Raw genomic sequence first — 72,089 nt, forward strand, 5'->3', positions numbered from 1 at the left:
TAGCCACTAAAGCCCTCTGACATTCCCGCGTCATGCCTCACTACAAACGCAATTCCACATCCTCACGGCAGCGAATCCGGGAGCCAGCGTCGCAGAGACTTCTAGGCCGGAATGCAGCCGGGATTGTTTTCGACGCCTGGGACCGAAATAGCACCGCGTTTGTGGCGTTTCGTGGGAGCGGCCGGCTGCATTCGTGATTCTCCCGGGGAATTTTCTGGAAGCAGATTTAGATTTGGGTATTAGATGTTTGTGCACGTCTGCTCTCTGCCGTCCAGAGAAGACTGACATGTTGATGGAGACTTTGTATTATAATGTAATAAACTCTTAAAATACAGTTTCTGTAAAATTCCCAGATTTGCCCAAATTCATAATGGAATAGTTCCCATGTTGGTTTCTGTATCTTGTACAGTGCCACCTATAGTGACTTCCTTTACTGGTGCAGATCTAATAATTGTTTCAATTAGGGCTTTATACAAAAACAGGTTTTGGTTAGGCCATGTTCCTAGCTAAACCTTGCTTTAATACCGCCGAACTGATCTTCTTGATAAGTCTTTGGTGGATGTTAAACCGCGATGGTTTTTGCCAAGATCACGGAATGCACTCTCCCTCTTTCCCGTTTTATCTCTGCCCAGTGTTAACCCCGAAGGGTGTCGTCCATTTGATGAATGGTTTTCTCCTTTTACTGTTTCTCACCCCCCTTAAAAACCAGAAAAAAATCCTCGCCTGACCCCCAGGCCATTGTTTGACCTGACCACCTTGCCCCTAAGGAAATCCACCCCCCCCCTTTTCTGAAGCAGGAAGTGGAGCTGGTGGAACCACGCCAACACTGAGCACCTGCCCCTCCGCAACTTCAACTGTAGCGTGTATGGATGGAGCGCAACTGGGGGGGGGTTGTTTCTTAGTATAAATGCCTCTTCCTTCCCTCTGTCATTTCTTACTTGGTTCCAGTTGTACATCTAAAGGATAAAGGATCCAGTTATATTTGTGGTAAAAATGAAACGGCTGTTTGTCAGGTACCCTGAGTGAATGTGGCACAGCTTTGTGGCGAGATGCAGCCTGATAAAGGATAAGAAACGGTCATTGCAGTGAGTGCTGTAGTGCTTGGTACAATATGAAAGGCCTTAATGACGTGTTCTGAGAAACTAGCTGCTTAATTTTGGTGTTCTGTTTGGACCTTTGCTCACGCTGTGTGGTGTGTGTGTGTGTGTGTGTGTGTGGGATGTCATGTTTACCCCCCCCGCTTGTCTTTTGTGCGATCAAAGCAGACAGTCGCGTGGAGTGGGGGAGGGGGAGTTGGAGGGGGGGTGATCCTTGGCAGCCTTGGATCAGCGAGTCGCGGAGGTGTTCGCTTGGTTAAGTTGTCATGTTGGTAGTTCCGGAGTGGGGGGGGGGGATTAACGTCCCGTTCAGCAGCTAATGGACCGAGACATGGAGTGGGGAGGGTCGATTTATAGACATGCTCCTGTGCTCCTGGACATTTGAGTCTTGGACAGATCTAAATGCACATGATGTGGGGGTGTGCCGAGCCGGGGTGCCATTTTTACATGCCTGCACGGCATGGTTCTCCCCCCCCCCCCCCCATCGACATTTGATCCCCCTTCCTCCTTGACCTCTGCCGCTCTTCCCTTCTCTCACGTTTCCGAGGCCTTGCCCGGGCAGGCCCTGTCGCCATCGATCGGACGCCTGCATTTTCCTCCGCGGGCCCCCTCTGAGCGCCTGCGTGGTCGGCATGACCTCCAGATAGCTCGCTGTGATTGGCTGGAGAGGCGTGGAGTTTTGCTCAAGGTGAAAGCAGCCCAATTGGTCGCCAGTATCCATTTCCTGGCTGATGTGAGGGATTGTCGTCTGGGATGGAGTCTATATCAGTGTGTGTGTGTGTGTGTGTGTGTGTGTGTGTGTGTGTGTGTGTGTGTGTGTGTGCAAATTGGCATCATGCTTCAAATTACAGCCTGAGGGTGGAGGGTGAGTGTCCGACAGAGTGGTGTATCTTGAGGTTGGGGGGGGGGTGAGTGTAGTGTCTCAGAGCTCAGGGTTTGTCCTCTGTGCTAATCGCTCTGTAACACCATGAGCACCTGCAGATAAAGGGTGTGTGTGTGAGAGGGGGCAGTGGGGGTGCATTGTGTATGTTACATTATTGGAAGCCAACCTGTTATTTTGACATTGTGGGGACCAAAAATGTGTGTGCACGAACAGAAAAATTAAAATGTCAAAACTCTTTGTATTTTGTTTGGACACTTGTGGTTAAGGTTAGGGCTTGTTAAGGTTGTCATACTTAGGATTAGGGTTATGCCCATAGAAATGAATGGAGAGTCCCCCACAAAGATATAGATGACTGGGTGTGTGTGTGTGTGGGACACGTCTTTAAAAGGCAACAGTGCGCTGGTGGTTGCCCTCGCATGGTCCCCCATTCCCTGTTGGAGGACTGAAAGTGCATCAGGGTGGCTGCTTGACGTGACCTTCCTGTCCCGCTGTGTCCCGGAAAAGATGACGCGTGCTCTGTGCTTAACTTTCCCACGCACGCGGTTATTTGTGCCTCCAGGAAGGGTAGGGGGTGCTGTCACGTCCGGAAGCGAGCTGCTTTATATGGCTACGATTCTGGGGGACATCACCGACGCTGTGCCATTGGAGGTCCTCCTCTCTCATTCCTTTTTTTACTCCTCTCCATTACACCCTCTTAATATTTTTTTTGATCTTGTCCCATCCTGTAAGACAGGGCTTTTCAAATCTGGCCCTCGATTCCGAATCCAGGCGCGTTTTCCGTGCTCCCTCGTAGTTAGTTTAACATTCACTGATTCTGATTGGCCAGAAGCTAGACCGCTGGCTCACGGGCAGAAGGAGAATGGAAAATCAGCAGGGATCTTGAGGACCGTGATTTGAACAGCCCTTCTGTAAGGTGACCATTGTGGTAATATTAGTTTTAGGACCTGTTCTGTTGTCGTTTTTTTTGTGGGCCAGGTAAATGTTTCTGTCCCTCTCTCACTCACCCTAGTCGGGTGCCATTTCTAATTGCTCCTTAAATCTGAGCGGTGATTGAGTTGGGGGGGGGGCGGTGAAAATTGTTAAACAAACTGTCAGCTGGCCTCAAGCCGCGCACCATTAATTGCGTCGAGCGGAGACCGCCTCCCGTGCTCATGTGGAGTCGTAGCCGCTGGGAGGGAGAGCGCTACACCTCCTGCTCTGGATTTTCCTCTTCAATTCCTCTTATTTTTTTGTAAATGAGGCGAGGGTGTTAACGACACCCGGCTGAACCCTGATAGTCGGGTGCTGATAGCTGGACCCCCCCCACTCCCCCCCGAATCCCATACTATTTAGATGTTTCTATCATCTTATTTTGAGAGAGGTCTGTCCGTATCTCGGCGGGAGCCAGCTGCGGCGTGTGACTGTGCAGTCAGCCATTTTAGCAACCCCCCCCTTGCTCTCATACATTGGTGCTGCAGATTTAAAAAAATATATTTATTTTTCTTGTCTTACTCCTTTTAAAAATCTTTATCGGATTTGGTGGCATTAGAGAACGTATCCTTTCCAGTTCTTCTCACCCCCCCTCCTCCTCTTCCATTGGGGGGGGTAGCCCAGGATGAAGCGACGCTCAGAGTCTGTGCCCCCCCCCCCCCCCCCCCCAAGCTGCGGTGAGCTTCCCTGAGTGAGAGGCTGGCTTCACCACACGGCCAGCTGTGTGCATGACAGAGAGAGAGGGAGAGCGAGAGAGGGGGGGGAGACAAACCAGGATGTTAAAATTCATTCCGGCGTACATTTTTCCATCATGAAACCATTAGCAATCAATGTCGGCCACGGACTCATGGGCCAGCAGGAAAAGAGCTTGGTAAGTATCGGAAAGCTGTTTATTCTCCGGGTCTGTGAGAGGACGAGGCATTCCGGCAAAGAGCCGTGCGGCAGCTGGAGGGTGGCGGGGGGGGGGGGGGCAGCAGGGGGAGATTGATTTCCTCGCTCCGACGCATAGATGAATTAACGACGGCCGCTCGCGACGCTCGAGCGAGAGTCACCATGGTTCCCGGCTAATTTATCGCGGCCGCTGACTCGCGCTCTGGCTGGGGGCGGTCACCGGGCGCCCGTACGCTCCGACGCCAACCTGACTCAGGTTTGTTTACGGGTTTGGCGTTAGCGGCGGATCGTTAAGTTTTGACTGCGTCCTAATTGGCTATGACACGGTCGGAGGTGTTTGGGGGAAGTAGGCTTGACGTTTACATTCCGGTCCGTGATTGCGGTTGTTTACTCTCGTAGCTATTTATGCATGACGCTGGGCTTGGGGGCGGCGGGTGCTAGCCTCGACAGCTCTCCGTGAAACTGTCGACATTATTATCATTATTAATAGGTTAAACTTCTCTGGAATATATAGGGCAAGCTGAAGCGGGTGTGCGGGATGCAAATGGAGAGTGTTTTTTCGGAGGTGTAACCGTTGACATCATGTTTGCCACTCCTCTACCGGGATTTTGCCGTTAGTTAAAAACAGCTAGGAGACTTTTCAAGAGTCTTCTTAGGCAGCCTCTGCGTATAATTGCGTTCTTCCGTAGCCCGAAGTCAGCCCAGCTGTGTTAATTAGACTGTCCATGTTTGATAACGATTATGCTAGTTTACACCAACAGAGGTACCAACGGATAGTGTTTGCGTCTACCTTACTGCACCTTGAATGCATTGATCTGATTCCAGTTTTTCACAAAGCATGGCCTTTTGGGAGGTCTTGTGTCTGATAATTTACATTGATGCAATTAATGGTTCGTAGTCGCTGATGTGGTCCTTTATCTGTCCTAAAAAGGCAATTTATATTCGTCCACATAAATGAAATTCTTGGTAATATTTTGTGTCCTTTTAGCATATCAGTCAGGGGTTGAGGTGTACACGTGCTTAAAAATGTCTTTCTGGTTGAGCTCAGAATACTGAGCCTCTTTAATTAGTGTGTGGAAATGGCTGGCTGTGTTTTAATGGGATGTTGTGGGGTGTGTCACTTCAGAGCAGAGATGTTTGCTTCGGATTCGAGGACATCTCACACACTGTTTGTTACAGTCAGATTTAGGCGAGGGTGGAGAGTTCGCCAGGCTTTTCCTTGAAAGCCTTACTTGTGGCTAATCATTCTGAAGTAATACCGTGTTAGCGAATGGCTAAGCCCCTGAGTGTCGGTCCGGATTAATTAAGATGCCAGCAGAAATCACTGGGGTTGGGCTTTTTATCTTCTGATCTGTGTGGATTTTGTGCAGGGACCCTCCCAAACGAGCACCCTCTACATGCCCTGTGGCCCAGCCTGGAACTGAAACATCTCGCCAATTTCAGAGCCTGTGCTGCTAGGGGAAGATGAGTCATGCATTGGTTGGATGAGGATCGTGGCTCCTCTCTCTGTAATGATTTACTACCATTAGACCTGCTGTTCGGCTGTAAATCCTGCTCTTAGCCCAACTAATTGATGGCTGAGGGTGAACCTAGCTAACCTGCTGATTTAAATCTTTTTCCCGGGCTGTGCTAAAGGGCATTCATAGGCCACCAGCATCTAGGCGAGATGGATCACCTCGGTAACCTGTGTGCAGAGAGCCATAACCTGTGGATGATCTATGGAGCTCACTTCTTGACTTCAATTCACTCATAGCCTCCTACGCTTATTTCGGCCTTAAGTCAGAATGGATTTTGACAATGCCGCTGTTATCCATCCCATACATGGTACTTTTTGCACAATCATCTAATTTGTGATACGTACTCCCCGTCAGATGTTCTTGCTGTGCGTAAGTAACGTAGGCTCGTTTGTCCGGGAAAGCGGGGTCCGATCAGGCCTGCTTTCTGTTTTCCATCGTAAACGAAGCTCTGCTGTACCTTGGGAATGTCACCCGTCGAGCTTCCTGAATTCGGAGTTCCCTACATTTCGAGCAGACTTCTGTTCACCCGCTACGTTCGTAAGCTCGGCGTTTTGGCCCGGTCAGTAATAGACTCGCCTTTCGGCTCTCTCGGCTGGTTCTGTTGGACAAAGACCCCGCTTCTTCCTCCAGTGAGGTAATGTCTTGCGGGACAAAACTATCCAAGCTGTTCCTGGCTCCGTGGTTAGAAATGCGACTGCAAATGCGCCGTTTCTCTCATTGTTTTGGTGTAACGTGAGATTGGTGAACGATTGTCTGATTCGGATAGGATTTTCCTGTGCGCTCTAAAAAAGACCGCAGCGGTAAACAGTGGTCAAAAGCAGCTCTGCAAATGACCTTCAAACCGCATGTGCGTTTAGTTCGCTTCCAGTGATTAAAGGGAACTGCTAGGTACTGGGATTTGTTTTTTAGCTAGTTAACGAGGTTAGAGTAACGGGTCTTTACTAGGCCACTGGACCACGTTTATTTATGGTAGCCGCCAATGAGCTGTGTAGCACACGCTAAAGCCATTGGTGAGGGTGTGGGGAGAGACAGTAGCAGTGGAGTAAATGGGTCATTTCAGATCCTATCATATCTTTTAGGTCACTGAGTTAGCATATCGGCGAGCTGGCTGAAATGGTTAAAAAAAAGAAAAAAATAGAAATTAAATCTCTCCCGCGGATGCCTGGAAAGGGGCGGCGCTGCATGTGAGTTTCTGTTTCACCTGACCACGTTCCCCCCCCCCCCACCCCCGCAGGCGACCGTTAAGGTAAGGTCAGCTCACCTAGGGGTCCAAAGACTGCTAGGGATCTGTCTCAGGATTTATGACTGATTTTAAAATGTGGCGTTTCATGCAGTGACCTTTTGTTATTCATAAGTAAATATAGAAATGTTTTTTTTTTTTTTTGTTTTGTTTTACTAAGTAGGACCGCTAAGGTGTCTGTTTGGTAGATGAGTGTTTACAATTTATGTTCATGAATTTCTGATGTAGTACAGTGGAGTGATGGTGGTTATTGCTCCTTGCATTTAAGAATAATGGTACAAAGATAAAAATTTGTAATTGTAATTTGTGCTAAAATAATTGGAATGTATAAAATGCAATTGGTAAATATATAATTGTGCTTTGTAATTTGAGCTATTTTGTAATTATTGTGCTAACATTAGTGAAGCAGGGGCATGCCCAAAATAGCCTTCCGCTGAAGGCGGAGAGTCACGTTCTTATAAGTGGCATGTTTGTGACTGTCGTTGGATGCCAATAGAAGGGAGCGATGTGTATGGGTTTGTTTTTTGGCGTCTTGGAGCTTTTGACATTAAAATGAAAGCATGAGAACCTGAGATGCTTTTTCCTTGAAATAGAGCGGCCATTGTTGCCACCCTCCATCCGCCTTATCGGAGGTTAGCTTAGCATGTGGCTAATGGGCAGCTTGCACCTCGCCACCGGAGCGACTGCAGGAAGTGGCCGAGAGGGACTCTTCCTTTGTGCGATGCGGGGGCGTATGCACTACTCCCGTCTGTAAACAGAAACGAGGTCAGCGCTGAGGTAAAACGGACACGTGAGAACCGGGAGATAAAACGAACCGCGGTGAACGGCCTTGGATCGTTTTTTTTGCCTCTATGTGCAAAGTAGCCTTAATCTAATTCCTTTAATCCTGTATCTGTTGTTCGTCGAAGGCTATATACGACGTTTGTTTGGGCCACCTTACTGAACCAGTAACGTAATCGCGACGGACGGCACACCTTGCCGTTCTGTGATTGTTGGCGTAGCTCGGGCTTTAGAAGCGTCTTGTCACCGAGTTGGAGCCTCTGGCTTCGGTGCCAGGCGAGGTGCTGCCAGGGGTTGCTTTACAAGCGGCTCCCTCAGGATGGAAGTGTGTCGGCGCCAGGATGTGGGGTATCGGTTCCGGAAAAAGCTTTTCCTTACGCCGGCCCCGGCTGCTACCTCCTTCTCCATCGCCACCTCCTCCTCCCGCAGAATTTCATGCCTCCGCTTATCTCGTACCAGGAGCTGGTAATGAGGTAACGGGCGGCGTGAAAACGATTGAATTATTCCTGCTGATGCCCCCCCCCCCCCACCCCCAAGCAGCCGACCCTTGCCGACGAAGGCCTGTTTGTCTTCTTCCAGGGAATTTACGTGCAAATTGGTGCAAATGGAAACAAACGTACCCTGAGACGCGATACCACGACTGCTGTTGTAGCTAATGCTAGATGCCAGGCCGCTCCCTTAGCGTTAAATCTGCCGTCACCTTTCAGTTCAGTTAGTTATCTTTTTTTTTTTTATAGATAAATGTCAAAGGAAGGGAATTGCAGATGCCGGTTGAGGCGATAACGTCGGAAATAGAGTGGGAACGCGTGGCAAATGGCAGCGGTACTGCCATTGAAGCACTTTGATTCCGGATGATCTCCCACACCAAGCCTATCGCAGTGCCACATTTGCTGTTCAGTGCAATTCATTGGCTCGGTTCCGGCTTTATGTAGGGAGTGCAGCCTGTGGCATCAAAATCAGCTTAGTGACAATGGCAATGAGGGCGTTTTCCATATCAGATGTGATGTTATGCATTATGCTGTAATAAGGGTTATATGAGTGTTTATCCATCCATCCATTTCCTGGCACTGCTGGTCCTATTTGGGATCATGGGGGCGTCCCAGGGGAAGAACCCAGGATGGGGCGCCAACCCATCGCAGGGCACATTCACACACCGCTTACACCCATGTGCAGTTTGGTAGCTCCATTTAACCTCAGCATGTGCTTGGACTGTGGGAGACGCAGGGAGAGCATACAAACACCACACACATGGAGCCCTGGCAGAGATTTGAACCCTTTTCCCAAAGGTGTGAGGTAACCGTGCTAACCACTGTGCCACCCGTTTCATTTTTGACTTTCTGGTGAAAGATCTTCATCTGTGACCCTAGTGAAGCAGGTCTCCAAGCACCAGTTCTTCTACAACAAATGAAATTAGTGACAAGCTCATTTTAATTTTCCGCTTCAGGTGTTTTCCGCTGCTTTTACCTCGGCAGAACATAACGGACGTGTTTCCATAGGATACACAGAAATAATTAATTCCATTTTCTCATTTTCCTATTATCTTACTGGCAGGAGATTCTGCCCATATGTTAAACTTCAGCATCTGTGCTCGGCTGTATCGTGTGTTGTGTGCTCGGGGCAATTTAGCGGAAGTTAAATTTCATTTGGCGTCTTTAATTTTCACATATTGTGTGTCTGTCACCATGCTGTTTTATGTGTCCTTGTATCTTTCCCTATTAAAGTAATATTTTAGTAGCTGACATTGATAGCAATGTTGTAAACGACTCTCTCTATGCACTTATTGGTTATGTTTCATATGAATAATATCTCCTGCCCTTTAATGTGGGCAGTGAGTCCTGATTATTTGCTGACCTGTGAGTCTCACTAGAGACAAGAATCTAGATAATAATATTTACGGCCTGGTGTCCCCCTGTGATATACAGCAGTATTTCAGTTTCTGGCACAGGAAGCTGTGTGTCGCATGTACACATTATCTGCCTGCTTCGGCTCTCTCTCTCTCTCTAATGAATTGACCCATGAGTGAGTTTGGACCCGAAACGACCGTCGAACGAAAGAGCGTAAACACAAACGCACGGATGCCTCGCTGTTTGTCTCTGCTGCCTCCCCACGGGCCTGGTCTTGTTTTTCCGTCTACGGCTGCTGCGATATCGTCCTCAGGGAACTCGCAAGATATGTAAAACGTGGGTGCCCGCCTACTAGATCTGGGCAGCCATTTTGGGGGGGGGGGGGGGGGGGAGCTTTTTACTTTGGAGCCTGGCGCGCCTTGCATAGCGTGATTGCGCCTCTCGCCCCTGGGCCTGAAAATGGTTCTTCACCCAGGGACCAGTCGTGCTCCTCCTGTTCGGTACATAACAAGACGTATGTATCTAGCTGCAGCCCTTCAGTGTTTATTGGTCATTTTTGAAGTTTCCCATAATCCCCTGTGAGTCGCACGGGGCTCCTCTTTGAGTCGATGAGCTCGCGGCGGCGTATGCTAATAGGAATCGGAGATAAAGGGGAGCGGGTCCTACGCGCTGCCTGCTTAGTGCACCGCTAATCGGCCTCGTTCCCAATCTCACTCCCTCTCCGCCGATCCCACCGGATCCCGCCTGGGTTAGAGCTGCAGATCCCCCTGGATCCTCTCTCATCCGCAGCAAGGACAGACGCTGGATCCCTTTGTATTCTCCCTGCTCTGTGAGGGGACTGCAAATCAGGGAAGGAATAAAAGATACAGACTTTAAAAAAATAAATAAATAAATACGGAAACAAAGGTTTAGGCAGCTTTCAACATTTCGAATTCGTGTTTTTAGCGGTTTTGTTTCTCCAGAGCCGATGAGCATGTACTTTTTTAGCTAAATCCTGTTTTGAATTATTTTCACAATGCGGGTGGTACAAAGGTATATGTTTTCTGATAATTATGAGTCTTTATAATTAAATGATATATAATTAATATCTGCAGGTTACTTCACAGAAGCCAATTAATCGTTACCTGTGTAGGATTCATTTTAAATTATTGGCTTACTTTTTTTTATATAATTTTTTTTTAGCGGGGTGCATGTACTAATTTCAAGACAATTATTGCGTAGTAATTTTTGAGTATTTTCCTCAGCTTGTGTGTCGTGTTGATCTCTGTGTGTGACCTCGTTGTGTCTCCTCGTGCTTCGCTCTGCGTGTTCCGAACCCGAGATCGCCACCACCGCCCCCCACCCCCCCCCTCCTCGCCCCGGCTGACACGCCTCCCCTCTCGCTCCCGTGCAGCTTCCTGCCGACTTCACCAAGCTCCACCTGGCCGACGGCCTCCATCCACAGGTGACCCCCGTCACCTCCAGTCATTCGGGATGTAGCATCACCAGCGATTCGGGAAGCAGCAGCCTGTCGGACATCTACCAGGTAGGTGGGGCCTCACCCCCCCCCCCCCCCCATGTGAAGCTGTGTACCGCCCTAGTGTAATGACTGTTCATGGCCAGCAGGGGGCCCCCCCCAAACCTCCATGGTTCAAATGGCAGCTCACAGCATTTCTGTTCTAGACAACCATCCTAGCACCATAAAACCTTCGCCAGACTGGTTACTCGATCAACGAACAAAAAAACAAGCTGATTGTCTTTCAGATATTTACAGCACTCACAGAAAGTCTTCGGATGCTTGCTTGCTTTGGTAGAAACATAACAAATATATTGGTTTTATAACAAAAGTCATTACTTTATTCATTTATTTACAAAAAATATATCTCACATTGGGGGGGGCGGCATGGTGGTGCAGTGGTTAGCACTGTCGCCTCACACCTCTGGGACCCGGGTTCGAGTCTCCGCCTGGGTCACATGTGTGCGGAGTTTGCATGTTCTCCCCGTGTCGTCGTGGGGTTTCCTCCGGGTACTCCGGTTTCCCCCCACAGTCCAAAAACATGCTGAGGCTAATTGGAGTTGCTGAATTGCCCGTAGGTGTGCATGTGTGAGTGAATGGTGTGTGAGTGTGCCCTGCGGTGGGCTGGCCCCCCATCCTGGGTTGTTCCCTGCCTCGTGCCCATTGATTCCGGGATAGGCTCCGGACCCCCCGCGACCCTATAGGATAAGCGGTTTGGAAAATGGATGGATGGATGGATATCTCACATTGGAATCAACCAGTAGTTAAGCATGCATGCCAGCACTGTGTACGTGGTATTTGGCACAGGTGACCCTTCTGGGCTGCTCCCAGTGCATTCTGGGAAGAGGCTCCATGACCCTGCCACAGTTCAGCGTTTACTGGCCCTGGATGTAAATGAGAGCTGGCAGGTTGGCTTCTCTGACAAACCTGCCCAGAATAAGCAGTTTCAAGATGCTTTTAATATAGTTTATCATTAATACTTTATGTATTCAAACATATCATCTTAACATCCAAAACGCCGTGGCGTGGCGCTAAGCACGGAGTGAGAATCAGAACTGGAGCAGGTCATGGCTTCTTGGGCCTAATTGGGCGTAATTCCCTGTGACGAGTGGAACACCTCTCTGTTCCGGCACTCTGCCCCCAGTTTGGGCGTCCCCGGGTACACGGGCCGTGCCATCTGCTGACAACAACCCCCCCACCCTTGCCATCTTCGCGAATTACACCAGGTCTTCTTTGCTGGCTGGTGGGCTGCTCTGCCGGTGCCTGAGAGAATCCCGCTTCCTTTTAATTCCAGGTCAAGTGTGGCGCGATGCAGGAGCGCGGGCGGACAGACGTCGGGTGGAATTACAGCCCGACCCGTCTTTCCGCAGTGCGGCCCTTTCCGGGTTCAGTCTGGGTTATACAGACTGATCCTTACCGAAATTCTAATACAGTGCCTCTATTGTGTTAATTCCTTATGGGTGCAAGACATTTTTGACCCAAAATGTATTTATTTAGAGGCTTTTGACCAAAGTCACGTACAAGTGAAGAAAGCTTGGCGTCCTAGAGCAGGGCCCAGAAGCGTAGAAACTAGAATTTTTGGGGCCTCCTGGGTCACCTTGAAGCCCCTATAAAGAGTTTGGCCCCCCCTAAACCCGCCGGGGTATCCGTGCCCCTACTCTGCCCATGGAAGGACTAGTCAGCATCCCTATTGATTGATGTTAAGGCCCTTCCTCCATTGCCCAGCAGTGATATGATTAGTCTGGCTGCCCCGGGATTCGAACCCATGATATAATCACAAATCCTTAACTGACTGAGCCACACACACCATAAGAAGGAGCGACACTGGATGTAGACGGGACCCAAATACATGTCGTTTGGAGTGTTGGCAAGTAACCGCCCTCCGACTGGTGAAGACGATCATTAAGCTGTCAGGCACTGTACTTTAACACTGCCATTTTAGGCCCCTGTACCATGAGAGTGCAGGAGGAAGCTTGCAGAGTGTGCCAGAGTATCCGAATCGCATGTGATGTATCTTAAGTGGCCAAATTGGATCAGGGTGGGGACCCCCCCGACCGACAGGCTGATAAATTGCCGTCTTATAACTTGGAGTCGGACATGGTTTTGTTGTAATTATATCACACCGGTCTTGTCTGGTCTCGTCCGTTCAGGATGCCTTAGCCTTTTTCCGCACTACGGGGCCTGGCCTGCCCATCACAGGAAGTAAGCTGTGGTCCTTGACGCCCTTTTATTTATTGATGCCGCAAACTATGGCGTGACGGGCTGTTTTGTCACGCCATGATGCTTACTGTTTTGATGTGCTAGCTTGCAGCTAACATTACCCCCCCCCCCCCCCCCGGTCTTCTGGAATGTTCTGCACTGTCGTTGTGAATGTCGTGTATAATACTGGTAAATCTAGCTCATTTCCTCTTATCATACCTTTTTTGAACGGTCGCGGAGATTAATTACCGGCACCTTCTACGGTTGCCAGGCAAAGATGGCACTAACCCAGCCCGTTCCCTCCGTTACAGTCACCCGACGACTGAACCAATCCCCTCCAAAATTAGCCCTGTTAAAAACACTAATGTCCCTCAGCCTCCTTGCAGCGGGCGGTACTCATTAACATGCGGAATCCATACTCGGCTCAGCCCGGCGGATTTCGTTCGGGGATTTACCTGTCGTTTTGTGCCGTTTTGATACGGCATTAATTCGTACGTCGCATGAACGAAACGGGAAATGATTTTTCATGAGGGTGAGTGTGGCCTCAATGTCAGGAGCGTTACTTCAGGTAATTTACTTCATGTTGGAGTTATGATATGACAGCTTTTTCAAATGGACCTCAAACAAGCAGCTCGGCTCGATGTTTTCCTCATATTACCCTCCATTATTACCCTCCCTTTTCTGCACCAATATTTACCCCCCCCCCCCTTGAAAACATGGCAGGAAGTCACCCCCTCTCTTCTGCAGTGCTTTCAGCCACCAAACGGTCATGAAACATTTATAAGATGGAGGCTGCATTTTTCTTGTCTGTGGCATTTAAAAATTTAAAGGTGACCCCCCCCCCCCCCCCCACGGTAAGAAAAACGCATTTTCCTAGGCAACATATTAAAGCCTTTGTTTCAAACCTTTGGATTTCAAGGTTGTCCCTGTGAAGGGAAAGTCCCCCCCCCCCCACCCCGTATGACCTAATACGGCTTCTGTGCAGCATTCGTTTGAAGGATTCGTTTAGGCATCACATGCATTTTTTTTTTCTGGGCCTGTGTTCGCTAAAACGTGCAGACAGTGTTTCGGCTGCGATAAGCCTGTGTTTTGTTTAGAGATAAGCAGCCTGAATTTAACTGGGCTTACGCAGGTTGTGTAAGAAGCTGGCTATCTGTGTCAGTATGATTGAACTCCCTGTCAACTCCTTCCCACCCCTTCATTTGTGGGTGGTCTGGGGCTGAGCTGCACCAATCAGACATCACCAGGAGGGGGCGACATGTCGGAACAGCATAATGCTAATGATTAGAGCAAAGGCGTGGATAATTGCATGGTTTGTTACAGGCTGCTCCTCATCGTGGGGGGGGGGGGGGGGTGCTGTTCCTCTCTTGTCGCGAGGTTAAAGCAGCAGTCACGTGTTTCCAGAGAAGGTGACCCCACTCTGCTGGCTCTCTGCAGGCCACGGAAAACGAGGCCGGAGACATGGACCTGAGCGGGCTGCCCGAGACTGCAGTGGACTCCGAGGAAGATGACGATGAGGAAGACATCGAACGCGCCTCGGATCCGCTCATGAGCAGGGACATCGTGCGGGACTGTTTAGAGAAGGACCCCATGGACAGGACAGATGACGACATTGGTGCGGATACCAGCGTCGCTTTCTAGACACCCTCAAGAATGTATGCTGGGGTCTGGGGCCACTGGGACAGTGGTCCCAGCTGAAAGCTGATTGGTCCCCAGAGCACCACCTCCCTTGTCACTCTCCAATTCCATACATATCATTGGCTAATGATTAGGTTGGCCCCTATGTCTGAATTATGGTCACTCTTATTTTCCCCACCTAAAACAAGTCCTAGAATCACACTCTACAGGGGCCAGATTCCCTCGCATTTTGAGTACGGTTTTGCCTGTTTTCTGTCTCTATGAGCTTTGAGTTTTTTTTTTTTTTTTTTGGTTAAAAATTTTAGGATTCTAATGAAACCATAGAATTTCAGCTGTACCTGGCTGCTCTAAATATGTGTATGTAAGAAATCTGCCATACCTCCTTTCTCACGGTGATTAATGCGGAGATCCCCTTTCGCATTCGAACCACAAAACCTCCACGCCTGTTCTCCTCCGGGGGGGTGCCGTCATACCTTCTCCACGCTTTCTCTTACTTAAGCCACACGCATGCACCCACACCTTTCTCTACTCTCCATCGCTGCATTCTACCCATAATCCTTTGCCTGATATTTTTTTGCATATCCTGACAGGAGGGTTCCCGAACTCTGTTCTTAGCGTGTCACAGAGAATTTTCTGAACCACTCACCTCATTTTTTTTTTTATGGTACACAATGAAACCCTCAGGCTGCCTCCCCACCCCCCCCCCCCACCCCCCACAAAATGCCCTGTCCCAGAGGCCCAGCTTCTACTAGCTGATACAGCGTCCTTTATCCCTATCCTGATGCAAGGAGCTGTCGATACTGCATTTCTGCCAGATCACTTTAAACCCTGACTTAAGGATTATATTCAGTGTCATATTAGAGATTATTTTTAAATGTGTAGCTAAATCTTACTGCAGCTGACTCACTCCTGCCCTGCTTTGGCACACGCCTGAAAAGTTGGGCTTTCAGACCTGACGCCAAGGCCCGGTATTAAACTTCAGTGCTCAAACATTAGTTTTTTGCAAGCATCTGGCATTAGCTGCTGCGAATGCGTTAATCTGCCACGTACCCCTCACAGACCTAGACATCACTAATCCAGCAAGTCAATGAAAGATAAATGTTTTATAAGATAAATGTTTGCCAGGTTCAGTGATGAAGACCAGAATTGGATCCAGCACTTTCCTGATGCTATTGGATCTAAAGTACATCTTCTCAAGAACTTATATTGGAAGTAGACAGATTTGATTATAAGAATATGAGTATATGATTGGGTTTGTCACTTTGAAAACGCCCGTCAGTATGTGTGTTGTATTCAATGTGAGAGAGCTCAACTTCAGTCTGACACATTCAGGTCATTTTGAGGGTGGACTGGTGAAGCGTAGAGAACTGGAGAGCTTGACATGGAACTGGTGGACCTTCTCTGTTTCTCACCACCAGAACAATTACTGGAATTCATGCACCAGCTTCCTGCTTTCGCCAACATGACCATGTCCGTGCGTCGGGAGCTGTGTGCGGTCATGGTGTTTGCCGTGGTGGAACGCGCCGGAACCGTCGTGCTGAACGACGGCGAGGAGGTCAGCAGAACTCCTTCGGGGCCTTCTGGGGATCTGATTTCTGGGAAAAATAACGCATGAACTTCAGGAAGGGTCATATCAGTGTATGGCCGATGGTAACCTGAGATGGGATTTTCCGCTGAAATTACACTTGTAGTTAAATCTCCTGTTTATTGTATTGATATGAAAGTTAGGATTTATAGTACCAGTTGGGATCCAATATAAAGCTTATTTTAAATTTAGAAATGTGTTTAGAGAAATGCTTTAATGATGTGCATATAAAGGGTATCTCATAGGAACACAACACATTCTCAAAGGTGTATACTGGTGGTGTATACTGGTGGTGTATACTGGTGCTGTATCGATGCAGAAATCTTGCCAGATACCTATATATTTTTGTCTAATTTTGCCGATACCATTAAGTGGCTAAGCTCTGAGCTAATTGGTGGGTGGGGGGGGTGGACTTACCAGTGGTGAGACAAAGCTGAGCTTGTCAGGGCTGGTTAGCAAGATGATGTGGCATCGTTCTTTTATTCTCTGGAAAAATGAAACATTGATTTGCAGGCCTCATTTAATAATGAATTATAAACTTGTGATGGGCTGCTACTTTGAAGTGCTGAAAGAATTGGAGAAATCCCTCGTTCTCCGCTGTGAAAAATGGCCCATCGCCCAGTGCCGTCATTGCTGTTATTTTAGTTCTTTGTATCGTTAACTGTGGTGAATATGGACTAAAGTCTAAAAATCGGCCATGACTTACTGGGCATGGAAGACCTTGAGAAACCTTGCTTTACTGGGCAATATGTCCTTAACCAGTGCAGTTCATTGGTTACTGAAGACCTTAAGCTCGTGGTCCGACAGGCCGAAAGTCAGTAGTGAGATCGTCCCCTGTCTGCACAGCTGGACTCCTGGTCGGTGATCCTGAATGGCTCGGTGGAGGTGTCCTGTCCAGATGGGCGCACAGAGATCCTCTGCATGGGCAACAGTTTTGGGGTCTCGCCCACCATGGGGAAGGAGTACATGAAAGGGGTCATGAAGACTAAGGTGGACGACTGTCAGGTGGGTCCTCTTGGGGGGTTGGGGGGCTTCGGATGCGGCTCAGGGTGCCCACACCCTACGTGCGTCTGTCCGTTTTAATAAAACCCGGGACGCTTTCACTTCTCCGTCTTTGATGCCCCCCCCACCACCACCACCACCGGTTTCACTTTCCGAGGCCTGACTTTTTGGTTTCCGCCCCTCTCGCTGTCCAGTTTGTGTGCATCGCTCAGCAGGACTACTGCTGCATCCTCAACCAAGTGGAGAAGAACATGCAGAAGGTGGAGGAGGAGGGCGAGATCGTCATGGTGAAAGAGCATCGTGAGCTGGACCGCACCGGCACCCGGAAGGGCCACATCGTCATCAAGGTGAGACCTGAATTCATATTTTTGCCTGATTCCCAGCCTACAGTGTCCTTATTGTTAACCTTGTTTTATGCTAGATCAATGTGAAGCACTTGGTTGCTGTACTGTTAGAAGACGTTTTGTCATTATTATTACTTAATCGTGTTCCTCAGCTCTTCCTCCCCCCAGAGCTGACCTAAGAGAGCACCTGTCCCTTTTTTCGCTCTCGCCAACCCCCCCGGGCCGCCGTTTTTAGCTATTACCTTTTCCTCTCCCCCATTACCTTTTCCTGACTTAAAGAACTCGCTGAATCTCGTCACGTCGCCGCTTCTGAGTCTGGTCGGCCGTATGGCGTTCCTGCATTTCCGGGAAAGCTGTCAGATCTAGTTGTGAAGTGATTGTGTACGGGATGAAGGGATGTAACTTGTTGTTGGGTTTGTCTTGCATCAAGAAAAGGTCCCGTTTTAATGAGACAAATGACAGTACAGCTGGGTAATGTCTGCCAATAGAAGCTAAAGCATGATATGTTTATGATTGATATTCCCAGAAAATCCTACCAGCGTGATTGCTAGAAAAAAACGTCTTGACAGAAGGTTATTTTATATATTTTATTGCCAAAAACACTTTTTTTTGTAAAGAGATGATGTAAAAGTGAAACAACAGTTTACAGCAAAGCATTTTTGTAAAAAAAAAAGCTGATGTAGTCATGAATTTCAGGTCAGGAGTTATTTTAGGGTACTGTGACACTGGGTCTGTCATGTGATGATCGGTTTCGGATGTCGGGTGGGAAAAGTCGTTTATTTAAAAATTCCAGTTGCGGTTCCTGGTAATCAGAGTCTGTCGTAATCCGTGAGTAATTTCTGCCCGCCTGACGTGACGCCTACAGTACGCTGCTTCCCCTGCCTGGCAGAGCTGATACTTAGCCTTTTCGAAAGGTCGTAATTCGTCGCCCTCTCTGGCTCCATTTCCAGGGGACTACCGAACGACTGACCATGCACCTCGTGGAGGAACATTCGGTGGTGGACCCCACCTTCATCGAGGACTTCCTGCTGACGTATAGGACCTTCCTCACCAGCCCCATGATTGTGGGAAAGAATCTTCTGGAATGGTTTAATGATCCGTGCCTCAGGGACAAGGTATTCAGTGCTCACACATTCATGTGCCCCCCCCCCAGCCCAGTCAGACGTATTTTTCTCTGCGTGCTTCAAAGATTAGATTTGACGTTCCTTCCGCAAAGAATTTTTGTGTGCCTGGTTCTCGCAGTTGTATTTATTCTTGGTTGTTGTTTCCTTTGCATCTTTGGTCTTGGTAATATGGAATAACTAAAACACAAGAAGGCATGAAATATTTTGAAGGATTAATATTCGGAAGACTGACGTGCTTTCTTCCGTTCTTGTCACCCCAAGGTTACACGGGTAGTATTGCTGTGGGTAAACAATCACTTCAATGACTTTGAAGGGGACCCTGCAATGACTCGTTTTCTTGAAGAATTTGAGAATAACCTAGAGAGAGAGGTTAGTGAAATCTTAGGCTTTAATTATAAGGAGACTTGGTCCTCTTCTGTCTATAGGACTGTAGGAATGAGGTGTGTTTTTGTGGTTGTTCCTTAAACAGAAAATGAGTGGCCATTTGAGACTGTTAAATATTGCCTGTGCTGCCAAAGCCAAACTGAGGGTCGTGACGCTCACCAAACCCTCGAGGGACGCCCCGCTGCCCTTCACGCTCCTGGGCGGCTCAGAGAAGGGCTTCCGGATCTTCATTGACAGCGTCGAGGCCGGGAGCAAGGCCGCTGAGGCAGGCCTGAAGCGTGGAGATCAGGTACTGCAAGGCATTTATGGTTAACTGTGGACAAGGGCTGAATTTAAGTAAGATGGAACATGTTCTTGACCAGATCCCTCTGACCTCTGATAACAACAACAAATTTATTTTTATATAGCGCATTATCACAACATTACATTGTCTCAAAGCGCTTTACAGTATCCTCACCCAAAGCCCCCAGTGAGTAAGCCATAGGCGACAGTGGCAAGGAAAAACTCCCTAGAAGGAAGAAACCTTGAGAGGGACCAGACTCAAAGGGGAAGCCCATCCTCCAGGGGCCGGCAGGGATAGTCAAATAAATAATAATAATGATAAGGGCTTTCAGTCAGGAAGTTGGAGGTGTCAACTATTCCACACACTGACATAAACCAGAATGCTCACCCAGTTACCAATCTTGCTCCTCTCCCAGATATTGGAGGTGAACGGGCAGAACTTCGAGAACGTCCCTCTTTCCAAAGCCACAGAGATCCTGAAGAACAACACGCACTTGTCTATCACTGTGAAAACAAACCTGTTAGGTATGTTTTTGGGCATGACTTATGTTTTGATCATTGGATGTCACCAGACGTTTGGAGTTACCCCTACAGACCGTCTCTTACCTTCAGCGGATGCTGTAAACTCTGACTACACTTGATGCTGTATTTTCTGGTTACTTTATCCTGTTTTATGCTTTCTTACCAAGAGAAGCCACCATTGTAAATATCCAGTCTCTTCCCGTTAGTCGATTCTTTTCAGACATCAGCATCTTCTCGTCACGTCACGTGGCCTCAAAGCTCCTTCCCTTCACAGTGTTCAAGGAGCTTCTCGCCCGGCCGGCGGAGGAAAAGAAGAACGGTGCCCCCCATCTGCCAAAGATCGGCGACATCAAGAAGGCCAGCCGCTTCTCCATACCAGACTTGGCCGTGGACGTGGAGCAGGTGATGGGCCTGGACAAGGCCAACAAAAAGACCAAAGCCAACACCGTTGGTGGAAGGAACAAACTCAAGAAGATTCTCGACAAGACTCGCATTAGTATTCTGCCCCAGAAGCCATACAAGTAAGACATTTCCTGAGCCGTAACTTCTGCTCCAACTTTGAGTGATTTAGCTTGTAGCTAAAGCCGTTCAGCTTGCTCGTTAGTTTAGATGTTACGGATTGTCATTCCTTAGCGGAGGCCTCTTCATTCCCTGTAGTGACATTGGGATCGGCCAGTCCCAGGATGACAGCATAGTCGGCCTCAGGCAGTCCAAGCAGATTCCTACAGCTCTTCCTGTCAGCGGGACGCTGTCCTCGAGCAACCCAGATCTTCTGCAGTCCCACCATCGTATCCTGGACTTCAACAACCCGCCTGGTAGGAGCAGCGCTTCTTCACGTGCTTTATCACGCTGCTTTGGTTTCACTGTCTTCCCATAAATAATCTTTGTTTGCACATATGTCACTGTACATTGGTTAATTGATAGTTTAATAGTGAGTATTTTGCTATATATGATAAGACACATCTAACCATTATGCCTGATAGCACTGCCTGAATTGATGCAAATTATCTTGTTACATCATATCGGTGAATGCTTATGGAACTTCTGTGTAATATGCATTAAACTTTGAGTGATGTATTTAATTTAGATTTGAAATACTGAAGTATTAAAACAAATATTCAGAAACCAACAAGTTATTCTTGTTTGGCTCGTTCAGATGTGTAAGTTTTCAGCTAATATCCCCAAACGTATCTCTTGTCTTTCAGCCACAGGGCCCAGTAGTGAGTATTTGATCACTGTTTGTCTCTGAAAGCTGACTGTTCTCTTCCTCGCCGCTTCCTCCGGAACTTCACGTCTGACGCTTTCGACGATCCGCGTTGTTTGTTCGCTTGCGGCTAAAAAATAATCTGCTGAGATCCATCCGCTCTTAAGGATGCCCTGTGCTTTCCGCGCCCCCCTAACTCTGCTCACTGATCTAGCTCACTCGCCTCGGGTCTCAATACTCTAAATGCGCTTTGGGTCTTTGTCCTGCCTTCCTCTGAGACTGGCGATTGTGATTGAGCTGAAGCTGTAGCTTTGGGCTTGAGGGGTTTCTGCGATGCTCGTTAATTCTTGCCGAATGACTGACCGGGACTAGCTGATCTTGGTGTGCCCCTTAACATGGCTACTTTTGAACCTGCAATCATCTGTCTGTGAGACTTACTATTATTGTGCACAAAACACACGTTTCTGCAAGCGCTTCCGAGCTGCATTAAAAACACGCATATGTATGCTGTTCCTATATGATCCTCAATCTTCCCCATACTTTCAAACATACTCCTGAGTCCTGCACCTACATTCATTGACCAGAAGGCGCATAGGGTTGGTTTAGCCCTGCAGCAGATAAACTCGTGCATTAAAATCCATCCATTTTCCAAACCGCTTGTCCTACTGGCGGGCGGGGGTCCAGAGCCTATCCCGGAAGCAATGGGCACGAGGCAGGGAACAACCCAGGATGGGGGGCCAGCCCATCACTGTGCATTAAAATCAATCGGGCAAATTAGGTTTACCTGGTATGCAGATTTGAGTGAGTTATGTTCACACACCCTTTACTATGTGGGTTGGATGTGAGATAACAGGATATTATTCAGGCACTGATGAAATACAACTAGAATCCGTACATTTTAAGATGACGACAATAATACTATAATGAACATAGTATGTATGGTTGCACTGTTCGTGTATCACATATATGCACATTTAAATTTATGGTTGTTTGGGATTGAAGCCCGATTTTAAAATCTTAATTGTGTTTGTCAGGTTTAAATATGCACCATATTTATCTGGATATTTGTAAGGGAATATTATACATGTAGATGTTGAATGGCCAAGTACAAACACTGAATCTGATAAAAGATGTACAATCTGAATTTGGGTTTTAGTTCCCAATGCATTTCTCACTTTTATTTCCCTGCAGATTTGCCCGATCAGGTGCTGAGGGTCTTCAAAGCTGATCAGCAGAGCCGCTACATCATGATCAGCCGGGATACAACGGCCAAGGAGGTGGTGGCCCAGGCGATGCGTGAGTTTACCTTGACAGGCACTGCCGAGGCCTACTCCCTGTGCGAGGTGTCCGTTACCCCCGAGGGCGTCATCAAGCAGAGGCGGCTGCCCGACCAGCTCTCCAAGCTGGCGGACAGGATCCAGCTGAGTGGAAGGTGAGAAGTTACTAGGTTTGGGCAAGAAGTTTTACCGGATTAAGACTTTTCACTGCAGCTAGTTCAGGAGTTGCAATATTCCGGTCATCTGCTTGGTAGAATTGTTAACCATCATCTAAGTCACTTGGTGTCCAAGCTATAGGCCAGGAGCAGGAATTAGTATCATCGAGATGCATCACAGTGCAAGTCTTGACGTTCCTCAGTCCTCTAACTCACACTGCAAATGCCGTATGGTATGTTCCTCACTGGTATGTCTCTTACCCCATCGTTTCAGGTACTACCTGAAGAACAACATGGAAACTGAGACTCTGTGCTCGGATGACGATGCACAGGACCTACTGAGGGAGAGCAACATCTCCCTGCTGCAGCTCAGCACGGTGGAGGTGGCCACACAGCTCTCCATGAGGAACTTTGAGCTCTTCTGCAACATCGAGCCCACAGAGTACATCGATGACCTCTTCAAGCTCAAGTCCAAGATGGGTGCTACGAATCTTAAGAAGTTTGAGGAGCTGATCAACCAGGAGACCTTCTGGGTGGCCTCAGAGATTGTACGTGAACCTAACCAGCTGAAGAGGATGAAGATCATTAAGCACTTCATTAAGATCGCACTCCACTGTCGCGAGTGCAAGAACTTTAACTCCATGTTCGCCATCATCAGGTATGTAAAAGGGAGGCGTTTCCTTGGGTGAAGGTTTGCGAAGCGTTTGCTCTTGGATTCATGTCTGAATCCATTCTTTGCAGAATAAGAAGGTCTTCATTTTGAGTTTTCTTTGTGTTGCAGTGGTTTGAATCTGGCCCCTGTCTCCCGACTACGAGGCACCTGGGAAAAGCTTCCCAGCAAGTATGAGAAGCTCTTCCAAGACCTTCAAGACCTTTTTGACCCTTCCAGAAATATGGCCAAATACCGCAACGTTCTTAACAATCAGAACCTCCAGCCTCCCATAATCCCCCTCTTCCCAGTTATCAAGAAGGACCTCACTTTCCTCCATGAAGGTAACCAATCATTCTGTATCCCAGGTCGCATTTTCCATTTTTGTGATAGTTTTGGTTTTTATTTCGTGCAAATTGATTATGTAACTCTTTCTCCCTTTATAGGCAACGATTCTAAAGTCGATGGGTTGGTGAATTTCGAGAAGCTGAGGATGATTGCGAAAGAGATCAGGCACGTCGGGCGGATGGCATCTGTAAACATGGATCCCGCACTCATGTTCAGAACGAGGTACGTGGCCAACCCCGATGAGTCAGCCATGCCGTTAATCTGCAACGCGTGTCCCTGGCGTTTTCATGACAGATCACACGGATCGTCTCTTTCCTGGGCCTAGCTCGAGCGAGTTCTCCAGTGTTAGCATTTACATTTGGGCGACTGCCTTCATCAGAGCCAGCATTTTAAGAAGCTTATTTGTAAGCTCCGCTGACTCGCTGAGGATGAGTTTCCATGGCAGCTCAAGTGAGTTGCTGGCTTGTTCTGGAGGGCTTTACCTGGCTACCATCCATCTTGATTGGGGTTTTCCTTGTCAGTCCAGCTTCTTTCCTCAGTGTCTTGTGCTCCCTCTGGGTGGGTTTACTGTGTCCACATGAAGTGTCTGTCCATGCTGAAGAGTCATGACAAGGCATTTGTTGACACGTCCCTGGGCCTCGTGGATACTGCTCATTCGGGTACTCTGGTCTTTCCTGTCTAAGGCCTTGTCTCTCTCTCTCCGTTTTCCTTCTGTCCCCCATGCTTCACTGTTCATGGCTCTCACTTACAGGAAGAAGAAGTGGAGAAGTTTGGGGTAAGTCTGGTAGCCCATTTGACGGCACTCTCTCTCGCCCAGTTTGCCTCTCTTCTCGTCTGCCATCATTTCTTTTTTTTCTTTTTTATTTTTTTAACACTTTCGCCTCTGAAAACCTATCCCGAGAGTGAAATTAACGTCCCCCCCCCCCCTCTTGTTTCGTTTTGTTAAAGTTCAAAGATAATGAAAGCTCATTATTGGATGGTGCAGTTGTATGCAAACGTCAGGATACTTTATTCGAAACATACCGTGTTTGTCTTTGCAATCCAGAGGTCTGAACCTTTCATGAAAAACTAACCACTTCTTTCATCAGTCACCCAGCACTTCCTAAATAAAAAAATAAAAAACCTTGGAAGGATGTGGTACCTATCGTATCTATGTGTTTCTCAAGTACTAATACTGTCAAAAGTATTAATGAGAAAAATAGGTGATAGGGAAATGCTGATATGCTGATATGAGTTAAAATTTTGAGACAAATTTTGAGACAAATGTGCGAAAGTGACAAATCCTACAATTTAACCACTAGCCAAAGATGTTTCAGTGAGCTAATAGCCATCGGTTATGATAATGCTCACATCCCAGATAACCAGGACCCATATGACTCAAGCGAACTTGAGCAGCCATACATAGGCATACAACCGTTAACATGTCTGTGTGTGTATAAATAATGTTTATGTATATAGGTAGATGAATCTGCCAAGGTAAATGATTTACAGAGGGTACTCTTTACAGTGCCCTACACAAAATAAGGTGGGGGGGGGGTTGGTTTCCTGTCCATTTTTATTTTTGGATTGAGGCATGGAATGTTCTGGGCTGGAGTGACTTGGTGCATGTCTACATCTGACCCATCATCTCTCTCTCCCCCCCTTCAAACTCACGGCCTGTACCCGTGCTCGCCTGCAACCCCTGCCCCCCGATCCACCCACCACCCCCAAATACACCTGCCTGACTTGTCTCTACCTTGTCCTCGCCTCCTCCCCCCCCCCCCCCCCCCCCGCCCGCCCTCCAGGTCTCTCAGCCAGGGCAGTGGTAATGCAGCCATGCTGGACGTGGTGCAGACAGGGGGCCACAAGAAGCGCGTCCGCCGCAGCTCCTTCCTTAACGCCAAGAAGCTGTACGAGGACGCCCAGATGGCGCGGCGCGTCCGCCAGTACCTGTCCGACCTGACGCTGGACACCAGCGAGGACAGCCTGCAGACCATGTCCCTCCAGTGCGAACCGTCCACCAACACCCGTGAGTCTCAGCCGGTCATTCGAATACGAGGCCCATGGTGACATTTTGTCAGCACAGAATTTTTTTTAGCTGCACTCCCGGTCCTTGCTAATCACTTCTCACGCGCAGATCTTCTCCTCTTTCTGGTTGGCTGTCTGTTCATTTTAAGCTTTTTTTTTTCTTTTCAAAATAACCAGTGAATTACAAGTTTGACAGTTTTGATGAATTGTTTGTTTTTTTTCCAACGCCAGTGCCCAAGAACGTCGGCGATAAGAAGAAGCCCGACACGTCGCCTGTGATTCCTCGGGCGGCCAGCCAGCCGAAGCAGACGCAGAAAGGTGGCCAGGCCCTGCAGGTCCCTGCTGTGTCTCTCTACCCGTCGCGGAAGAAGGTTCCGGTGAAAGACCTCCCGCCATTCGGTAAGGCCCGGCTGCTCTTTGTGTTCTAACCAGAGGGTTGCTGCTAAGAATCTGTAGCTTTAATCTGGGCTTGGAGCCACAGTGCCATCTAGTGGCGGATTCTGATTATTACGATGGATTTTTATAAATACTGGTTTTTGAATTGCTGTTCTGTAAATAGATATAAAAAAAAACTCCGTGTCAAGTAATTGTTTTTTTCTTTTAAATGGAAAAAGGTACAAGCTCACCTCAGTCTCTGAAGAAAATCCTGTCTCTGTCTGAGGAAGCGAGTGAACGGCAAAAGAAGGCACCTGAAGACACCGTATCCAGTGCGTCATCGCAACTGTCCTCCCCCCCCACCTCCCCCCAAAGCTCCCCCCGCAAAGGTGGGTCCCAGACCAGACGAGGCGCAAACAGTCACTTAGTCTGTCCTTGGCTGAGGGAGGCAGGTCATGCTGCTTGGTTACATGCTAGCGTCCCATGCTAACACTGTTAGCATATTCTTAAGTTGTTTGTTTTTTTTTTAAGGCACCAGTTATAAAGAGGTTTTTCCTTCCAGAACATTCTTGATATTTCGTTATTTTTCATGTGGTGATAGATTTTTTTTGGACTTGAAAGAAAAACTACGCGATATATAAGGGGATACATTTCAGCATTTTACGCACCAATGCACCAGGAGCTGTTTTTCCACACACCTGAACATGCTGCCCCACAAGGGCAAAAAAACAGTAAATGCGTATTTTTATCCAAATTCAGTTATAAATGACATGGTCTCTTCGGCTCGATCTTGTGAACAGATGTCTTAATTCAATTATGCGCAGTTTTTGAATAAGTACACCTACCTGCTACACATGTGGGAGGACTGTCAGACATTTGAAGCCCCTTTCCTCTGCATTAGCATGACCCGTGTGTTCCTTAAAATGTGGGTTAGTTTTTAATGTGATCTACAGACGTTTGTAGTCCATGAATGTGTGTCATAATGAGCTGAATCACGTTTCATTGCATGCAGGATGTCCACTGAAGAGAAATCACGTCATTAGACGCGTGTCCTTCGGTGACAGGCAGAGACTGTCCGGTAATTGGCCGCAGTTGCGCTGCTTTGCCGAGGGAGAGGCACTAATGCCGCCGCGCTGCTGCCCGCCTGGTGCCATGTGTGTTGCTAACTAAACGGGGCGTCCATGTCGGGGAGACGCGAGTCTGCCTCGGGTTTACCCATCTTGACTACTTCAGCAGCGCTGGGTTTTAGGTTTTCTATGAAATGACTTCGCACTAGAATGCTTCTGCTGGGTTGTCGCTGTGGTGTGGCGTGCGTTCTTTCAGCTAGCTAGTGCTGAAACTTGGTCAAAGCCCTGCAGTGTCTCGTACCTACTAAAAGACACCTTCCCGCCTGCCTCGTTTTACGCCCTGCCTCCCGCGGTATGTCTGATATTGTTATTGGCGTTTTGTTTACTAACACAGTGGCTTCCCTGTCCTTGCAGGCCCATTTTCCGGAAAGTTCCATGTCGCCTCTGTGTAGTTTTCCTGCTGCGGTTGCCGTCGCCTGGTGCGGGAGCTTGTGCAGAGGGCTGGCAGGCCAGTGGTCACTAGGTGGCGCTTTAACCGCTCTCTTGTCCCATTTGTCAGGTGGCAGTCAGCTGAGGTCCCCCCTCTCCAGGCAGTCAGACCTAACCAGCTCCTTCTCTTCCCTCGCAAGTGAGAACAATAACGGGAATAACAATGGTGCCACATGGACCGGTGGGATAGGTGGGGTTTTGCGACGCAGTCAGATTGCCACTCTAAGATCTCTTTGAGCACTTTGAATTTAATTTTACGCAAACATGCTTCACCCTCCACGCCCCCACGCGCTGCTGGTTCCATGGCAACTCATCAGCACGTGGACGTTGTCGCCGTGACAACATGATGCTACCCCAGCATGATGTCACCCTGGGCCGTCTGCCCAGGAAATTGGAAATCACCGGGGAGGAGGCAAGTGGGAGGGGCCACTCTTTTTAACCCCTTCCCTACTGCTCCCGTGTTTTCCTCCAGGATATTCCTTGGGGCCCGGCGGGGCGGTAGACAACTTGTCGGATTCGGGCCACAGTGAGTTATCGTCGCGGTCCAGCCTCGTGAGCGAGTCGTCGCTGGAGCTGCTCAACGAGGAGAGAAGGCAGAGGCACGCGGCCTTTTTTGGTGATGCTAACCTCTCTGGATCACGGATAGAGCGCAGGGCTACCCTGGACCCCGACCAGTACAGCCTCGGGTGAGACGCCCAGTTTATATAGACTCAATAAGGGTTGATATTAACATCGCACATCGCCCAGCCCTGGTCTGATGTATTGTAGAGATGTACGATATATCAGTTAACTTATCTCTATCAGCCCATGTAAAGACTTCATCAATATTAAAAGTTAGCAGTACCAGAGCTATAGATATAACTGCTACGATAATAGAGATGATTGCATCGGACTATCGTCTGTTTTCTGTAATGGAAGACGAGGGATTTCGTCGACTCACTCGCCACTTAGCACTTTGCTGCAATCTCTCAAGTCTGAGCTGCTTTGCTGACGTATCACTGCCTGCGTTGTATAATCTGGCTGCTGCACACGTTAATGGGATCTTAAGAAGTAACGTCAGTGATATCAATTTCACAACAGATTTGTGTTCATTGAGTTCAGAGATTAGCCGATTATCGTTATCGGAAATATCACGCAAATATATATCAGGTGTCAGTACTGGCCTTTATTCCCATGTAGATGCACCACTAATACTTCATATTATTTTATATTAGCGTATTTTGCTGTGTACCCTCTGTGCTCTGCGCTAACAGGAAGCTTCTTATGATCACTAAGACCTGTACTCACATGTCACTGTATTCTGTAACTTTCTGATCTTTCTTGAAATGGAGTTTCCCTCACAGCACTGAGACTGATCCCCTGTTCCTTCAGGTCCTATACCTCCGTGCACGAGGGCCGGCATCTTTACGTGGGGAGCACCGTACTGTCCTCCCCCAGCTCCGAGGAGCTGACGCAGGACCAGGGCGACCGGGCATCCCTCGACGCGGCCGACAGTGGCCGGGGAAGCTGGACATCCTGCTCCAGTGGCTCCCATGACAACATCCAGACCATCCAGCACCAGCGAAGTTGGGAGACACTGACCTTCGGCCCGCCACACCTAGACGGCCCTGCAGAGGGCGCTGGTCTGTGGGCCACCGACTCCCCTGCGTACCCAGAGCACGGGGCCAGGCCTGGACAGGCACGTGGCAGCTGCTGGGGGGAGGACTCCGAGGGTGACACCGGAACCATCAAGCGCCGGGGAGGGAAGGATGTAGGCTCCGAGCCAGAGACCAGCATGACCTCGGACACCCCCAGGCAGCATGGCCGGCCCACTCACTTACCGGCATCCTCTGGCACCCCCAAAAATCTCATCGGTATGTGACTCTGTGCTGCCCTTCTTCTCTTCATCTTCTCCTTGTCCTCCTGCGCTAACCCAGTTCTCCTCCCCGTCTGTCCAGTGCGGAAGGACAGCCGGTTCCGGGACCCTCCCCCGACACCGCCGGGCTACACGGCCCTGACCGAGTTCGCCGAACCACCAGTGCACTCGGGCCGCAGGCCTCCGGATTATAACGTGGCCCTGCAGCGCTCGCGGATGGTGGTGCGCTCCTGCGACTCCCCCCAGCCCCCCTCCCGGCCACCCAGCCGGCTCCAGTGGAGTAAGCCCGCCGACGGGGACCCCCGGCACCCCCACTTCCCGTCCCAAGGGCACTCTGCCGAGGAAGAGGAGGGTGAGTCCTTGTCTCCGAAACTTATTCCTCAGAGGAAGACAATGGCATACACACCCGAGACTACCAAGCCGTGAGTTACAGGCAGGCACCAGGCAGGTAAAGCCCTGATGGATCCGCGTCGTTTCACCGCGTTGCATGTCAGGCGCAGCCACTGGCCACGTCCACAGCATCCTGGACCTCCGTGCCTCTTCATGCATGCCACGTGCGCACTGGGCCATACCGTCGTACTGCCACACTGCTATACCGTCATACTGCCATACCACAATACTGCTATACTGCCGTATCACCATACTGCCATTCCACGATACCGGTATACTGCCAAACCAGCACACTGTCGTACAATTGCACAAGCATACTGCAATATTGCCAAATCACTATATTACCACACTGCTACACTGTTATACTGCCACACTGCTATACTGACATACTCACATACAACAATACTGCTATACTAACACATCACTATATTGCCATATCACCTCACCACAATAGTGCTATAATGCTAAACCATCATACTGCCGTACTACCATATCACTATACTGCCAATACTGCCATACCATTATACTGCCACACTGCCATATCACAATACCGCCATATTATACCGTCACAGTGCCAAACCACTTTACTGCCATGCCACCATACCGCCATCCAGCTGTCACTCTTCCCACCGGTTCCTTCCCACCATCCATCCATCTTTAATTTTCCAGCGAACGCCACCTGCCAGCCCACCTGCGCTTCGCCACGTTTGTGTTCTGTCACCGCTTGTAGTTTCACTTTTGTGATTGTGTTTTCTGTGAGTTAAAAAAACAAAAAAGAATGGGATCATCGTCTTGCCATTTCAGCTACGGTGTCAGTACTGTGACTCAGACCCGCTGTACACATTACTACTCACGCACTGCATACCATTTCTGCCAGCGTGTCTGGCCACTCTATCTTAATTCATTCACTTTATCTTGTATTGTTGTTGCCTTGACACGGTCAGTGACGGTAAGTTGAGTTCAGCTTAGACCGGGGCCCCGTTTCCGATGCAAAAAAGAATAATTCACCCTTCCTCTTTGCCATTCCCCCTGCGATGGGCAAGGGTGGGGGGAGGGGGGGTGCGGGCGGGGGGGGGACTCTGTCAGTTCATGTTAAGCAGCCCAGAGAACGCTTCTGTCAGTCAAGTGTACTCAAAACGTACCTTTAATGAGGTATCCCATAATCCTTAGCAAACAGCCCATTATGTCACATTTAGAAAATATAAATCATACTGTATCCACAAAAAAGGTTCCAAATTATAAAACGGGACCAAAGGAAACTGTTAAAACCCAGGAATAGTTTAATAGGACTATAGTACTGTGCATTGTCAAAGTTTGCACGTACTGGTGTATGAGTCAGAATTATCTCGTTAGAAATATCGCAAGTTAGCATATACATAACATAAGCCCATGGCACAGTTCAAATTAATTAAAATCTGCACAGATATGGATACTCATGCTGTTTGTATCAGAATTAGCTGATGGCCAAAAGTAATGTGCGAATGTGTTAGGACATCTGTGATTATTATGCAGTTTATCTTTGGGCGGGCATGTCCGGATTTGGAATGATCTATATGGAAAGGGGGTGTTATTCATTTTGAAAGGAACTGGACCCACGTCTTGGCTGATCATGATTTGGGTGAGGTGGGGCTTTGTGAGGCTGGTCCTGAATGTCTTTTGTCTTCCTTCCCGTCATTGTAGAAGATGAACAAGTGTCTGCAGTCTGAGGATGGCGCCACCTATTGGAATTTATGTGCAACGGCGCCAGGAGTCAGCCTTGGACAGAGTACGGGACACAGACTTGGGGGGTGGGGGAATTGTCCTCCAACCATATCAGATTGGGGGGAGTGCCCATCTTCCCCCTCCCTGCCTTAAATCAGCATGGGGATTTGTGTTCCCCGCATGAAAGATACTGTGAAATATGGAAAAACAAAATGAAACAAACAAAAAATCGTCTTGGCACTTTGGAAGAAAAAAAGAAGAAACTAACATGAAACTTTGGTTGATGTGTGTCTGCCATCACGGATCAAAACCACCGCTACTCCAATCCCCCCCAGCCCCCCCCCACACACACACACACACTCACACACTCGCATATCTGTCACCAACGTCTCAAACTTTGTCTGCACTTTTATCCATGACTTATCTAGTGATGACAATATTGAAAACGAAAAAAAAAAACATTATTGCCTCTTCGATTTTTTTTTTTTTTTCCGGCTTCCTCTCTAGATTGTGTAGGAATTGTAGCAGTCCAGATGACCACGGGTGAAGATTGTGCAGATTTTACAGAGTTTTGTTACAGTTTTATATGCTATCGTGCTTCGAAAACAAACGTGTTGGCGTCTCCATGACTACAGTATTATTTCTTAGTCGTTTCGAATTTTTTTTTTTTGTTTTGTTTTCGAGTTTTGTAAGCTTCTAAATGGACCGGACAGCTCCCGACTGTGTAGAGAGCACGGCTGTGGCTCGATTTGGATACCGGAGATGCCAGCACATGAAGAGCCCTGCCATGAGATGGCATCACAGATCTGAAGGATGAAGACTGTGTTCATAGTTGCGATGATAGATTTTGTTGCATGTCTAAAGAGAGCTGGCATATAGAATCTCTCTCTGCTGCTACGTAATCCCTCTTCAATGACTGAAGATAAAAACTGACTCCTGTTGTGTTCATGAGACTCTAAAGGCTAAGCGATCTGAGTAGTACTCAAAAAATGAGGAACTTTGTGGTCCGCTTCTGTTTCGATTTTAATTCCCTTGTTCTTTTGAGCTGATCATATTGATCAGTGATTGAAAATAGATTTAAAGGTGAAGGTTGCAGTTTTTTTCCCCCACTGTATAGTGTAACTTCAGTGCTTTATTTAATATTTTACTTTCTATAAGGAATTGTGTGATTCATTTTTTTTTCCAGATTTACACACATTGCAAATTGTTCGTAATTTAATTATATTCATTAATCGATTCTATCGTCTCTGGAGAATAGGCAGGCCGAATCCAAGTTGTAATACAAGTTGCACAAAAAAAAAATGTTTAAGCATACAGTAATTGTAGTATATACTGTAGAACTGCTAATTTCAGTTCGATCTGTGATGTCGTGTGTAAAATGCACATTTTAACTAATCGTTTCCTCATACCTTTGATACTACTTATACTGTATGTCTTTTAGAAAGACAGTTGGTGGAGTCTGTATCCTTTTTTTGTATTTTTAATACAATAATTGTACATATTGGTTATATTTTTGTTGAAAATTGTAGAAATGTACAATGTTTATGCCTCAACACCCAGTTTATATAAAGCTGGTTATCAATAAATATTATACAGTTAAGAGCCTGTGGGATATGATATGTAAGGGATTAGTGGTGAATGAGTGTAATAGATAAAATGTTCCCTATGAAATGTTGTTTTTTTTTTTTTTTAAATCAAGAACTGATGGATGGCAGTAGATTCATAGCTTCTGCTTGATGCCCATGACTCAGTCAGATCCTCCCTTTAAATAAAAAAAATACTTCGAGAAGAGGCAGCAAGGTCTCTTGCACTGTTCGTCCCGTTGAATCGCCATTTTAATGATGTTCTGTGAATCCTCTGGAAAGAAGTGTGTAAAGGTATGACATTTTTCGACGGAAGTAGATTTTGGGTTTCCCTGGTATTATTCCAAACATTTCGACTCAAGCGATGTGCTGCGAAAAGGCGACTTATTGACATTTGATAACGGATGGGTTTGCAAGTGTAGCGCTTTTGGATGCTGAGTCGATGGCTGATGCTTGCAGCGTTCCCAAGGCGCCAGGGCAGCCTGCTATCAAAGATTGCTGCATATTCCTTGAGCAAGTTCTTCAGAGTAACTGTTACGATAGGCCATTTGATGAACGGCTTTTGGTAGCAGCAATCTCCTATAAGGGTGGTTAGAGGGGATTGCTGTGCACCGAAGAATTTGCCGACATCATGCGGAATCTGGGCACTTCTGTTATACCTTTGGGGTACCAGTAGTTGTGCTGAAGTGCTCACCCAGCAGACAAAGTGCAAACGATGCCCATGGTGCCTTTAATTAAAAAATACTCAAAGTAATATAAGGTGACAGTAATTCAATAAGCTGGGGGGGGGGTCCCTTTGATTTCCCTCGCAAAGCAGGTGTTATCTACCCTGTGTATCAAGCATTTGTTTAATTAGTATGATTTGGACTAATGTCTCTGTGAGTAGCTCATTCTATAGCGTGTGGTGGGGGGTGAGTGGGGGTAAGACACTGTTAACCGAATAACACAATGCAAGTAAAATCATTTTAACGTGAAGAATTGACTTATTGTGTTTCACTTTCCCATTTCATTTGGACGCTGGTTTTCATATCCTGCTTCATAAAGGCTTTTTTTTTTTTTTTTGCGTTTAAATATTTTCGATTCAAATGCGTTAGCCACAATGTCTGTGGCACGGTGGGCAGTGGTGGCTTGATGGTTAGGGAAGCGCGTTTGTAGCTGAAGGGTTGCAGGTTTGAATCCCCAACTAGCAAAGCACCACTGAGGTACTCTGCGCAAGGTACCGCGCCCCCCAAGCACTGCTCCCTGGGTGCTGAATTAGCTACCGCCCCCCCCCCCCCCCCGCTATGTCACAAAAGTCACATATGGGTTGAATGCAGAGGCCTCATTTTGTTGTTGTGTGCTGTGGTGTGTTAACACTGATCACTTAATTCTAACAGAAGTCTTTTTTTAGCCTCTTGTTCACACTCTCACACGCAATGTTTTCTTCTGAGAAGCATGTCTGAGGATGTATACGCTGATCAGCCATGACATTAAAACCACTGACAGGTGACGTGAATAACATTGATTATCTCATTACAACGGCACCTGCCAAGGGTGTCGTTATATATTGAGCAAGGGAACAGTCAGATCTTTAAGCTGATGTGGTGGAAGCAAGAAAAATGGGCAGGTGTAAAGATCTGAGCCACTCTGATAATGGCCAAGATGTGACAGCTAGACAGCTGGGTCAGAACATCTCCAACAGCTTTGGTGGAGTGTTTCCAGTATGCGGTGGTCAGTACCTACCAAAAGTGGCCCAAGGAAGGCCAACCAGTGAGCCTATGACTGGGACGTGGGAGCCCAAGGCTCATCTATTGATGTGAGTGGGGATTGAATGGTAGCCCATCTAGCCCGATCCCTCAGGAGAACCGCCGTAGCACGAAATGCTGAGAAGTAGCTGCATATGGGGCTGGGCAGCCCCAGACCAGTCTGGGTGCCCATGCTGACCCCCGTCCAGTGTTGAAAGCGTCTACAATGGGTATGTGAGCGTCAGAGCTGGACCATGGAGCGATGGAAGAAGGGAGCCTGGTCAGGTAAGTCACGTTTTCTGTTATGCGATGTGGACGGCCGGGTGTGTGTGTGGCGTTTACCTGGGGAAGAGATGGTACCAGGATGCACTATGGGAAGAGGGCAAGCCGGCCGAGGCAGCGTGATGCACTGGGCGATATTCTGCAGGGAAATCTTGGGGTCCTGGCATTCATGAGAAAGTTATTAAAATTCCCCTATTTTGAATTGATAATCCCATGATGCACTGCAGCATATATCGTTAAAAAAAATAACCGGAATGTCCTGCATGGGTCGCCGTGGCTGACTTTGTCCGTCCTCCTATCCCGGCGGGGGGGGGGGGGGGGGGGTTCTGTTCAGTTTCTGACTGAGCCAACAGAGAAGGTGGGGGGTGGAGTACACGGTGGGGGGTGGAGTACGCGGTGGGGGGTGGACGGCATTGTCTGCGCCTCTACACATCCCTGCCAACATCAGAGGACCTGGGGGGTGCTTGCCTCTGTGAGATGAGAGAGAGCCTTCAGGTCTGGAATAACGATAACATTAAAAATACGATACTGCTAACCCAGGTGTCTATTAGAGTCGGCTCCTAATCATTTGCTTTTACGTTTCTCTTTAACCTTGGTTTTTTTTTTGCTGTTGTAACACTCACGTAGGTGGTTGTACTTTGAAACAAAAAACTTCTGCCTGAAAATCTCTTATATCGGTAAACAGAAGCTCATTTAATTAAATGTAACAATAGCCATGTCCTTTTGTGACCTAAATTCACATTGTCTGTGGTTCCACTTTGCTTTCTGGATTAAACTGTTGACAATCTGGAGTCCTTACCCCCCCCCCACACACACACACACACACACACACACACACACACACAATTAAAATCAATGTCAAAATGCCGTGGACATAAACTAATTATGACGCAGGCCACTGTGGAAATGGGGCTTGGGGGGGGATTAAATCTTTGACAGTGGTTATTTTCATCCCAAAGATGAAAGGCGCCATATTGGACCTGCAGTTCAAACATTCGATCGGGAGAACAGGGATTTTATCTTCTGCAGAACGTGTGTTTCCATCAGGTTGATATCAATAATGAAAGAATATCGTCAGTGTTCCCATGGCAACTTACTTATTATACCTTATGTCACTTATACCCCGTCCGCTGACATCGATGTTATCTGGTGAGTATGTGACACTGCAACGATGACCCCATCTGAAAGCTGATTGGCTGCAAGGGGGTGCCCTCTCCCCTGTCACTCACTGATTCTGAACATCTCATTGGATGACGAAGCTGGCCCTTCTTTATGAATTATTGCCACTCATATGCCCCCACCTTCAAACAGATACCAGAATCCCCCCTCCTTATATGGCTTCCCATCATGGGGGCAGCCATTGTGATGTCTCTGCGCCGTTCTCAGTAGTCATTTTGAAACTTTACTCAGCTGGATGAACATTTGATGGAAGGACATACCCATTGTTGACGGCCCAGACTGAGAATGAGCACAGAATTTATTTCCGTATCATTTATTGGTTTTATTTAGTTATTACTCGGAAGTGATGTGTTGGTATATAATCAGCTGAACCCTTTCCTTCTGCTCAGGAGTTTCACTGGGAAACGTTCACTGATCCCTTTTCAACCAAAGGTTAAATAGAATTACATGCTTAAAGTGACATGCATGTGGGGGCGTGGCTTAAAGTTCTGGTCCCCCTGACAACATCTCACCTTGCCTCCCCTCCCCCCCCCCTTACTAGGGTCACCATTTTTAGTAGGAAGAAATATAGGTCTTTCATGGTAGAATTTGCTGAGCAGGGGAATGGGGCAAGGATGTATGTTTGTATGTGTGTGTGCGTGGATTATCCTTATATTACATTGTCGGGACCAAATGTCCCCCACAATGTAATGAAAACCTGTTATTTCGACGTTATGGGGACCACTTTTAGGTCCCCACAAAGATCTGTGAATGTAATCAAAAAGCTGAAAATGCCAAAAGTCTTGTATTTTATTTATTTAGTTATGGTTAAGGTTAGGGCCGGTTAGGAGTTAAAGTCGTCATGCTGTGATTAGAGATTTCCCCATAGAAATGAATGGAGAGTCCCCACAAAGATATAATTACAAACCTGTGTGTTTGTGTGCATAAAAATAACTTTATAAAAAGCTGGACCGCCTACATCCAACCCCCTGCATTCACACATCGCACCACTCCACTCTGTATACACTTATGCTTTATGTATATAACACAAAAGAAACCAGAGACAACGCCTTATACTGTATGTGTACCTGGTGAATAAAGCTGATTATGGTCTTTTGGGGATATAAATGTAGGACAACATACAACACATGCAGCTTGTTTCTGTAGAGAAGACATTTGCTTTCTCATTAACACTCGCATGTCATCTATCAATAAAATGCACCCTTAGGTCCCAGGACCTTAACTGGGATAATAAAGGGCATTTTATTTTTACACGATAGCATTGTGTCCTCTGTTTATGGATTACGTTTGATTTTTTTTATTTCTTCCTCCTGCAGGGGGCATTGTTTTCAAGAAAATGGCTCCTTTCTGCTTCCACACTGATACTGACAGTTTTCCACGCTATCCAAGGGACCTTATCGAGGCGGAACAGACACTGGCGTTTCGCCGCGGAGATCCGAGGCCTCGTGTCACCTTCCTAAAGGGAGAGGGGTGCGGAATGTGCCAGAAGAGGACTGCCTGTGGGGTTGTGAATCTCGGGGTTAGGAGTCAAGAATCAGGAGTCCTTTATTTGTCACATTCATAGTTATACAAGTACAACGTGTAGTGAGATGTACACCGGGTCACTCCAAAGATGTGCAGAAATATAGAAAATAGAAGATGAAAGTTTATCAGATAATCACCAAAGCAATGCCTGGCAAAGAGGCTCCATGTGTATCATTCAGGAATGCCGATATGTACCTTTTCAATGCCGCATTATGTGAGATGAAAGATTACGTTTATATTCTATAAGAATGGCTCTGCATGCTTCTCTGTGAGGCCGATTTTTAGGATACTGGGCTCAGGCGGGTTTTTCCCCATTTCTGCTAAACATAATTATTTGTCAAGATATTCGTCTTATATAACAACATGCTTGTGAGCTGTTAGACACCTTTAAATTCTTTCTTTTGTTTTGTTTGTTTATGGTGTAGTCAAGAGTAAAGAGATTGTTTTCAGTGTTGACCAAGCACTGATTTCTGCAATGCTGTGTGTGTGACTGGTTTTGAGCCAAGGTGGTTTTCTCTAAGATGGGGTTGGGGGGGGGGGGGGCTGTCTGGCAGGAGTGTTTTTCTTTGTGCAGGCAACAGATCCTGTTCGGCCATTTTCCACTCGGCGTGTGGTGACACAGCGGGTGCCGGTGTGGGCCGGAACGCTGAGGCCATATGGCATCCTGACATAGTCCACTACAAAGTTAGGTCCCAGCAAAGAACAGTTTAAAAATACACATAACATACGGAAATTAGCATGTTCCGTATTTGAAAAAGTTAGATAAAATATTTTAACAAACTGTTACTCTTAACAAAGTCATTTGAGGTTTCTGAAAGTTTCTTTACTGTATTTTAATTGCCTTAAACTCTTCAGAGGTTGTTTTGATGTTATTATGACCATATTATTGTCCATGTGTATCAGGTCCCTTGAGTCACCCACTCCTGTATATAGATACTTATTTATTTACACTGTTGCTTTTCAGAGTAAAAATGTATGAAATTAGAGGATGATACCTTTCTAACTAAGATGGATGTGTTTTGTTTCGTTCTGGGAGAATGTGGTTGGATGGTCTGCATGCTGCTTGAAGGTGAAAAGCAGGAGTCACAGAATGGATGAAAGAGGCGCTTTTCTTCTGGAACGATGCTCCGCCATCAGCCCTCATCGGGACGGAGATGCAGGTTCGATCCTCCCACTGTCCTCTTCAGGACCTGGTACTTGGAAGCCTGCTTTGGTGTGGATGGGTGAGCTGGTCCCATAAAAGGACAAACTAGGTATGTTAAGGGTATGAAGCTTTTGGGTCTATTTGAAACTGGAAGTTGGAATATCTGACATTCTAATGGAATTCTCAGCTAGAGCACCTCCCGAAATTGGAGTTCCGACTCGGAATGTCGAAGGAACCTCAGTAACCTTCAACCTCGGAATTCAAGATGGCTGCTCTGTGCATCCACAGTAAAGAAGCTGCTGTGATTAATCGTTCATACTGTATTTCTGTCTTATTTGTGTCTCATTAAATTTGTCATACACAGAGCACTGTCCACCATCTATCCGTGGACACGGTATTTGTATGTGCGAAATTCTGCATAATGCTAACTGCTATCGCTAACAATGGCTAACAATGAACCTGGGTTGAACTGGTATTGCTAACGGCTAACCTAGCTAGATGTAGTGGAACACGGTTTACCTGGATGCGACGTCATTCCCAGCTCCGACTTCTGAGATAAATGGAACCAGCATTGCTTCACTAATCATGTTGTGAGTCTTTCTGGAACGTGAGTCTGCAGCAATGGAGGAAATGTGGTTGGAAAGATACTTTCGATGCAGCAAATTTCCATTTAACTCTGCAAACAAGGTCTCTGAATTCTTGCCATCTACTGGTGAATGCAGCCTTCCCCTGGAGGTCTCCTTGGCAAGTACTAACCCTTAAAGGAATCCATGTGAGTTCCAAGTGGCTTCTCCACACTCCAAGGAAGCTGAGGTTTGAATGAGGCCACAAGGATGTAGGGTGAGTCTGGATTAGTTGTGACTTTGCTTGCAACTTTGATGTCGATGTTGCTCAGAGTTGGTTTGGTTGGTTAGTCAGTGGCAGGATGGTTGCGTTTGTGGTTCGGTGGGGGAGGAAGGGTTAGCGTGCTTCCCTCGCGACGGAGCAAATCACCTCCAGGGGGGACGCTCTTCTGGTTTCCGTAGCGACACAGACTCCACGAACCCGTTCGCATCCCTCAGAGAGCCTGTGTGCGAGCTCAGGCGATCAAAACGCTGCGTGTCGAACGGGTGGCCTTCTCGTTGCGGACAGTGCTGCTTAGATGGAGAGCTCGTCACCCCGATGGGGGGGGGGGGGCTTTCCCCCGACATACTGCTCCGTACTCCGACGCGGTAGAAAAATGAAGCACCGTCGCTGCTCCTGACCCGCCGCTACGTGTGTCACACGCTGAGCTGTAAAACATAAATTACTCTGGCAGTACAGGGGAGACGTGCTGCACTATCAAAGTCTATAAACGGGGAGACAGAGGAGGGCCAAGGTTAGCGCACAATCTAACTGAGCCTGACGCTTACATCAGTCCTGGGGGACATCCGGTGTACACACAGCGCGACGTTCCTCTGTCTTTTTAATCCTGATCGATGGGTTATGCTCCGTCACAATGCCTACTGCCAGACGTCGACTTCTGGGGTGTCGACAGGGGTGTAGGAACTGGAGGGAGCGACGTGGGGGGGCATATACCCCCAATATTAAATTTGGCTTCTTTGGCCCCCCCTCTCTCAACAAAAAAAAAATATTTTTGCAATTGAATTATTAAGCTGCCAGAGTATCAATCTCCCATAAAACCACGGGTCTTTGCGCTTATATACCTTTTAATAAAGTTTCCTTCGCGATGATATTAACAGATCCGGTTGGATATTACTGGCTGACACCCCTGGTGTACCAGAATCGCCCTGGTTGTCTGGTTAGGGTGATTTTAGGATGAGTTTTTGCTGCAGAATTGATGTCTGGGTTGGATATAAGACTGAGGGCAGTGTGCGGAGAAGGCGTGGTTTTCCTGAGGGGAGGGCCAAAGTCAGGTGACAAACTCACCCATTCAGACCACCTGAATTACTCTCTCAGCCAATTACCTGTAGCCCTTCGTGTGACCCAGTTCCCAGTCTCGTTTCTCTCCCCTCCTGGCAAAGTCCAGCCGGCACTCTTTCGCCTCATCCCCTGTTCCCCATTTCCTCTCCTCGCCCCTGTCCTCCTGTCACTCGCCTTTGCCATCACATCTCCTATGTCCCAGGATGTCCTGCAATATCACGCTGAAGAATCGCAATCATTTTTATGTCTTTTTTGGCTAAGCACTTTTTACATGCATGGACTTTATGTTGGGCTGTTGAGCAAAGCAATCAAGGACGATTAAGACAACATAGTAAATCATGTACATAAAAATTAAATATTTAATATAAGACATAATGATTTATACCGCTATAATATATACCGCTATAATACTGTGATATCTGTAGTCCCCAGCTTGAGATGCAAGGCCCCTCCAGAGGTCCTTTACACATCTCTGTCCATCCATGCCAGTCCTCTGAGTGACTGTACACCTTGCCCATCCATGCCAGTCCTCTGAGTGACTGTACACCTTGCCCATCCATGCCAGTCCTCTGAGTGACTGTACACCTTGCCCATCCATGCCAGTCCTCTGAGTGACTGTACACCTTGCCCATCCATGCCAGTCCTCTGAGTGACTGTACACCTTGCCCATCCATGCCAGTCCTCTGAGTGACTGTACACCTTGCCCATCCATGCCAGTCCTCTGAGTGACTGTACACCTTGCCCATCCATGCCAGTCCTCTGAGTGACTGTACACCTTGCCCATCCATGCCAGTCCTCTGAGTGACTGTACACCTTGCCCTTCCTTTCGGGTGAAGCCTCGTAAAGGACCCTCCCCTTTATATTTTTGGAATGACACACCAACGTGACGGCATCCAGGACGTGCTGTAGCCTTGACCTTAATGGGGAAGACTGTGGCCTGGTTTGTTCCTGGGTGCAGCCGTATTCAAATGGAGCAGATCTGGTCAGGGAGGGTGATGGAGGCGAGGGGGTCCTAGGGGGGCACTTGATGGCCTCCGAGATGCTGGATGTGGCTCTCCTTGAGGAGAAAGGGGGATTTTGTCCGTACGAATCCTGCATATCTTGCGTATGAAAGATGCAAGCGACATGACAGTATGATTTACAGAAGCAATAATGCTGTTGTTTGGTCTCAGCGAAAATCTCCTCAATCTCACTGACTCACAGCACAGCGCCACGGGGAGAAAAAGGGGCTTTGAACGGCGAGCGTAGTTTTGCCATGGGGCACAGGGTGCCTGTATACGCGTGAGGAGCCATATGGGGCAGGATTTAAAGTTAGACATCTTCTCGGTATGACTTTCAGCTCGCGACTTTCGGCTCTGGCCTTCCGTTTCCAGAATAGGCTGCCGTGTGTTTACTTAATGAATTTAGTCTGAAGCGCAAACTTGGCTTCTCATCCTTAATAAACCATCCAAATGTCATTTAGGGAGACGCCACGGAATGTGAGTCCTCTTCGCGAAAGATGGGTGCCGATGAAGTAAAAAAAAAAACGAGGTTCCGTGTCAACATGCAGAACGTCGATCGTTCATTTTGTTTAATGTACCGTGTCCATTTGAAGAGAAACATTGCTTTTACGTTACAATTTGAATTTTCACATTCCAAGCTATAAACTCTGAAAGATAACTTCGATATATCACCTACCAAGACTAAATCGATGCTTAAAGAGATGCATATTCACTGAAGATGTATCGTACTAAAGGCTCAATGTTAACACACCTAACCAAGTGACATGACAGTGCTGCGTTGCCTTAAAGCTAACTAAGGACAGCATGCGGCCTCTGACTAACGCTCTTCACGAACACATGTTGAAGTCTGACATGCAGATGGGCAGCGGTGTTGCCGAGAAGAGTCTGATGCGCGTTCATTCGTTCTGGTTGCCGTCTAAAGGTGCAAAATGCTCTTCTAAATAGATGGATGTGAGATTTCTGATACATTTCTCACGTAACTGAAATACTGCTCGCTACAAAAAAAGCTGGCGCTCGCTCGCATTTTCACTTGCAGCCCCGCGCCGCGACTAGAATGCGACGCATAATCATGGACACCCTGAGGTCGATTTACGTCTCTGTCCCCAATCAGGAAATGGGAGACTCTGAAACCAAAAAAAAATAAAAAATCTATGCTCGGCCTGGGTCAGCGTTAGCATTAGCATTTTCGTTTGCGTTTTGAATGATCTCTTTGTCCTGTTTTTTTTTTCCCGCCGTTTTCATTTTGTACTTAAAAATGCCATCAGAAGGCTGAGCGATCCGGGCAATCTCTCTGTCCACATCTGTCATATTTCCCCGGCTGTTTTATATTCTGCTGTCCCTGCCGGCGTTGCAGCTTTTGGAGATGATAATCATCATCTGCTACAGGCTGCACTCCATGCTCAAATGCGACCGTGCAATACATTTTAATACCCAGCTCACTAGTCAGACTCCAGGTGGCGATTCTCTCTCCTCCCTTTTACTCTTTTATTGACTGATTAATTTTTTTTACATGTAATCCTGAATATATCGGCGCTCTTACAATTTCAGTCCAATGGTATAACTCCAGCCTGCTCTCCAGGCAGATTTAGACTACATCTGACCCATTGTCAGCTATTCTTTGAAATATTATCAGCTTATCGGCTCAATCGATTCTTCGTTTTGGCGCATAGCTTTCATCGATTATATACGTATAATGCATTCAGCCCTTCACAGTGATGTCAGCCTGGCTGGGCCTCTATGGGGACAGAGCGAACATGAATAAACGCAGTAAATTTCCCAAAAATCCCCTTTATCTAACTGAAGTCAGGGACATGAATCCAGTAGAGCTCCGTTTTTGTTATAAACTTAACAGCAGCATCGAACGACGAACAGTCCATTAATTCTAGTAAAGTTCGTCTTCCTAGAAACAAGTTAAAGCATGATTATTTTAGTCTAGCAATATAACATAATAACAGTTATGCTCCCCTTTGCCTAAATTAGGTACCAGTCTCCTCAAGGGAGGGTTTTATCCATCCATCCACCATGCTCTGGATGTTGCCATAATTTTTTTAAGCTCAGTATTTATGTATGGAGTTGCCCTAATCTGTAGGCCCTACTTTTTTCTGCACATAGAAATATTAGTAATACATTTTTTACATAGATGCATCTATCTTCTAACCGCTTATCCCGGTCAGGGTGGTAGGGGGGCCTGGAGCCTATCCCAGAATGCACAGGGCAAAAGGCGGGGGAGACCCTGGACGAGTGCCAGTCCATCTCAGGGCACAGACAAGGCAATTTAGAGACTAATTGGCCTAACTGCGTGCCTTTGGACTATGGGAGGAAATCCACATGACTTGCAGAGAGCATGCAACCTGCACACTCTGAGAACAGGTGGGAATCAATCCCCCGGCCCTGGAGGAGTGAGGTGACAGCGCCACCCACTGGCCTAAAGAGGAAGCCAGTTAGATTTTCAGACAACAATAAACATGCAGGTCAAACGCAGTGCGCATTATTTAAACCTGAAGATGTTATTTTCACGTGCTATAAAATAGAGGAAGGATGAACAGCGGTTACTGTAACCCCCCCCCCCTTCCACCCCCCACAAAATTATGACCTGGTTCAGAGAAATATAGACTAATAAATGCCAGCTGGGTCACACCACAATAAACTTAACAAATTAATAGGTAAGGGAGAGCATAGTGCATTAGCGAAACCCTCGCAGGGTAATGTGCCGCGGCGAGTTGTGGTATCAGTCCTGTAGGAGGGTCGTATTTCTGGGACTACAAGCCAGATCATTTTAAGCTGAACCATGGCTAATAAGAACCAAAAGAAAGGCAGATTCCCCAGGTGGTGTGTGGCTCAGTGGGTTAGGACCCAGTACCTCTGCTTGGAAGGCTGTTGGTTCAAATCCCTTGCTCAGCAAAATCGCCATATATCTTTGTGTCCTTGAACAAGGTCCTAAAAATGCTCTGGGGGTGATTGGACAGAAGGTAGTACTGCCTGAGATGGGCTTCAGGCCTTTCTGTGATTCTCAATCAAATAAGCAGTTTGTCGATGGATGGATGGATGGATGGATGGATGGGAGAACCTGCTAATACCAAACAGGTGCTCGTAACTCTGGCCAATGACCTACAGCTGTTCATTACTGGAGCTGATAGTCTGTACATCTTACATAATTCAATTTATATCGATAAACAACGACTAACAAATACCATGCTCTACTGAATTCAGTCCTGAATATTTCATATTCATGAAACATTTCTTAAAAAGTCATAAATAAACAAATGCATTTTCAGGAAGACTCATAAGAAATGTTTTTGCGCCTGCTTTGGGGATGAGGGCCACATTTGACAGACAAAGATTTAGATGAAATGCAAAATGCTCCGCAAGTCGTGGGGAAAAAACGTGCTTCTCTGCGCTAATCATGTGGGCTGGGAGGCACACAAACAAATTCGTGCTGAAGACGCAGCGAAGGTACATGGCAAAGATATGGTAGATTAACCGTACAGCGAAGATCTATAAGACGATCTGCAGAAGATGCATCCGGAGCCGCTGGAACGTGTTACGGCACCTGACACCTGATCGCATAAAACGCTGCAATCACGTGCAGAGGAATGAGCAGCTTTAGTTACGCAAGAAATGCGCTTATGGCAGGGGTATGCTGAGAGGTGTAGACAGCTGGCTGCGATAATGAGTAAATTGCAGATCTGCGTAAATAACATCTGCATCGCTGCTTACATGGGGCTCGAAATGCGACTGTTTCAGTAACTTACGGGCTTTATGTACCTTTTTTTGCAGCAGTAAGACACTTTGAAATGATTAAAACATTTAAAAAACATTTACGGCAGGCTTAACTGTCTACCTGTGTTTGAGATAAGATCAACAACATCGGTTGAAGGTGAATGCAGCTGTTTACATTTTGGCTGGGATAAACCAAAACGCAAAGACATGGTAAAATACATGTACTGTGGTAAAAATCTGCATTGTGACTTTGTCGAACTGTTCAGGTACTTCAGTGTTCTGTGCGGAAGATGAAGTCAAACATGCATAATGCATATGATTATTTATCTATCTATATTACATCTTTAGTGTTTCTCACACGCACAAAAACCCTCATTGGCAGTGTCGCCGATTTTGTGGCAGTAAATTGCCGTCTCACCGGACTCACTGGACATTTATCTAGTCAGGATTGCAGAGTTCTGCTGGCATCCTGAGACAATATTTCGACTGGGTCATTAGCATTAGCGTTAGCACATAACCGATAAACTGTGAGTGGCCTCGGTATCAGAGTTAGCATTAGCATCGGTGTTAGCGCACAACCAATTAACATGAGTGGCATTAGCAGATACCCGATTAACTGTGAGTGGCATTAGTATTAGAGTTAGCATTGCCATTAGCATCAGTGTCAGCACGTAGCCAATTAACATGAGTGCCATTAGCGTTAGCAGTAGCGCTAGCAGATAACCGATTAACGTGAGTTGCAAGCCTAAGAACTTCGGGAGCGAGGAGCCATAGCGAAGCCACAACCCTGGAGTTGTCAGGAAACAGAGCTGCAGCCCCTGAACCACTGGGCCATGAAGCTCTAATGTAATTTCAGCAGCAATTTGATCTCAGAGGACAATTGCGTAATGCTTTTGAGCAAACGTGAGGCCAATGCCGATTAATACAACAGCTATATTCACAGAACCACAGGTAGTTGAATCCATATTTGAAATAGAAGTTCCATCTACAAAATGTAATTATAATTATGAATATTATGATTTCAATTGTGGTAAACTTCAAATGTCCATATGTTAATACATCCATTTTCATAAAGGCTTGTTATTTCTACGTGGGACGTCATGGTGATGTTTGAGCGGTAATCGGGCTCACGACTAGAACAAAGTAAAGGCCCTTTCAAAATATATCTGGATGCTAGGAAAAGAGGTGATGAAAATGGAAATTAAATTTAACTGCAATCTGTAGGAATAAAAAAGAGAAAACTGCAGATCCTGTGTTGTTATTCGAGACATATTATGGCATAGATAGACATTTTCCATAGAAGATATTAGTGGAGGTATTGGGCATGAAATGTGGTACCGGTCAGTGGGTTAAGGCTATGTGTTATTTTGTCCAGAAGGTCATGAGTTCATACCCCATGGCTGATGGAAAAGTTATATTGATGTTGTGCTCTTTAGCAAGGCCCTTAACGCCAACTCCTCCAGTGGCGCTAGCTCACCCCAAGCAGTGCCTGCTGCGTAAGTTAAATGTGATATATAACAAGAATGAACGCAAGGAGTATGGAGAAGGTGATGAATGTTGTTTCAAGTGGCATACCTGTGCTGGCCTTCTCAGCAATAAACTGAACGAAAATAACCTTTCTTTGACCCTGAAGACATTCATCTTATGCAAAGCTTGTGTAGTATAAACTACTTTGTATTCTGTGAGACTTTTCCGGTGGACACTATATATGTACTGTCAGGTTGCTGCCATAAAGCAACTTTGAGTTGAAATAACCAGACATTGTTGGGTCTGTAATGCTTAAAAATGAGATGTACACATTTTTTTTCCCTCTGAAAAAAAGTGTTGAAACTGGAAGTGTTTATACAAGCAATGTTTTGCTATAAATCTTCATTATCTATTGACATGCATTTACATAAATGCATAAAATATTTTTCAATTCAATGACACTTTGTAAATAGTGTTCAGTATATTTTGAGCCAGTAATTAATTTATGCATAATAGTGGTATTTGTTTAATGCCTTTATTGCATTTTATAAATAATGAATACACTTAGTGCAGAAGTCTTATAACAGCTGAAAAACAGACACAAAATTATATCAAGCTAAATTGTGTTTTCCTGTTCTACGGTGGCCCTGAACAATCAAAAAACATGTTTTGATGTCTTAAAAAGGCATCACCTTTCTTACCCTAACCCTATCTTGAAGTGGCTAATCCTAATTTGGGGACATATGGTGACAGAACAGGTCGTTGGAAAGTATGAAATGTACTTTTATCTAGAGATTACACCAGAACCTAGATAAACACACGTGCCACAACTTCAGTCGCAAACATTCACCTGTAAGCTCTATGGCCAGAGATTTAAGTCAACCAATCACAGGCCTCATCTTTACTGTGCTGATGTAATCCGAAGTGTTTCTGGCATAAGGTGGGGGGGGGGGGGGGTCCTCAGAGATCTGTGCGTCAGCCAGCCATCTGTTCCTCCCCTCGCTGCAGCCCCCCGAAATCTACCGGGGGACATCTGAGTGAAGGAGCCAGGAGGCTGTGAGTGAAGTCTCCCGTGCAGTAGGGGGCGGTGTCCTCGTGTGAACAGAGCCCAGCTTTATAACACTGACAGGAATCACTCACCCTTTTTAAATAAAATTTATTTATAGACATATAGCCTGAGTGCCTTATAACTTGAGTAATTCTTTATACCTGAGTAATTCAAGAATCTGCTTTCTAGGTCAGCGTGAGTAGTAATGTCGATGTTATGTCCAAGTTTGGTCTGTGTGGTTATGGAGGACTTAGCCCTGTAGCTAATCAGGGTGTGCTAGTACACGGCAGGAGAAGTAAGACTACAAAACGCCGAACAGCACCGCAAAAGCTGTAACGAGGCTGCCCGAGATTTTAAATGGAACTTTGGTTTCGTAACGTTTAGCGCTGATTGTATTTTTTGATGGGTTCATTTCCAGGAATGAGTTGACACATGTGCTTTCCCTGCTGAGTCTTAACAGTAAAAATATACGAGTGAAGTCGGTGCATACATAATCGCTAAAACACCATTTCACACTAAAGCCGCAGGATAACGGGTTATATATCGTCAAGTACACGCTCCAGGTCACCATTTGCAATTATGAACGTGGATTTTTATAAGAAGTTAGGATTTTTCAGTAACTTTTTATTTTTTTGGTTTGATGTTGGGACTGTAAAATGTTCAGTAAAATACATATCTTTGAGTTTGAAACTATAACTAAGCATATGGAATATTTCCTGTTTGAGATTCATAAGTCGTGTAAGTTCAGGTGACCTTAAATCGAGTTCTGTTGGATTATCCTGTTTGACAATCCTCGTTCCCGGGATAGTTTTGGCATCACCAGGGGCCCGAGTGAATAACTGGTTGTGGAAGATGGATGGATAGGTAGACAGTTGGAGAAAAGCATCCCAACACATAACATTCTAGGCGTACCTAGGCACAGATGTTACGGGGAAGAAAGAAAAAAACCAATGTGCTAGATGCATCATTTCGAACTGTCAGGTGTCGTGTAACATGGCAATCCATTCATGTCCAGTTCCTGAGACATTTCCACAGACATTTAACGTCGAGCCTGTCGGCAGACCCATCTCCATCCTCAGGTTTTCCACTGACACTAATTCGCTGGAACACAATAATCAGTCATTTGTGACATCGATCTGACAGGTTGTTCTCTAGCAGGAAAATATGATATCAGCTACAGGCAGATGCTGTTTACTGGAATGAGCCATGTAAATCCCAACTAGTCCTAACTGATTAGATGTTTTTTTTCCAGTTTGCTTATATTTACTCAAGTGTTTAACTGTGGATTGTAAAAATAAAATAAACAGGGTTATTGTGTGATTGCGCACATACATTTATTTTACAGACGCTTTCATCCAAAGTGATATACAGTTGAGAATGCAGGGTCAGATTGTCCCTGCAAAGGCTTTGCTCAACGCCCCACTGGTAAATCACTTGGCCGGTGACCATCCGTGGCAGGCATGGGGTCCTAACCCACTAATAATCTGAGCAGAGTGAGAACACTGCCCCCCACTGACAGAAATTATGATGTCAATATTCCCCAATTTGGGATTCATGACCCTGATCTAGAGTTACTGCCTAATCCAATGGTTCTCAATCCTGTTTCTGGTGCCCCCCCCCCCCATGCTTCCCTACCTTTATCTGGCGTATGTAGTCCTTAATTGGCTAATAATGAATTAATCACAGCTAATCATGTGGCTGCAACTGAATCCACGCAGCACGCGGAAAAGCATTTCTGCGGCCGAACAGGCCTCATTGTGCCAGAGGTCAGAGAGGGCCGGCCAGACTCGTTAAAGCTAACAGGAAGACCAGAAGTGCAAAAATATCACCTCAGTACAACAGCGGTGTGCAGAAAGGCTTCTCTAAATGCCCGACTTGTCCATCATTAACAGGTTCTGGATACAAAATGGATTTGCACCCGGTACGAGCTAGGTTTACCTAATAAAGTGGCCACTTCATTAGCGTGTAATTGCTTTTCTGTGTCCTGTTGGAGTAAAGTGCTCACTACTCAGCAACCAACAATGGGACGCAATACAAATGTCCCAATGCAATTTGATTTCAATATATTTGCAGGCACGGTCGTTAAAAAAAAAATCTGTTTGCTTTGTTATTACCATTAGCATAATGACTGGCAGGTAGCAGAGTGACTGCTCACATGGGCCCGGTCTGAATTTTTAGCGGAAAATTTCACCATTATAAATATTAAAATGTACACATGTTAGTTGCATCGATTTAAAGAGTCCAGCTATTAAAAATACATGACTTTCCGGTCAGGTTTATTTGTGCATCGATGGAAATTAGTTTTAATTGCATCTTCTCTCATCAATAGTTGATAAGGTGTTTTGCCTCGATTTTAACAAGAACAAGATGTAATTTGTAGCAGTGCGTGCATTCGGACGAACACTAAACTTCCCGTCCAAGTTTAAGACAATAACACGAACAGTGACACTATGAACATGGCAGGTGGAGGATTTCGTTTTTACTGCGTGTTTGCACCCGTTGTGAATATTATAATTGTTCAGCCAGGTAACACAGTGCAAGAAGCAGGCGGGTTATTTGTCCCTTCCTTCTCTGTATTACGCTCACGTGCTGGGCTACAGCATTAAACATGTGCTTCGCAAATAACAACGCTAGAAAAATGCCGGTTATTATTTTCAATTTGTCAGTTAATCGGCACTTCAAGGCCTTTTAGCCCTTCGCTGCAGTGAACAATGTTTTTCAAAAATCTATCAACCAAAAAGAGATACAGAATTTGGCACTATGCACAATTACGCTGGTCTTAAAAATAAACCGTAAGACCTTTTCCAGTTCCAAGTTAGGTCCCAAGTGAGTTAGAGTCTCGCCTAGCTAATCACAGTGTCTGTCTTGTGCCGAGATGATCTGTCATTGTTTTTATTGCTAGGATTCTCGTTTCCCAAGATGAGTCATACAAATGGTTTTCCCGCCCTTCTCATTATTTGCCATCGCTCTGCTTCCAAGTCCCCATCCTCGGGAAAATGGCGCCGTGTCCGTTGTTCGGCATGAAGGAAGGCTCGGTGTCAGTTGGCGAGGGGGGTAGGGGGGTTCCTCGCGTGCTGGGAACGTCAGTCGCCTCTGCAGCAAGGCCCCAGTGCCAGTGAGGAATAACTTGCGCTTGTCTGGGAGACAGGAGCTAACAGGATGAGGGTGTGGGTGGGGGGGCGATCCTGCTGCTGAGACAGGTGATTGGTCGGGTGGCTGAGCGGGACACAGCAGGACAGCTCGTTAGCGCGCCGACTTGTTTTTGTCCTACTTTTCTCGTTCTCTGTGTTACATTTCAGGAGTCGTCAGGCAGCACCAGTCGCTGCGAGTTTCCGTCGCTGCCTCTCCGCAGACATCTCTCCGGCGCGCTTTCCCGAGCCACGCGTACGTTATCATACTCCTTCGCAATCTTAAACCACCATCCGTAACCTTACCGTGCGAAGAATCCACCCTCGCACGCAAACAATAATAACCCTGCCCGTCGGTGTCCCCGTGGATGCGCAGCTTTTGAAACTTCCACTCACGCGTGTGGCGGCACATAAGTAAATGTCATCAAGTGGCATATGTCCTGCCTCTTTAATCCCGTTTCCGTGGCTACTCGTCACGACGCCCTGAATGATGCGGGAGACGCATAAATAGCCCAGGGGGTTGGATGAGAGGGAGACAAACTCTCCTGCCTTTGTCTTGTTTCCATTTGCTCGTAACCTGTGCACTTGTCTCGGTTTTCGAGAAGAGTAACAGTAATGCACATAAGCTTCCAGCGAGGGGCCTTAAACACAGCTCCCCTTGTCTGTCAGTCAGCTTTGGGGGGAGAGCTGGAGTCGTACGCTGCATACGAAACGATTGGGACCTTGATCTGTCGGCCATATTCCTCAAGAGACGCTGGAGGTACAGCTATGTCCTGCGTTATTCAAACCGACAGCCCAAAAGCGGCCGTCAAACGAGTCAAATAAAAAAAAAAAATGCTTGTGGCATTTTTTTTTTTTGCTGATACAAGAAGTCTAAGAACTTTCATTCAGGCTTTGGCTGTTAGTTTTATTGTTTTCTTTGAGAAAGTCTTTACTCTCTGTAACGTTCTGATCGCTACCTGAAAGCATGATTGAAAGGAACATGGAGAGTAAATCTAAGAAATGCTGTTGTACGCATGCAGCCATGCGGAAAATGCAATGTCTCAACGTTGTTTAACATGCCGTAAGCGGCAGCTCAACCAGATGACCTGCCACTTTGTAAAGATTCACAGTCGTGAAGTGAACAGCGTGCAACAAGACAGACGTAGAGCCTGTTCTTTATTTATTTGGCCCCCCCCTCGCAGGACATGAAACATTTACATCAGCTGACAATGGAGACACCCTGTGGATTTCTGAATTTTTTTCTGTGTGGAAGCATTTGCACTTGGGGGGGGGGGGGGGAGGGGGTCTCTGTGTATGAAATCGGAAGGTTGCTATGTTGAATCCCACTCTCAGCAAAGGTTTATTTTATTGCTCACATACACAGTGATATTATATGCATAGTGGAATGCTGGTCATATGGTAGGATTTGAGCCCAACCCTCCAAGGAGGCTGAAGCCTAAACCCAGTGCCTTAGGCCACTTGGCCACACTACCAACAAGCAAAAAAGGCTCTGGAGACCCCTGATAACTAGCTGGCCCTGTGCTCACTCCCCCACATGTTCCCGTACCTGTACAAATGGCAAATAAGCTTCATTTAGATTATCTCTGAACCTGTGGGTGGTGGAAGGAAGCCCTACCTCTTCGACATATGCTAATACCATTATGGGCCGCATTGCTTTGGGAGAATATATCGAACTACGAGCTACACAGTCACTCGCTCATGCCGCAGAGGATTATGGGAAATCCCCTTCACCAAAGTGAACGTTGTGGGGCTAGAGGAGACCAAGATGGGTTACTCACACCTCAGTGACACATATAAGGGCATCCTCAGCAATCGAGGTGCCTTACTGGCCTCGCTGGATATTTGGTTTTCACTGTACATCCGACAGTGATCATCATTTCATAGCTTGTAGTCGGAACCAGGCCAGAAACCTATTTTACATGCATGCAGTAGCATCTCCTGCTTCGGTGATATTTGTCTTTTCCTCTCTTTGTCTCTTTCTTTCGTGAACTTGAGCAGTCTGAAATTGAAGCTACTTTTCCTTTGTATTAAGGTAATATTTCACTTGCTCTCAGACCCTGTGGCTTTCTTCACTATGGCGGGGGGGCGGGGGGGGGCTCTCTCAGCTTGCTTGCTTTCTTTCTATCCTTGTTTATTTCTCATCAAACGCTTTTATCAAAAGCATCTGCCACTAAACTGGATGTTGCTGCCATTACAGTTTGACGGCCAATCCGAATGCCACTGACCTCAGCTTGCTGGAACTTATTCCCAGATACAAAGTGATATAAAACACATACTGTAAGCACAAAGAGAGCTAAAAAAAAAATTATACACACACACACACTCCTGTGTCTCTGTCTAAACAAAGAAAACCTCACTGTTACCCATAGGATACCAACAGATAAATAGCAACCACTGCGCTTTATTCTTGCGAACAATTTTCAGATTTCCCATAATCCTTTGTGGGAAAAAAATATCTGGAGCAGCGTCTCTCACCATACAGCACACTTTGCTGCAATCTGACCTCTGCAGGAGACAGCTGGGGGTGGGGGGGGAGGGTTTACGGTGCATCGGGCTGAACTGGCATAGTCCCCGTGGGCCACCAGCTGCTGCCAGCCAGATGTGCAATCCCTTCCCATCGATCCTCCACCCGTCCGCGTTTGATGGAGACGGAAGCTATAGTGGGGATCTTCAGCTCCACTGGAAGGGCTACCTTCTGATTTCGCGCGCTAATTCAGCGCTGTGGGTGAGCGGACTCAGATAACCACGTACACCACCCAGCTCACTGATTATAAGGGTTCCCTAATTGGCTCTGCAGCTGCGAGACGCTCAGCACTCCGCTTTACATTAAGATTCAGATCCAGGTCTTAAATTCAGATGTTGCATTTACGTGCTTAGAAGGTGCTTTTATGCAAAGCAGCTTACAGATTTTTTTTTTATTAAAAAAAAACAGATGGGTGTTTTATTTGTGCAGATCAGGCTGCCACACTTGAGTACTACAGGGGCCTCACCCGGGGTACGAACCAGTCACCTTTTGGTTATGAAACCATGTCTTTTACAATTATGCTACGTGTGAGAAAGAGCAATGCTTCACCCCATATTGAGGTAAAAATTGCTTTTGTCAAGGCTGGGAACAAATCCGTGTGACAACAGGGGTTGAGATAGAATTTTATTGTTCTTCCAAGGAGGGAGATAGGGAGAGGACCTGCAGTCGGAGATCAAGGGATCACGGCTCAGATCTTAGGGGGTCAATTTGGACCGGGCACTTCATTCTCGGCCACCTGTGTCTCTTTGGACAAAAGATTTATGTTGAGAACAATTTTTCATTGTAGCTGGATTCTGGTTTTAATCATCACGGATTAACTGGACATTGATGCAGAAATGGCGAGTAAATGTTACGTTAACTGATAGCTACTGATCAATAAGCACAGAGGATGTCAAGGCATCGGCGCTGTCTGTATAAACGGAAGTAAAAAAGACTCTTTTAGAGTTTGGAAAATATGAGCATAATATATTTTTCTGGTAATGTGCAACTGTCTACCACAGGGCATCTGCCTGGCCACTTAAAACCTCCTAAATCAGTATGACATCATTCTCCAGACCCTGTCAAAGTTCAAAGACAACCCAGGCAATTAAATTCAGACACAGCATTGTTTTTTCCAGTTATAGCTGTTGGGTATTCTTTAAATCCAATTTTCAATCCCATCGTGGTCTTCTGGTCTATCCCGAGCATCTCTCTTTATAAAGACAGTATATAACTGAGTCTGTATATAATAGCAGGACGGTGCAATTGCATCGTTCCGCACGAATAAATCAAATCCAAGCCAAAAAACAGACAGCGGAATAAACCCCATCAAAAATGTCGTGGAGATTTCATGTCGTGATGAATGGCGGTCGTGATTTCTGTCCACTTCCGCTCGCGGCGTTTCGTCGTTCCACCGAAATTTTACAAACACGAGTCACTCCTTCACCTGCTCTGAAGAAGTGTGGATTTCATTTAAAGTTCTGTCATTTTTAAGTCCACAGAAAAGAGGCAGGAATCTAATTAAGCCACTGGCACTAAAACCAAGTTGAGTTCCTGAAATAAATCTTTGGAATGGGCACAATGCTTTTTATATATTAATAAAACTAAAAAGAAATCTCATTCATTATAAAAGTAGCACAAAACAAATTACTGAATAATGAACTTAAGAGAGGAATGTTCTCTACTTCTTGAAACATTAAACATGACCATCACTTTAAATAGTTTATCAACCCCAGAGAGCATCAATAAAAAAAATTGTCTTCAGTGTAGTTTGACTCCGGTGTTTAGCAAAAGTTAATATCCTTAAGAGGTTTGTTTCCCAAGTATTGTAATTTTCCACAATCATTATTTGAACTGGAAAGTGTGAACATCACCATGCAGTTATTCTGGGATGTGTCTCTTTTGCGGGGGGGTTGATCTTGGGGTACATCCATCCATCCATCCTCTGTAACTGCTTGTCCTATTCAGGGTCGTGGGGGGTCTGGATCCTATCCCAGAGAACAACACAGGTTGGGGCGCTAACCAATCACAGGGCTCACACATGCGCATCAGCGGGCAATTTGGTATCTCCAATTAACCTCACCATGTTATGGGACTATAGGAGGAAACCGGGGTACCTGGAGGAAACCCCTCGATGACACGGAGAGAACATGCAAACTCCACACACATGGGGCCACGGCGGTGTGAGGCAACAGTGCCAACCACTGCGCCCCCATGCCGCCCCTTGGAGTGCAATCGGTATAAATGTAGAGATAAGTTGAAAATATCCATTCAGGTCTTAAAAGAGGCACTGGGCAGGCACTGGGCAGGCACTGGGCTGGCACTGGGCTGGCACTGGGCTGGCACTGGGCAGGCACTGGGTAGGCACTGGGCAGGCACTGGGTAGGCACTGGGCAGGCACTGGGCAGGCACTGGGCCGGCACTGGGCAGGGCGGCACCTGCTTGTGTGCTGTCCATTGGCACCTTGTATATTTATATTAACATAGCATAACTGCAGAGAAACCAGGGTAGGTGACAGCAGAAACAACAGCCTATTATCGACACTGATAATTCAATAAGCATTAACCTGTCCCTTCTCATTAGACTTGAGTCCTGGCTACATGACAAATGGCGTGATTAGACCAGGAGACAGATCACGAACTCAGCTATGTGTCACACCTCCCACAAAACACAGTAAGAACACAACCTCAAAACCTACAACAGCTGCCAATCACTGACCAGCTTCGGTGGCTTCCCATTGGCTAATTCTCCGACCCCCCCGCAGGGTCAAAGAATGACGGCGGCTGGTAATCAGGGTCACCGGAGGTCTGCAGCCTCTCCTGCCATTGCCAGAGCGCAGCACTCGTCCGTCAGGGGGGCTGCTTTGATGTTCAGCTTATTCGGGCTACAGGTGAGCATTAGTCTTTCATGAGCCATCTTCGGCTCACTGCCTTCTCTCCCAGAATGCACTGCTGCTGTTGACATGTCTTCCGCCCTGGGTGCTTTGAGATGTTTCATCCTCCAGGGCAGCCTCTTCTGACTGTCAGCGGGTATGTGTGTCGAGGGGTGGGGTGAGGTGGGGTGGGGTGGGGGGGGGGGGGTTCGGGAGGAGGGTTCCTCTGCTCTTTTATGCGGAAATGTGGCTTCTAGAACCATCTGACAGACCACAGACTAGTCTCCTCTCGCTTGGCATCCATCTCCTCCTCACTGCGGGATTTCTAACGCCCTGCTTGTCACCCCCGCCGTTCCTGTCTCTCCCCCTCCCATGGGGCCCTCTGCACGGCTTCTCTCACGCGTGTCTGTGCACATCCACATCCACATCCACATCCACATCCACATCCACATCCACATCCACATCCACATGGCCCGGCGTTGTAAGCTCACGGTCTCCCCTTTCCCGGCCGCGTGGCTGAAGGGGGCACCTTGTAATTGTACGAGGGACTTCCCAGGCAGTGATCCAGCAGTGCCACTCCTAACACTCCTAATTTCATTTCCACTGCTTTGACCGCAACATAAGAAGCAGTGTTAATTGCTTATATGTGCAGTGAGTGTGGTAAGCAAGCATCTGTATCAGTTAGCAGGGAGCTTATGCCTTACAACGGAGGCAGAGATAGACAGCTGTACCGTGCTTATTTAATTCCCTCGTGGGCTCCAGCCTCAAGCCATCTTCTGAAGAAGAGAGCCTGTTTTTCCTCTCTCAATCTCTTTTCAGTGCTTGCTTTTTAACTTGCAGGCTCAGACCAAAATAGCCCCTTTGGTTCAGAAAAAAAATGAAAAGAATCTTTTTTTTTCTCTATTGAGAAAGCTCCCCTGCTTACATTCTAAAATATAAGAATTATTCTGAATAATTAAAACATTTCACAACGCTAATTTGATTACGACATACGAAGTTCTACCCAGGGTTGATTTAATTTAGAGATTGAAATGCGTTGCGGATTCTCCGTGACACCTAATAACAAAGATAATAGAGATAAATATTAAATGGACTAAAATAAAGAGAGATAAATTTGGGATGGGATAAATGTGTTGTTAATTACAAACCTGTTATTCTGTGCTCTTCGTTCAGACTAACGAGAGTCCTGGATGGGAGTTCTGTGATGTCATCCTCAGAGTTGCTACTGGCAGAGACCTTTTGGATTTTTGAAGTATACGACCAAGAGACAACAGAAGCTCTTGTCAGTGTTGCGGTAATGAGCTCTGCCTCACGCCGGCCAAACTCAAACTAAACGCCTCTGCTCCTTCAGACCAGGCCAACTGGCTCAATTAAACCCTTTGACTCCACCGCAGCTGCTGGAGACGGACCCCTTGAGATCCCCTCACCCCATCTAATTAAAGAAGGGCTTCCTTATAACCCTCTTGGGTCAGAAGTTGACTCACTCCATGGCGCCAAACACTCTGACTGCCTCCCTACTCCCCCCCCACCTCCTACCTGACAACAAGGAGACAATTACCTGTCGACGACGGGGGTGGAAATAACCGACAAGCACCCGGCTCCCTGTGAAGCCTTCTCCCCACGGTCTGCTTTCCGTTGTGACACGCTAGCACGCACCCACCAACAAACAACAGTGCAAAAACCAAAAAGCTGACACCTGTATCACTTTGACACGGGAAGAAAGTCTGACGACGTGGATTTCAGGCTCAGGAAGCTGTGATACATTTCACATTAGAACAGGACCATCGCTCGTTAGCTGTTTGTCGGTAGCTTCATTGCAGGTGATTTAAAAACGTAAAGCTTTTTTCGCCAGAAAACGATAAAAGAATTTTTTAGCATCTCGCATGTTGGGAGTCGGGCTGCACAGAAATGTACTCCTGCAGCATGCGCTTAAAAACCGAAATACACAATAAAAAGCGAAGCTACTTTACGACACAAAATGAAAACGAAAAACAAGTGTCGCTAGGCTGCTGAATAAACGACGGGAATGATTTTGCATGCCGGTTATAGAGTTCGAAGCCAGGGTTGGTCGCTGGAATTCAACTCCCGCATTAAAATGTCAGTAGCAGGGTTGCAGAGGAGGTGATTGGCAACAGGGCCAAGCTTATTTCCTACTTGACGACGGTGCCACAAGTGGCTGGTGATGCTCGCCTGCTTGTCAGGTGACTTCAAAGCGGGACAGAAGGGATGTTTTGTCATGAGAGGCCCTATCGTGAACAAAGCAGAAGGCAGACGGGAATCGGCATCGCTTATTTGGAGAAAGTTCAAAGCAAGCAATTTGTTTTTCTTTCCATTTTTTTTGAGTCATACAGTAAGCTCCCGCGCAGCGACACAATTAGTTTACTCGTGGTTAAAGCAGGAGAGACGGATCACAACGGCGGAGGTTGGAGTTGCGAGCCTCTGTTTGTGTTTCTGACATTTCACTGCTGATGGTAAAATCTTGACGGCAGAGTCTCATACAGGCGAATGGCATCCTTGTCTGACGCTGGGGTCCATTCATTTGATTTTGCCAACTGATGAAAAAGTTGCTGTGATCCTTTGCGAGGATATAATGCTGGCTCAGCATGCCCTGTGTTGGGTGGCTTTGTGGGTCAGAACTCTGTGCCTGTACTTGGAAGGTCGTTGGTTCGAATCCTGTGGTCGGCTGAGGAAATTTCACCATTGGGGCCATGAATGAGGCCTCTAACTCCCTACTGCTCCATTGAATGACTGGCCCTGCTCGCCGATTCTCTTTTTGTATGTCAGTTTGGATGAAAGCATTTGCTAAATAAATATTAATAAAACGATGCTCTGGGAGTGACCTTGCAAAACCATAGCAGCATAGAGTAAGTAGTCATTTCAATGTGTGATACATGAGTCAGATGGTGAAATATGTCTCAAAAGAGACTCTGTTATGGAACTGGCACTTACTGCAATGTATTCTTGGAAATATTACAATATAAAATTTCTGCAGAAAAAAACTGCTCAAAGCAATCTTTGACTCCACTAGTTGCCTTTATTGTAATCTGTCCCCGAGTAGTGTGACAGTTGTACAGCAGAACAATTAAAATCAAATGGAAACATGGAGTAGATGGATCACTACAATTAAATCCCATTTCTCCCTCCTAACACAACTGCTTTTAACTCTCTGTTTCAACAAAAGGGATAATTACAAGCCATTGCTTTTTACAAATGGCTCTGGTTATAAAATCAGCAACTATGCAAGATTAAAATCTGAGATTCTCAAAGCTGAGGTAGTGTGCTCTGTCAACTGAGATGTAGGTGATTAGATGAAATTCTACATCTTCAGGTGCACTTAGACATGTTATCAGTGTTTGGACCTGAAGTCAACAATCATAGTTCTGCTTCTGTTGGATTACCGGGTAGAGGAGGGGCAGGAGAGAGCCGGCCTAGGTTTATTAGACCCTAACTTGTGTCTGAGTAGCTGGTTTGGTCCATCAGTCTCTCTCTGTGTGGTCCTTCATGGGGGGGGGGGGGACATGATCCAGGTACTATGTATAAGATTCTAACAGGTCTGGTTGCTGTTCAGCCAAATGGCTGCTTCAATAGTTTAAATACTAGAACCCGTGGCCATAGTTGGAAATTAGCGGGAGAACATTTTAAAATGGATTTGAGGCAGCACTTCTTTACCCAGCGTGTAGTTAGAGTATGGAATAGTCTTCCTGTTAGTGTAGCACAAGCTAAAACCCTGGGGTTCTTTAAATCAGAGCTGGATAAGATTTTAACAACTATTAGTTAAGTTCTTCCCAAACGAGCTTGATGGGCCGAATGGCCTTCTCTCGTTTGTAAATTACTTATGTTATATTCTTATGAACTCTGGTTTCCCCCCATAGTCCAAAGACATGCTGAGGCTAATTGGAGTGGCTAAATTGCCCGTAGGTGTGTATGTGGAAGTGAATGATGTGTGCGTGTGCCCTGCGATGGGCTGGCCCCCCATCCTGGGTTGTTCCCTGCCTCGTGCCCATTGCTTCCGGGATAGGCTCTGGGCCCCCCGCGACCCAGTAGGATAAGCGGTTTGGAAAATGGATGGATGGATGGATGTTCTTATGATCACTTTTTCTCTGCATAGACTTGTGATGCTGTGGACCTTATGGACCCAATGGAAAGGATCCCCTGCAACCCACCTCGATGGATGAAGACTTCCATACCAGAACCTCAGATTTGGACCTCTTCCTCTCAGAACCAGCTGTCTTGAACTTTCAGATAGTAGTGCATGGCCTAAGCATGGTTCTCGTTACAGATTATGGGAACCTGAGCTGCTTGCCCAGGTCAACCTTCTGCTTCCAGTCCCATTCGGTCTTGAGGAACCCACCTGTCACTGCTACGGTTTTTGTCCTGCCTTGACAAAGCGATGGCCTTCTTTGCATGGTGGAGGTCCCAGCTCCCAATGATCCCCTTGTAGAGGACATCTGCTGGCACCGTTAGCTGCTGACCCTGATGCCAGAGATAGAGCCTCTCTCCCAGGGTCTTTGGGCTGAGTACGATAGACAAGCTGCATCAGAAACTATCCAGAGCTTTGATCAAGAGATCTATTGGTCCATGTCCATCAAGTACATGCACCCTGCAGCCCGACCATCATGCTGGGACACACCTTCTCCACACTTTATCCCACCACCTCCTGGACTACTTTGGTGCCTTTCCTTGCCTTGTGCTTGATAGTAGTTAGCTGTCTGCAGGCTACCAAGCCTGTCCAAATGTGCCAGAGTTACAACATGACTGGGTGACTAAATCCTTCCGATGCTGGGCACAGAGGCGTTGATGTCAGAGGGATCTCTGTACCATGAACTCCTTAATGGTACTGATGAACAGGAGGCATAGCTCGTAATTCCCATACAAGGCAATGCTGCTTACGCTTCTGGGTAGGCCTAGACACCTTTGAAGGAGGTGGCTGATGTTCCTTTCTTTCCTTTCCTTTCAGACTTGGTCAACGGGCCTCTGCATTTCATTGGGCTGGGGGACCTAGAAGGTTCTGGGCACTATGGGGTCTCACTAGGCCTCCTCCTATGTCTCAGCGGGTTCTGTTCTTGTGAGCTCTTCCCCCTCCTTCACCTGGACCTGGTCTTCATCCCACACATGCTTTTGCAGACCTGGGCACCTGTTGTCTTGAGTGATGATCAATCCAGCTAGGATTCTCATCCACCCTAACCCTACACCCACAGTAGTATCTTGTGGAATAGTTCTCCATAGCTGCTGACCCTCAATAGCCCTGCTGCCATCTCTTCAGCCGTCACTGCCCATGGTTGTCATTCAACCCGTTCCTGGATCTCACTGACTTAACCACACTGAGTTAGATGATTCATACATCTTGCCATGCAGTTGGACACATCGTCAGTGATGTGTAGCTTTTTTCCTATTCCCTCCTCCACTCTGAACCGGTACTGCAGACTATCTTTCATATCTTTCTTTTTTTTAAAAGTAGATTTTCAGTGAGGACATTTAAACCTGCATAAAATTGCAGTTGTTCAACCAATATCATATGATTACAGTATCCAGAATTCCCATGCAGAGTCTTTACCTCCTGTACATGGCATGATAGTTACACCCGTTGCAGTCACACCATTTCCAGCGAAATCTTCTTACATTCTTTTAATGATGACACCATGTTTTACATTTTCGCGTCTCCCTCGGTTATAATTTCATTGGTTCTGATGATTACTGATTTGACACGTTTGTCTACAGCAAACTCCCAAGATTTCAATGGACAAAATTCTGTTTACAGATCAGCATCCTTAACCTCTGCATATTAATGTTGCTATTTTAAAAGCATTTAATGTCTCAGATCCATTTCATCTTGCAACGCTCATCTTGCGTTTGTTTTGATGATGGACGATTCTGTTTTATTTATTTAGCAGATGATTTAATCCAAAGCGGCGCACAGTTCAGCAGGGTCGGCCAAGTCCATGAAACGACTTGGGTTTAACCTCCTTGCAAGAGAACCCAAAACCGAAAACATTCTGTCGGCTAGGGGATTTGAACTAAGGACCTTCTGAACACAAGCACAGCTAAGCTACACACACCACACCATTTTATATAAATTACCATAAACCAATAATATGTGAATCTAATGGAAGACCTTCACAGAACTGGTCAATGGAGTCAGGGATTCCATCCATCATCCATTAACTGCTCATCCTGTGCAGAATCACAGTGAGGCTAGAGTCCATCCCAGAATGCACTGGGCATGAAGCAGGAAACGCACTGAATAACATGCTAGTCAATAGCAGACCACTCACTCACACATTATCGGCAATTCACAGTACAGTCATGGTTACTGATTTATATAATCACATGTTTCTAGACTGCTGGAAGAAACACAGGGAGAACTATGGGGCAAACTGTGGGGACTCTCCATTCATTTCTATGAGGAAAACTCTAATCCCAACATGAGGACCTTAACACCTACCTAGCCGTAACCTTAACACCTACCTAGCCGTAACCTTAACCATAAGTAACCAAACAAAATACGAGCATTTCAGCATTTTTAGTTATTTGATCGTATTCACAGATCTTTGTGGGGACCCCAAAATGTCCCAAAAACTGGTTTTTATTACATTGTGGTTAACATTTTGTCCCCGCAATGTAACATAAACATAATACACACACACACACACTGTGAGGAGCAAGATATTCCCTCAACCCTGAAGGTGGGAGGGCAGCAGCGATAACAATGCAGCCACCATTAATTAATTTCTGCTTGTGAATTTCCTTCAGAAAAACAGTCCAACGGAAATTGACGCTTTTAATCACCCACACTGTTTTTTTCACTTACCAAGAATATCAAAAAGATGTCGTGAAAGGAGGTTAAAGAAAAAAAATTATTTTGTCGTACATTCTCGGCATGCCTGTCCCACATAAGGTTTGTTAATTTGCATCATCTCACACCTAATTTAGCTCTGGTTTCTCGCATGGACAGTCTTGGTAACAGAGGACAGACTGATCAGGGAATAACGGGGTATCGTAGGATTCATGTTGGGGATATCAGCGACCCCGTCGCTGACCGAGAGGAATCCAGGCCCTCTCACAGATCCCTGAATCCAAAGCCTGACAATATCGTTTCCCAAACCATAAATTAATCCTAAACAAGCCTAGCTGCTCAATGCTCTAAGACAGTGGTCGCCAGCTGGTCGTTGGCAGTTGACAGGTCGATTTGTAAAACCTTGAACACGCCAAATTGACGGTGAGAAAATAGCGGCATCGCGGGGCGACACGCGATCAGCCGCCATCGGCTGCCACCAGAGCCCATCGATTGCAAAAATCTGCGCTGGAACACGCCGCTACGACTAGAGGCGATAGTTGACATACAGCGCAATCAGAGAGCTTAGTGTCGCTAACTAGCTTCGACGACGATTCAACATGCTAAATCGGCCCAAAATGGTGCCAATGGGGACCACACAAAGTGGCATGACAGTCACCGACTCCTACCAACAGCGCGACGGTTTTCCACTGCAACACCCTTCCCCCAAAATGTCCCATTGTGATTGGTAGTTGTTCTTGTAAAAGTAGCCCTCACTGTAAAAAGGTGAGAGACCACTGCTTTAAGACCATCATAAATCCCCCCTGAACTGGGGAAAGTCCATCTTTTTCTGATGGTGATTTTTATATTATAATTTTTAATATCAATGGCATGACTTCAAAGGTGTGTTGCTACAATCGAGCAGAATAATAAATCAAGCCTATTAATCTTTTCCCCTGCACCATGAAAAGCACGGGGAAGTAAAAACCTTTCCACTATGCAATAACGGTCATATATAATTATCCTGCAATGGCAAAGGGAGACCAAAGATATCATTAAAGTCACTAATGGCCACTCTGTGACTGTCACAAATGAGTTACAGAAGACCCTTGTTAAAAATCATTATGGAGCTTCTGGCCCACAAAATCATTATGAAATGCAAATACATGGAAGATACCATATTGGTGGTGGTGGGGGGAGAGTGACCTTTGGCTCCTAATCACCGTTGGCTTTTGTGTGTGGTGACAGTGAGCGAAAAGATCATTCGACGCGAAGCAGTAAAGACGCCGCAGCGCACTTGCCTTTATACCCTGGGATGCCCTCAAATTCATTAGTCCAATATTCTATCGGCGTCGTACCTTCACAATAGCGCTGATGTCGCGGCCTGGCATGGGAGTTACTGGCGAGATGTGGGAATGGTACCGAGTTAACGAGCTGACAGGGGGTCAGTGGGGCACACAGGGAGCTGGCCAAGTGTAATCGACTCCTGTAATGATGGAAAGGACAGAATTCAGTGAAGAGGGATATTGGGGAAATGTGGATGGATTGCTGGGTAAGCTGGCAGGGTGACGTTTGTTGTCCCTGGTCCTCCACTCAAAAAGTAATTTCAGCCCCCCGGTGGGTAACAGTTACCTATGGGCAGAAGGTTTGCGTCTCTACCTTTGCAGCATGCGTGTGGAGTGTGTTGGTTCTCCCTGTGTCGTCGTGGGGTTTCCCCCAACAGTCCAAAAACTTAATTAGAGTTACCAAATTGTCCCTAAGTGTGTGTGTGTGAGTGGGCACTGTGATGGGTTAGGGCCAAACCCTGGGTGTTACAACCTAATTAATAACCAGATTATAAACCTTTCATAAACCCTTTATATGGGTAGCCTTATTGTAAAGTGGCACCTTATAATTATTATTGTTCTGATTTACCTACATCCATCCATCCATTTTCCAAATCGCTTATCCTACTGGGTTGCGGGGGGTCCGGAGCCTATCCCGGAAGCAATGGGCACGAGGCAGAGAACAACCCAGGATGGGGGACCAGTCCATCGCAGGGCACACTCACACACCATTCACTCACACATACGGGCAATTTAGCAACTCCAATTAGCCTCAGCATGTCTTTGGACTGTGGGGGGAAACCGGAGTACCCAGAGGAAACCGCACGACGACATGGGGAGAACATGCAAACTCCATACACATGTAACCCAGGCGGAGACTCGAACCCGGGTCCCAGAGGTGTGAGGCAGCAGTGCTAACCACTGCACCACCATGCCGCCCTGATTTACCTACAATTTGACTTAAATCTGACTTAGGGTACAGAGTTACTTCGTAACCTAGGGGCTGCCCGGATTGTGCCCTTGACGCAAAGTGCAGTAATTATGGTGCACAGGACAGTCAGCCCAGCTGCTTTCAGTGTTAATGGGAGAGAGAGGCGGTGGGCAGCCTTGTGGGCGAGCCTGGCAGTGGCAGGTGACGTTCAGCTCAGCTGCGTCTCTGAGTCTGGGAGGCGTGGGCTGGTTTCGCTGCTGAGTGGGTGCAGACTGGTCGACACGGGGGAGAGAGTGGCAGTGAGGGTTTCTCTGGAACAGGTCCAGCTACTCCCAGTGTAGAGGGTCTGACACTGGAGGGTGCTGGCTGACTGGGATGGGGGAAGCAGTGGTGAGGGTGGGGCTTCCTTCCAGGTGCTCCAGGGGTGTGTTTTATTTCATTAGGCATTTCTTCTGTTTATTTTATTTTTTCTCTTGCCCAGTGTTAGGCTGTACCCGTGGCACCTGTATATACCCCCTTGGTTGGGATTAAGTGTGAAAAGAGGATATTTATTTATATAAGCCTTTGCGGGACCTTGAGTGTAACAGAGCCCATCCTTGAAAGGGTTAGAGTTTGCCAGCGATTTATTCTGCTGGCGTTCATCCAAATAAAGGCCATTGATACGGGAACCTGCCTCCTCCCGCGCATCGGCAGCTGGGCTCGTTCCGGCTCATGGCGGTAACAGATAATACAGCTACTATAGAAAAATCACAGCTCATTTGGATGCCTCATTCCGCAGCCCAATTATCTGGACATTTTTGCGAATTTCACAGGAGGGGGGGTTAAAAAAGACCTTTTTTTAAAGTGCTAACTGATGCAACGGGGGTGTAACATTCCTGGGATGGAATCCAGGGCTGAAAGTAATCCTGTCAAAAACGAAACCGGACATGGGATGCTGTCTCCGGGAAATCCCATCTCGCTCGTCTTCTGACGCCTCTGTCTTTAAAGAGCTTATAACGGAAGGGCATGGAGAAGTAAAGAAAAGAGGGTGAGCTTCTCCTGCCAATTAGCCCTGAGGTGCAGCGGGATATCAGTCTGTTCATCTCCCGTGCCTCTTAGCGGAGGGGGGCAAAGCTGCCGCTTCGGCTAATTAATCACTTCCTCTTTGAGCTGACCTGACAGGAAGTTGCCCTCTGATCTTCCCTCCATCCTTTTTTCCCCATTACCGCTCTGGCTTTCACGTCGTACATTTTTCCGAATCGCTAACTCTCGCGTTCGGGGTTTCGCTGAAAAGCCCTGAACTGATGCTGCGGTTTTCCGATGATGCTCGGACAGAGAGGATTTCGGAGAATGAGGTCTGGAACCGGGAATGCATTCTGAGTTTATTTATACCGGATATATTGTAGGAAAAAAAATTAAATGATCCCATGCAGGGCATCCCCTGCCTTGTGCCCTGGGCTTCTCGAGATGGACTCCAGGATCACCGTGACCTCGTATCGGATAAATTGTTAGGGAAGATAAATGGGGATCTAATTAGGTCCTTGGCAATTATTGGACTAAGAACATAGATTAAAGTATGTCAAGAGATGATCCTTGTATCGATCTGCTTCCACACCGGGGCCGGAATTTTGCGCAACTAGTTTAATCAATTTATTTACTCATTCCTCTGAGCATTTATCCTGAGCAATTTTACGGGGGCCCCCAAATGAATGCTTTCGCACTCCATTTAACATGTGGGCCGTTTTTCCCTGAACAATGGTGTTAAGTACTCCAGCCTTCCTGTTGCACACACACACACGCTGATTCACCGGCTGCATTTCACTATAGAAGTGGAATCGTGTGGGTGGCATAGAGGCTGGGGGGGGGGTGATTTTCACCCCGGGCCCCTGGTGGTGTTTTCTCGCATGCGGCCCTCGGCAGGGTCTGTGATCCCCACTGTGATTTCTGACATGTGGTCTGTGAACATGCGGTTGGGGCGAATTTGTGAGTCTGATTTGCCGCCGGCGGGTGTTCCCCCCCCCCCCCCCCCCCCCCCCACCCCCCACTGTGAATACTGACATACTCCACATCACCAAGACACTTGTTTAATTTGTTACCTGACATTGTACGATCGACGTGTAAATAGGAAACAAAGTAAAATGTCACAACTTTTGTAACTATTACTGATCATCACCCCACCAGGGGCATGAGTCCATCCATCCATCCATCCATTTTCAGGCCACTCATCTTTAGTACGATTCTGCTCTGAGGTGTCACTGGGATCATTGGGGAGGCTTTAACCCCCTCAATAAATATGCACTAAATTGTTTAATAGTGTGTGCTAATTTTTATGAAAAGCAGACCCTCCCAAGTATAGGTTGAAGCCCCTCTTTTCATAAATCTCTAGTGACACTCCTGCTTGTGCTGATAAATGTGCTCCCCTTGTGTTTGTTGACAGATAATATGATAATATGTTAGCATAACAAGTGGATTTAGTAATCCTGTAAAAGAGCGCATTGCTGTCTTCCACGGACCGGGAATATTTCTTATATAATTCGTCTTGTTTGGGACTCTTGGGTGAGTAAGTTAAAGACTATCCAACATTATAGCTCATTCTTTTATTCATGTGTAACAAAGAAGCCTTTGGCACTTTTTCTGTTTTCTGTAGATGTTACGCACGTTAAAAATAGAAGATGGCATCATCTTTCCTGGGCTGATGTCACTCAATAACTTACTGGTACATCCCCGCCGCCAGGAAGGAGGAGTGTGCGTTGCAGCACCTGTGACTGTTCTCCTTCTGCAGCATCACTGGCTATTTCCCGAGTTTAAGAGTTTGCGGCACCAATTTGCTGAGTGCAGGAGCTGAAATAAAAGATGACAAGACCCAAGGTCGACACCGGGAACGCCAGACTCGCCCTGTCACGACCTTCCGCGCTTGCCGACGATGCGGATCGATGCTTGGTCGTGGCTCCTCCGTCGGTGTTTTTTTCCGTCCGGGCCTGACGAGATGACTTCTGTCCTTTAACACGCTTTGCAGAGCGCGTTCCGAGGAGCCTGACGGAATACAAAAGGAAATCAATCGGCCTTTAGCGCCAAAGGGACCACTTTGTATCTGTCAGACTGTACTTTCCAGTCTATTAAAGAAGGCCAGTGGCATTAACCCCGAGGGGGCAATTAATGTTCACTTTAGTGAAAATGAGTGAGCCACCTGCCGTCTGCCGATGTCCCTTTCGCTCAGGAATACGTAACGTTTGATATTTACATTTTTATGAAATCGTGCGACAAATGAGTGATTTTCTGCGTGCGTATTTCTAGCTAAATCTGCATTTCCAGCACTGGATGTGAATGAATACACTTGTGGAGACATTTCCAGTTTACAGAGATCGGAGAACTCCGTTCATCTGTTTTGCCACTTATTTAATTGCCCAATGAATGATTTTTGTAACATTCTTCGATTATACAGTTTATAAACATTGCCGGATATATTCATGTAGTAATTTTTAAAGTGTAATGCCAAAAATTCTAGGTGTTTCCACAATTTTGGCCGCTAGCGTACATCTACCCATCATCTGTGTATGCAGGACAGGGTCAGGATGCCCCAGGAAGGAAGGACAAGGCAGGGGACGCCAGTCCATCCGGGGACAAACTACACTGGACTTTGGGTCACCAGTTCACACCTACAGCAGTGTTTCTCAACCCGGTCCAATACGATCCACATTTTTGCTCCCTCCCAGCTTCCAACGTACCTGTACCATGAATTCGGTGTTCTTGATTGGCTGGGAGCAAAAACGTGACCTGTCCGGAGGTCCCCAAGGACTGGGTTGAGAAACGCTAAAGTACCCAGAAAAAACATGCAAACTCACAAAAGAGGCAAACTCCCAAGCCATCAACCCCTCTGCTTTGAAAGTATAAAGCCACAGTACTTCTCACTGAGACTCATTCGAATGAATCAGACATACTGGACATTTATACGAAAAGAGCTTCAGAATAATCTGGGTCGTTCGTGGCATCTAGGCGCTGCGGTCTGGAGCCTTGTACAACATTCAGGCAGCCCTTTGCTCCTGAATAATCCCCCCGTTGACTGAATTAATAAGACACATCATGCCAGACTCGCGTTCCTAAGCCTGGATGGCTTTCCTCTGACGCACTTTGTTACAGGTCATGTTCAGCCTCAGCTCCTTAGACGGAGAACTTCTCAACCTATTCCAGTGTGATCCGGAGATGTTTTGGAGCTTTACACCTAGGACACAAAAGCAAGTGAAAATTAAATATTCATTTTTCCAGAACTTTCTCGATATTATTATTAAACTGGGTGAATTGCTTCTCAGATCCTCATATCACGGAGAACACGTAATATCACGCTTAGACAGGTTATAATGATGCAAGCTGCCTTCGAGACATCCATCTATACAAACCTTTTCCAGGGTATAACGTTGTTTATCGTCCTTCGCAATAAGCTGAGGGGGAATTAATGTTCTGGAGCTGATTTAGCATCGGAAGCAGTAGAAATGAGTTTTACACTGATAGCGTTTTTGAAATGGACAAACCCATTTTTTCTGCAAAGGTCCTTTACAGTATTTTCCAGAAACCATTATCTGCGTATCATTCTTAACTTGACGTATTTTCCTTGGCAGCTAAAATATGAAACATGCCCCAGTTATTATTGATTTTTATCTGAAATACAGTATTTTAAATCCCATTCCGTCTCCCGGAAAGCATCCTCGATAAAGCAGGCTTTTGATTAAGGGAGTTTTTATAATGCACATCATGTAACGCAGGATGAAGGAATATGGAGTACTTTATACCAACGAGATTTTATCGGCAGATTAAGAGTGAAACGCGAATACAGAGAAATTCTTTTTTCAGTGTATGCCAACCCCAAAAGTAGCCAGATCAGAATTTATTTCTCATGTCATTTTTGTTCTGTCTTTAAACATGGAGGCGTAATTCGCGTCTGGTTGGCCACTAAGACGTATTGAGAGGCTGCCACAGTGCCATTGGATGCAGGACTCACCGTCTGAAAAACAAGCACAGAGCAATTAACCACAGAGAGCCCTATCACCAAGGATACATTCATGTGAAACTGCAGCCTTTTCAAATTCGGAGCATTTCATGTATTTTCCAAGAAGCGCAGAGTCTAACCAGGTGGAACCACTAACGAGAACCGACCATGGACCAGCATGTGGCGTAATTAATTTTACTGTATGCGCACGACAGGTGTAACTTTGTCAAGCCTGGAAAATATTGCGAAATTCTCTCTCTCTAAAGGAACAGAGGAATATTTGAAGACACAGCCATGTGGGAATGATGTCTGGGGCCAAGTATCATGAAGTGAGATTTCTTGGTCAGCCAGATAACTTGTCGGATTTAAGGTACCTCAGTTAAATGGACTGTATCTTTGTTCACTTACATTTAACCCAGACTACCTTAACTCCTACAGTTTATCTATCTCACCAATAATTCTGACTGTGATGCAGGGCCGTGGCGTAGACAACAGGGTCAGATGGTCTCTGGAGCATTTTTGGGGGTAAGAGCCTTGCTTGAGGGCTCAATAGTTAGGTGAGTACTCTGCTTTGGGACTTGAACCGGCAACCTTCTGATCATTTGAACAGAGGCCTACCCCAGAGAGTCGCACACCACCCCATGTATGCGTACAGAATCTACAAACCTGGGTTGCACGATCATGCCTCCAGCGGACATGGTCGCATGTCTGAAAAGTCACAGCACTCTACTTTAGCTTGTAAATGACTAAATCAAATAACGCAGGCCCCCGCTTTGGGGATTCTTAAATATCACCGGGAATAATTGCCCGAGAAAAAAAACAACAATAAAAAATAAGTTCTCCTTCAGTGGCCTTTTTCGCTTCCCCTGCTATGTCTTACATAACTGAGCTATTGACCACGCAATAATAGCTTTGCGAAATGGTGTGCATTCCGTGGACAGTATTGCAGCTGCAGTTTGTCTGGATATTATTTTACCTTCAGTCTTACACTATTTCTATAATTCATCAAGAGATCTTTTTTTTTTCTCCAGGAAAAGGAACGAAGAAAAAACACAGAAACGACAGCATAATAAGAAATATTCTGCTGAAGGTTTTAATGGCTGTATTCAGATCGGGCTTAATGTGAGCATAGAACTCGCCAGCGTAAATATACCACAATGTGTCCTGCTCAGCCACTTTGGTAATAACCAAGTATTAATCAATGGCCTTTTAGAACACAGAGAAAGGGGAGTATTTGAGCACTATGCCTGAATACGTAACAGCAGCTATCTGAGTTGGTTTCAGAGCATTAAATATATGCCTAAATGCACAGCCCCAAAATTTCCATAAATGCTACTCTCCAGTTCATTCATGTCAAGGTACAATTCACATCTGGATTTATTTATGGATGTCACAATTAGCTAATTTACTTTTCGCATCATTTAATTCTACTTGAAAGAGGAACAGAGACTAACAACAATATCTTCATTTTAATATACTACCAGTTTTACCTGGTTTAACTTTATGAAGGTTTTCAAAAAGAAAGTTAACAATCAAGTGTATGTGTAAAATATTTGCAATTAATAACTGATAATAGCGAATTCAAATTATAAAGAGTTAAAGTATTCAAAGATATCTGGAAAGAAACTGCTGTTTATTTAAATGTCTGTATTTAATAATCGCATATATTAAAATAAATGATTTCATTTCTAATGAAATTCTCATGGTT

General features: G+C 46.5%; 1 protein-coding gene across 11 annotated transcripts; it reads left to right on the plus strand.

The window, feature by feature from the left end:
- The first annotated feature begins 3,656 nt into the window (after positions 1-3,656).
- rapgef2a (Rap guanine nucleotide exchange factor 2a) lies at positions 3,657-33,128 on the plus strand. 11 transcript variants are annotated; one of them, XM_048995782.1, is made up of 27 exons: positions 3,658-3,820; positions 10,615-10,746; positions 14,353-14,530; positions 15,972-16,108; positions 16,985-17,143; positions 17,335-17,487; positions 18,435-18,599; positions 18,870-18,977; positions 19,078-19,281; positions 19,691-19,799; positions 20,071-20,317; positions 20,454-20,611; positions 21,002-21,016; positions 22,192-22,432; positions 22,707-23,090; positions 23,214-23,425; positions 23,528-23,651; positions 24,181-24,204; positions 25,214-25,437; positions 25,668-25,835; positions 26,051-26,200; positions 26,824-26,889; positions 27,438-27,557; positions 27,840-28,053; positions 28,739-29,220; positions 29,305-29,670; positions 31,293-33,128. In XM_048995782.1, exons 1-26 carry the CDS (start codon positions 3,761-3,763, stop codon positions 29,646-29,648), a joined length of 4,578 nt encoding a protein of 1,525 aa, XP_048851739.1. In that variant the 5' UTR covers positions 3,658-3,760; the 3' UTR covers positions 29,649-29,670; positions 31,293-33,128. The 11 variants fall into 11 exon arrangements, with proteins under 11 accessions (XP_048851741.1, XP_048851739.1, XP_048851740.1 ...); XM_048995783.1 differs by having other exon boundaries at positions 29,305-29,666; XM_048995787.1 differs by having other exon boundaries at positions 29,305-29,574.
- The last annotated feature ends 38,961 nt before the right edge of the window (positions 33,129-72,089 follow it).

This window comes from Brienomyrus brachyistius, chromosome 25, assembly GCF_023856365.1.
Source record: "Brienomyrus brachyistius isolate T26 chromosome 25, BBRACH_0.4, whole genome shotgun sequence".
In the NCBI taxonomy this organism is placed as follows: Eukaryota; Metazoa; Chordata; class Actinopteri; order Osteoglossiformes; family Mormyridae; genus Brienomyrus; species Brienomyrus brachyistius.

Excerpts from the sequence above, each read along its gene's own strand:
- rapgef2a (XM_048995782.1), top strand. The coding sequence starts at position 3,761 with ATGAAACCATTAGCAATCAATGTCGGCCACGGACTCATGGGCCAGCAG. Across the intron at positions 18,600-18,869 it reads ATCCGTGCCTCAGGGACAAG|GTTACACGGGTAGTATTGCT; the intron begins GTATTCAGTGCT and ends TGTCACCCCAAG. Across the intron at positions 24,205-25,213 it reads AAGAAGTGGAGAAGTTTGGG|GTCTCTCAGCCAGGGCAGTG; the intron begins GTAAGTCTGGTA and ends CCCGCCCTCCAG.